Below are 72,089 nucleotides of genomic sequence, written 5' to 3'. Positions count from 1 at the left end.
AAATGCATCCACTAAAATACAGCATATAAGTACAGCAAACACAAGCAAATAAATGCAATAAATGCATATGGTGCCAATGACATGGTCACCCCTGATGCCAGTCAGTCATCTCACACACAATGGTGAGACTGAGTGGGTAGGGCTGTGACAACCATGCACTTTGACGTCATTGCTCCTGATGAGTGACCGAGTGGACGGGATGCTGTTGGAGTACACACATACTCCTACCCCAAATCATAAGTGGGGGAGCGCAATGCTCTCATCTCCCGGTACACCATGACGGAGAGGGATCCCTGACGTGCTACCACGCTGCGTCACACTACCCATGAGCGGACCAACGGAGCACCGAACAGTGACGCTACCCATGAGCGGACCAACGAAGCACCGAACAGTGATGAAACTGGCGATATGCTCTACAATAATGGAGCAGCCTATCACACAGCATGCAATCATGCGAATGGTGCATGAAACTAAGCATGATAATATCCTGAACCAAATCCACATATATATATAAAAATGTGTACCCTAGTACAAGTAAGTCAAATCCACAGATCTAGGGTAGTATACAGGCCCTCTATGGTATAACAACCTAGGTCCTGAACATATCCACCTCCATAAAATATGTACCAACAATGTACATGGATCAAAGCAAAAGGTTTAGGTACACAGATCAGGTATGATATAAAAATATAGATACACATGTCAGATAATAAAAATCCAGAGTCTAGTCCTAAACTCAGTAAAGCATGGTATGTCACTTACTCTAGGAATTAAGGTAACCATGGCAATAATCTCGAGGCATAAACATGGATACATAACAAACGACAAAAACAGAACATGTTATGGGTAACGACCGTGACATACCAAAGGCAAACATGATCATTGCTTGTAGCTATAAAATACTATGCATATCCAAATGACAATATCATAAAAGATAAGTCAAGAGGTACCCACCTCCAATAGCAGGTCCAATCCAGTCAAATCCAACGTCAAGACGCTCGTCTCGAATCAGTCCTGTAAGACCAATGTATATCCAGATTTAGCTAATTACATATAAATCAATTAGCTAAATCAAATCCCCGAGAAGCTAACATAAATCCAGATCCAATTATAAACCCTAATTGGATCATTTAACTCCTCAATCAATTCTAACTAATTCATTCGAATTAGGACTTACAATAAGCATAATCAATCATAGCAACTTACCCAATTTAGTCCTAATTCAACACATATATCAAATTTCTACCCCTTACCTCAATTCGCAGTCGTGCTTTGTGCCGAAACTCAGGGTTTGCTGTTGGAATACTTCACGACAGAGCTTTTCCAGCTGCTGGAATCACAAAGTTGCTGCCCAAATTAGGGTTGTTGCTGCCAGCAAAGATTAATTGCTGCTGGATTGAAGTAGCTGTAGTATTAGGGTTGTTGTCGGCCAACAAAGAGGAATGCTGCTGGAAACAGATACACCACCAAGAATTTACTTAATCTGATCAAGATTGAAATCCAAGAAATTAACAAGGATAAACTGCTCACCTCACTGCTTGGAAAGAAAGAGGCGCCGGCGGCCGTGGACCCAGTCTAGGGCAGGAGCGCTGCTGCTTGGCGCTAGGAGAAAGGGAAGCTTCGGCCGGTGCCCAGGGACCAGACCTAGAGTAGAGGGAGATGGCGGTGGTGGCGTGCGGCGGCGACGCTTTGCAAAGGAAGAGGGGAAAATCGGGGGTCGGCGTCGTCTGTAGAGGCGATCGACGTCGTCGCTCGGCAAGGAGGAAAAGAAGGAGGAGAGTCGGCTCTGGGAGGAAGAACGAGAAGAGCAGAGGGGAGAGGAAGGAACTGCCTCGGAGCAGTTTTGGCACAGCACAGGTTCGCGGGGAAGAAGGCTCGGGCACGCAGGTTTCGGCGAGGAAAAGAAGAAATAAAATAAAGAAAAGAAAATATAAAAAGGGATTAAGAAATTAAACATTTCCTCGCTTAAATAGGTAGCCTAAACAGGCTTTCACGGGGCCCCGTTTTTATCCCCATAAACTCGTCCATACGAGTTTCGAAAAATTCCAGAAAAATTTCTAAAAATTCCAGAAAATTCCCTTGTCATTATTCACCATTTTTTGATATTTTACAAAGAGTTCTCCTTGATGGAGAGGCTCGGCCACCACCAATGCTCGAAGGGATGCTAGAGACTAGGCTTCCTTTCTCTCCTTCTTCTCCTTGCTTGATCCGGCCACCAAGAGAACTCCACCAATGAAGAAGTTTCGGCCACAATAAGGAGAGGAGAGAAAAATAAGGGGCCGGCCACACCACCAAGGAAGAGAGGGAGGAAGAAAAAGAATAGAGTTGTTAGCCATAAAGACACCTCTACCCCTCTTTTATATTCCTTGGTCTTGGCAAATAAGGAAATTTTAATAAAAAACTTCCTTAATTCCTTTGCCATGAAAAAGAAAAATTTAATTAATTAAAATCAAATTCCTTTTTTCAATTACAATGGCCGGCCACCTCTTAAGCTATAAACAAGGAGAGTTTTAATTATAATAAGAATTAAAACTTCCTAATTTGTCTCCGAAAATTTATAAAAAATTTCTCCAATAATTTTTCCCTTCATGGTGGATTATAAAAAGGAAATTTTATAAATTAAAATCTTTCTTTTAAACATGTGGATGATTTTCAAAAAGGAAAGTTATCTCTAAAAATTAAAATCTCCTTTCAATCTACAAATAAGGAAAGATATCAAATCTTTTCTTAATCTTTTGTAGAAACTAATAAAAGAGAATATTTAATTTTTAAACTCTCTTTTAAATCATGAACATGGTTTAAAAAGGAAAGTTTTCTCAAAATTAAAATCTACCTTTCAATCTACAAATAAGGAAAGATTTCAAATCTTTTCTTAATCTTTTGTAGAAAGCTATAAAAGGAAAGGTTTAAATTTTAAACTCTCTTTTAAAACCATGGAATCCACATAAGAAAAATTTTAAAAATAAAATTCCTTTTTATTTTAATAGGGCCGGCCACCTCATGAACCCATGAACCATGCCTTTGGCCAGCCCTAGCTTGAACTCCAAGCTAGCTTGGCCGACCCCTATAGAATGGGTAAGAAGGTGGGTATATGTGAGTATAGTACTCTATAATTAAGAGGCTACGATAGGGACCGAGAGGAGGAATTGGTTTTGGTCTCCCGATGAAATTAAGCATCCCATGTTCGCCCCGAACACACAACTTAATTTCATCAACAATAATTCATACCACTAAAGAATTATTATTGAACTACTGCACCAATCCTAAATTATATTTTGGGCTCCTTTTTATTATGAGTGTGTTAATCTCGCTGTGTTTAAGATATCAAATGTCCATTACTGACAACTCACTTAATTAATATCTAGTTCCAAGAGTAGTACCACTCAACCTTATCGTCATGTCAGACTAAGTCCACCTGCAGGATTTAACATGACAATCCTTATAAGCTCCTCTTGGGGACATTATCAACCTAGATCACTAGGACACAATTTTCTTCTATAATCAACAACACACACTATAAGTGATATCATTTCCCAACTTATCGGGCTTATTAATTTATCGAACTAAATCTCACCCATTGATAAATTAAAGAAATAAATATCAAATATATGTGCTTGTTATTATATTGGGATTAAGAGCACACACTTCCATAATAACTGAGGTATTTGTTCCTTTATAAAGTCAGTATAAAAAGAAACGACCTTTAATGGTCCTACTCAATACACTCTAAGTGTACTAGTGTAATTATATAGTTAAGATAAACTAATAACTAATTATACTACGACCTTCTAATGGTTTGTTCCTTTCCATCTTGGTCGTGAGCTACTGTTTATAATTTATAAAGAACCGATAACACGATCTTCTGTGTGTGACACCACACACTATGTTATCTACAATATAAATTAATTAGAACATCTACATTTGGTATATATAAATGTAGACACTTGACCAATATGATTCTTATAAATGTTTATACAAAAGCTAGGCTTTTAGTATACACTCCAACAATCTCCCACTTATACTAAAAGACTATGCTGCCATAAACGCTGCCATACATCTGATTCCCATCCATTCAACATGTCCATCAAAAGCTTTTGCCTTAAGGACCTTAGTGAAAAGATCTACAGGTTATCACTTGATGCAATATAGGCGGCAACAACTTCTCCTCCTTATACAATGTCTCGTATTGGGTGGTACTTGCGCTCTATTGTGTTTACTTGCCTTATGGACTCATGGCTTCTTCGAGTTTGTTACTGCACCACTATTATTATAATAAATTGTAATAATCTTTGGACAAACCAGAAATCATATCTAAGTCCATCTTGAGGTTACTGAGTCACTCAGCTTCTATGGCTGCCTCTAAGGCTGCCACATACTCAACTTCCATAGTGGAGTCTGAAAAGCACCTATGCTTAACACTCCTCCATAGTTATGGCTTTACCTCCTAAAGTAAACACAAAACCCCGAGGTCGACTTACTATTGTCCCTATCTGATTGAAGGTCAAAATCTGTGTAACCCACAGGGATCAAATCATCTGCTTAGTAATCTAGCATATAATCCCTAGTCCTTCTCAGGTACTTCAATATATGCTTTACGGCAGTCTAGTGTCCCGATCCTGGGTTACTTCGATATCTGCTAACTATGCACTGGGTAAAACAGATATCCAGTCTCGTACATAGTATACATTAGGCTTCCGATAGCTGAAGCATAAGGAACTGTCTTCATTTTCTCTATCTCCTTTGATGTCTTCAGAAACATCTCTTTAGATAAAGCTACTCCATGCTAAAAAGGTAAGAAACCTTTCTTGGAGTTTTGCATACTAAAACGAGCTAGGATAGTATGAAGCTTGGGATAAGCACAACATTCTTTTCTTGTGATCCCTTTGATCCTGAGAATATGTGCGCACTCTCCCAAGTCCTTTATATTGAAGTGTTTGGACAACCACACCTTTACTTCCGACAACACTTTGATATTGTTTCCAACTACCAAAAATGTCATCTACATATAGTACAAGAAATACCACCACGCTTCCATCACACTAGTATACACACGACTTATCTGGACACTGAATAAATCCATAGGTCTAGATTACTTCATTAGACCAGATGTCCAAGACCTTGAAGCTATGCTTCAGTCCATAGACTGATTGAGCTTGCACACAAGATGTTCTTTGCCTTTTGCAATAAACCTCACTGGTTGCTTTATATGGATTCTTTCTTCAAGACTTCCATTAAGGAAAGCTGTCTTGACATCCACTTGCCAAATAGATAAAAGAATCTGGATAGACTTAAGCATGACTACCGTTGAAAAAGTTTCCTTTTTCAAAAAGACTTGCTTTGAAAGTTTCCACCTTCCTGTCTATCCCTCTTTTCCAATTGTAGACTTATTTTCACCCAATGGCTTTTACACCATTTGGTGGTTCTACAAGCTCCCAGACTTTATTAGAATACATATATTCTAATTCTGTATTCATTGCTCTTTGCAAAGATGCTGCATCTTTATCTTGGAGTGCTTTGTCATATGTCCGGGGATCAGGTTCATGTCCACCAGGGATCAAGTCCAAAGACTCTCCCAAAACATGAATCTTTTAGGTTGCCTAACAACCCTCCCACTATGACGAGACACTTTCTACAATTGTGCATCATTTGTGATACGTGTTGCAGTTTCTTGTGATATTTCATCTTGTACAGTTGGTACTAGATTAGACGTGTCCTTTATTATTTTTTTAAGAACAAATTTACTTATGGGCTTGTGGTTCATTATATAGTCCTCTTCTAAAAATTGGTCATTGATGCTAACAATGACCTTCTGATTTTTAAGACTATAAACCTACTTTCATTTATCTAGGATAATCCACAAACAAGTGAACTCCTGTCCAACTTATCATTGTCTCTCTTCAACATATGTGCTGGACTACCCGAATCCGAATATGCTTCAAAATAGGCTTACACCTATTCAGCAATTCTATATGAGTAGAGAGTTTTGACTTGGAAGGTACTATGTTCACTTTCGTTTCCAGTGTATATCCTTAAAACGAATTTAGTAATTTTCTAAATAACTCATCATCGATCTAATTATTCCATAAGAGCCTTATTCCTTCTTTCTACTACACCATTCTGTTGGGGTGTATCAGGTGCAGTTAGTTGGGATTAAATCCTGATTTCTGATAAGTGACTCCTAAACTCTCCTAAGAGGTACTCATTACTACAATTTCACTGTAGTGTCTTGATACTTTTACTTTGACGTTAATCCTCATCAGCCTAGTACTCTTTGAACTAATCAAAGCACTTAGACTTGTGGCGCGTCAAGTAAATGTATCATTATCTCGAATAGTCGTTTATAAAAGAGACGAAATATTCGAAATAACCTCTTGCCTAGATAGTCAAAGGTCTACACAAATCAGAATGAACCAATTTCAATATATCTTTGGCTCTAAACCCCTTAGACTTAAAAGCTTCTTGGTTATTTTAACTTCCAAGTAAGACTCACAGGTTGGAAAGTTTTCCACTACCAATGAACCTAAGAATTCATTGGTTATTATCCTTTGAATCCAACTTAAGTTAATATAACCTATGTAACGCCCGAAAATTCTCAAAACTATTTTAAAAATATTCTATGAATTTTCTGGAATTTTAGAATATTTTTATGATATTTTTAGAGTAGCGGAAGTAGCAAAAATAATTAGAAAAGCAAAATAGCTTAAGCGGGAATCGAACCCGGGACCTCTCGGGTCCACTAAACCTTTAGACCGCTTAAGTAACCAGTTGAACCCAGCAGAGCCGTGCTGAAAGAAAGGAGAGTCAATTATATTTATATTTAAGTTGGGTCGAGTTACCCACTTAATATAAATAGAAAATTTAAGTGGGGTTTGGTTTATTTTTAATTGGTTCGGCAATTTCTCCTCCTCACCCTAACCTCACGCCGCACCTCTCCCTCTTCTTCTTCCTCTCGGCGCCAATCCTAGGGTTCCCTCCCTAGGGCCCCAAGGTCATCTTCGGATGACAACTCCAGCACGAGGACGCTCTTCTTCGCGAGAGGAACGCATAGACGTGAGAAGATTGTCGAAGGGGTCGTCTCCACCGGAATTCTAGCGAATAGAATTGTAAGGAAATTAGCATACGAGGTAAGAAACCCCTCACCTGCAGTATAAGTAGCTTCCGTTTGAATACATGCTTTTAGATTAGTTTTACTCGGATTTTTGTCGACACCTAGGGTGTATTTAACCCTCCTCGCAACTTTAGGGATTAGTCGAGCACCTCTAGATGGGCCGGATGCGTTTTCCCTCTTTAGTTTGAGGTTTTAGACGTTGTCGGATGCCTAGAAGTGGCCTCCCTACTAGAGAGGAGAGTTAGAGCACACCAAATGCTCGATAAAAAGATTGGGACAGCTTTTGATTCAGTGGGCATTTATTCAGCTCAGTTAAATGTCGTATAAACGTATTGATCCAGTTAATTAGCTTTATTACAGCTTTCGTGGGACTAGATGTCCAATGGGTGGGCTCCCACAGTCGCCTCTAGGTTCAGACAACCTAGCTCTAGGTTCAGATAACCTAGAAACGGCTAAATAAAATAGTACAGCTATTCAGCACTGTACAGGATCAGATATCCATTGGGTTGGACTCCCACAGTCGTCCCTAGGTTCAGATAACCTAGTAAACCCTACTAGATTTGGAACTTGCAATCCCGGGTCTAGCTAGGGATGCGCGCACAACACGTACAATTGCCAAGGCCCTCAGCATCATGAGTATTATTTTAATCTACTTATGTATACAGTTTTCAAAAATCGCAGTCACCTATGTGATCAGGATTTAATTCAGTATCAGCTTAGTTTAGTTCAGTTTCAGTTTCAGTTTAGTTCTTCCTGATTGATGCCATGAGTTTGTTGGTGCAACATCCCTCAGGTCAAGGTTGACCTGGTTGACCAAGCTTGAGTCTTGGTTTGGGTTTCGATGTTTGACAATGCAAGGTTGATTGAAGAAGAGTCAAGTAGGTCAAGGATGACCGGATACTTGACTGGGAAGTCCTAACTGGGATGTTAGGCAGAAGGAAAGACCTAGTGAGTGAAGCCAGGCAGAAGAGAAAGTCCTAGTGAGTGAAGCTAGGCAGTATGAAAGTCCTGGTGAGTGAAGTCAGGCAAGGAAAATCTAGATGGGTCAAGGTTGACCAGACATTTGGTGAAAAGTCCAAGTAGGTCAAAGGGATTGATCGGATACTTGGTACAAGGAAGAAAAGACCAAGTAGGTCAAAGGGATTGACCGGATACTTGGCAAGAAGAAAAAAGTCTAAGTGGGTTAAAGAGATTGACCTGACACTTGGTGACAGAGTCCAAGCTGGTCAAGGGTGACCGGATGCTAGGTTTTATGTACCAACAAGTCATGGTTGACTGGATGTTGGTTTGGGAGGCTTGGGACTTGGTTTTAGGTAAAAACCAATAGCTGAATCAATCAGTGGATTGATCAGTGGATTGATCAGTGGATTGATCAGTGGATCGATCAGTGGATTGATCAGTGGATCGATCAGTGGATCGATCCAGGCTTTTCCCAGCGAACAGAAAGCCTCTGGATCGATCAGTGGATCGATCCAGGCCTCCGGATCGATCAGTGGATCGATCCAGGCTTTTCCCAGCGAACAGAAAGCCTCCGGATCGATCAGTGGATCGATCCAAAGGTCTCAATCGATCAGTGGATCGATTGGGACGCTGCTGCTTCGCGCGATAAGCGCTGGATCGATCCGTGGATCGATCCAGACATTTTTTCAGAGCACAGAGGTGTTGGTAGCTACTCGGAAAGCCTAGAGGTTCCACTGTACAAAAATTTTGTACAAAGGTCTGAACCTTTTCCTAGCTACCATGTGTTCTTTTAAATTAAATTTTGGATCGCCTGCGGAACTTAACACGTTTGATCCAAAACTTAATCTATTTGTTCTTTTAGGTTTTGACTTGGATCTCCTGCGGAATTTAACACGTTCGACCCAAATCACCTTAAGTTATTAATTCCATTAAATATTAATTTCCATAATTGGTTCCCAGTACTGACGTGGCGAGGCACATGACCTTCTTGGATATGGGAGCAACCACCACCGACTAGACAAAACCTTTTATAGAAATCTAATATTTAATTTCCTAAAATAACTTTAGGTTAACCGAAAAGAACAATCAAATCACAAGGAAAAATAAAACAAAAGAACACAATTTCGAAAAACATATTCGAAATACTAGAATCGTAAGCCTCTTGTATTTGGTATTATTTCCATAAATAACTAGCATGATGCGGAAAGAAAAATTACTAGTTATACCTTCTAGAAAGACCTCTTGATCTTCTACCGTATTCCTCTTCTAACCTCAAACGTTGTGTGGGCAACGATCTTCCGAGATGAGAAACCACCAAGCACCTTCTTCTCCTCCTAGCTAGGTTCGGCCAACACAAAGAAGCTTCACCAAGGACGAAGAACAAAACACCAACCAAGCTCCAAGGGATACAAGCTTTCTCTCCTTCTTCTTCTTCTTCTCCAAGTAGTATCCGACCACCACAAGAGCTCCAGCCAATAGAGAAGGTTCGGCCACCACCAAGAGGAAGAGAGGTTGGCCGGCCACAACACCAAGGAAAAGAGAAAGAAAAATAGAATAGAGTCGTTGGCCTTGAAGCCTCCTCTACCCCTTCTTTTATAATCCTTGATCTTGGCAAATAAGGAAATTTTAATAAAAACTTCCTTAATTCTTTTGCCATTGAAAAGGAAAATTTATTTAATTAAAAATAAAATTCTTTCTCAATTTTATTTGGCCGGCCACAACAATAAACTTCCAAGCAAATAAAATTTTAAACACCAATTAAAACTTCCTTATTTGCTTCCGGAAATTTATAAAATTTCTCCAATAATTTTTATCCCTTCATGATTGGTTTATAAAAAGGAAATTTAATAAATTAAAATATTTCTTTTAAACATGTGGATAAAAAGAAAGTTATCTCTATAAATTAAAATCTCTTTTAATCTACAAATAAGGAAAGATATCAAATCTTTTCTTAATCTTTTGTAGAAACTTATAAAAGAGAATATTTAATTTTAAACTCTCTTTTAAATCATGAACATGATTAAAAAGAAAAGTTTTCTTAAAATTTAAAATCCTCCTTTAATCAACAAATAAGGAAAGATATCAAATTTTAAACTCTCTTTTAAACATGTAGATGATTTACAAATAAGGAAAGTTTTTACCAAAAATTAAAACCATCCTTTTAAACTACAAATAAGGAAAGAGATTAATCTCTTCTCTTAATCTTTTGTAGAAAGCTATAAAAGGAAATTTTTAATTTTTAAACTCTCTTTTAAAAACATGATATCCACATAAGAAATAATTTTAATAAAAATCCTTTTTAATATTCTAGTGGCCGGCCACCTAAGCTTGGGACCCAAGCTTTGGCCGCCACCTACATGACTCATCCACTTGATCTTGGCCGGCCCTAGCTTGGGTTCCAAGCTAGCTTGGCCGGCCCCATTGGATGGGTAAGAAGGTGGGTATAAATCTCTATATACTAGAGGCTACGATAGGGACCGAGAGGAGGAATTGGTTTTGGTCTCCGATGAAATTAGCATCCCGTGTTCGCCAACACACAACTTAATTTCATCAATAATAATTCATTCCACTAAAGAACTATTATTGAACTACGCACCAATCCCAAATTATATTTTGGGCTCCTTCTTATTATGAGCGTGTTAGTCTCCCTGTGTTTAAGATATCGAATGTCCACTAATTAAGTGAGTTACTGACAACTCATTTAATTAATATCTAAGTCCAAGAGTAGTACCACTCAACCTTATTATCATGTCGGACTAAGTCCACCTGCAGGGTTTGACATGACAATCCTTATGAGCTCCTCTTGAGGACATTATCAACCTAGTATCTCTAGGACACAGTTTCCTTCTATAATCAACAACACACACTATAAGTGATACCATTTCCCAACTTATCGGGTTTATTGATTTATCGAACTAAATCTCACCCATTGATAAATTAAAGAAATAAATATCAAATATATGTGCTTGTTATTATATTAGGATTAAGAGCACACACTTCCATAATAACTGAGGTCTTTATTCTTTTATAAAGTCAGTATAAAAGGAACGATCTCAAATGGTCCTACTCAATACACTCTAAGTGTACTAGTGTAATTATATAGTTAAGATAAACTAATACCTAATTACACTACGACCTTCCAATGGTTTGTTCCTTTCCATCTTGGTCGTGAGCTACTGTTTATAATTTATAAGGAACCGATAACATGATCTTCTGTATGTGACACCACACACCATGTTATCTACAATATAAATTAATTGAGCAACTACATTTATCATAAATGTAGACATTTGACCAATGTGATTCTTATTTCTAGATTAATGTTTATACCAAAAGCTAGGCTTTTAGTATACACTCTAACAATCTCCCACTTATACTAAAAGACTAAGTCGCCATATCTGCTGCCATACATCCGATTCCCAACCCTTCAACATGCCCATCAAAAGCTCTTGCCTTAAGGACCTTAGTGAAAGGATCTATAGGTCATCACCTGATGCAATCTAGGCAGAACAACTTCTCCTCGTTTATACGATTTCTCGTATTGGGTGGTACTTGCGCTCTATTGTGTTTACTTGCCTTAGACTTATGGTTTCTTCGAGTTTGATACTGCACCAACATTATTACATTAAATTGTAACAATCTTTGGACAAACCAGAAATCATATCTAAGTCTATCTTGAGGTTATTGAGTCATTCAGCTTTTATGGCTACCTCGAGGCTTGCCATATACTAAGCTTCTATGGTGGAGTCCAAAACACCTATGCTTATCACTCTTCCATAGTTATGACTATACCTCCTAAAGTAATCACAAAACCCCGAGGTTGACTTATTATTATCCCTATCCGATTGGAAGCCAAAATCCATGCAACCCACTAGGACCAAATTAACTGCCTTGTAAGCTAGCATATAATCTCTAGCGCCTCTAAGGTACTTTAATATATGCTTTACTGCAGTCAAATGTCCTTGTCAAGGGTTACTTTGATATCTGCTAACTATGCTCTTGGCAAATTTCAGATCTCGTGCATCATACATTAGGTTGTCTAACTGCCGAAGCATAAAGAACTGCCTACATGCCCTCAATCTCCTTTAATGTCATCGGAGACATCTCTTTAGATAAAGACACTCCATGCTTAAAAGGTAAGAAACCTTTTGAGGAGTTTTGCATGCTTAAAACGAGCAAGGATTTTTCCAATGTATCAAGCTTGGAATAAATATATTTTTTCTTGTGATCCCTTATTACTTTGATCTTAAAAATATATACATTCTCCCAAGTCCTTTATATCGAATTATTTGGACAATCATACCCCTACTTCTGACAACATTTTGATATTGTTCCAACTACCAAAAATGTTATCTATGTATAGTACAAGAAATACCACCACGTTTCCATCACATCTTTTGTATACACAAAACTTTATCCGTTTACTCAATAAATCCATAGGTGTGGATTACTTTGATAAACTGGATGTTCCAAGACCTTGAAGCTTTGTATCAGTCCATAGACTGATTGAGCTTGCACACAAGATGCTCTTAGCACTTTGCAATGAACCCTTCTGGTTGCTTTATATGAATGCTTTCTTCAAGACTTCCATTAAGGAATGCTGTCTTGACATCCACTTGCCAAATAGATAAAAGAATCCGGATAGACTTAAGCATGGCTACCAGTGAAAAAGGTTTCCTTTTTCATCAAGCCTTGCTTTGAAGGTTTCTACCTTCCTGTCTATCCCTCTTTTTCTATTATAGACCTTTACACCCAAGGCTTTTACACCACTTGGTGGTTCTACAAGCTTCAGATTTTATTAGAATACATATATTCTAATTCTATTATTCATTACTCTTTGCCAAGATGCTTCATATTTATCTTGGAGTGCTTCATCATATGTCCGGAGATCGGTTCATGTCCTTCAGGGATCGAGTTCAAAACTCTCCCAAAACATGAATCTTTTAAGGTTGCTTAACAACCCTCCCACTACGACAAGGCATTTTCTGCAATTGTGTATCATTTGTGATACGTGTTGCAGTTTTCTTGTGGTATCTCATCTTGTACAGTTGGTACTAGATTAGACATGTCTTTTATTATTTCCTTAAGAACAAATTTACTTATGAGCACGTGGTTCATTATATAGTCCTTTTAAAATCAGTCATTGATGTTATCAATGACCTTCTGATTTTTAAGACTATAAACCTACTTTTGTTTATCTAGGATAACTTACAAACAAGTGAACTCCTATCCAACTTATCATTATCTCTCTTTAACATATATGCTGGATTACCCGAATCCGAATATGCTTCAAAATAGGCTTACGCCTATTCAGCAATTCTATATGAGTAGAGAGTTATGACTTGGAAGGCACTATGTTCACTTTCATTTTCAGAGTTTATCCTTAAAACAAATTTGGTAATTTTCTGAATAACTCATCATCTATCTAATTATTCCATAAGAGTTCTTTTCCTTCTTTCTACTACACCATTCTGTTGGGGTGTACCAGATGCAGTTAGTTAGGATTGAAATCCAACTTCTGATAAGTGACTCCTAAAATCTCTCAAGAGGTACTTGCCACTACGATCTTCCATAGTGACTTTTTACTTTATTCCTCCGCATCAACCTTGTACTCTTTGAACTAATCAAAGTACTTAGTCTTGCGGTACATTAAGTAAATTTATTTGTATCTTGAATAGTTGTCTATAAATTAGACAAAATATTCAATACTACCTCTTGTCTGGATAGTCATAGGATCACACAAATCAGAATGAACCGATTTCAACATATCTTTGACTCCATACCCCTTGGACTTAAAAGCTTCTTGGTTATTTTTCTTCCAAGTAAGACTCGCAGGTTGGAAAGATTTCCACTACCAATGAACCCAAAAGTTTATCAGCTACCAATGAATCCTACTCAAGTATAACCTAGCTTTAGATGCCAAAGATATAATTGGTTCATTTCCGAAGGTTGCTTTCTCTTAAAATTAGAAGATGTGTTACTAATTTCCATTTGTTGCATCGTGGGAGTTATTGGATTATAAATTATCAACCATCATACCAGAATAGATAACTTTCCTATTTTTCTTGATAACAACTTTGTTATCAAAATAGACACAATATCTATAATAATTTAGAAACTGAAATCAGGTTCTTTCTAAACTTGGTACGTAAAGACAATTACTTAAAATCCATATTTTATTCTTATCAAAGGATAAACATCTCCCACTGTAACAGCTACCACTTTTACAGTAGTGCCCATGTGGATGGTGATTTACCTTTCATTTAGTTGTCAGGTTTCCTGGAACCCTGCAATGAATTGCATACATGATTAATGGCATCTTGTATCTACACTCTAGGTTCTGGTAGATAACACCACCAGACATGTTTCAACTAATGAATTAAATACACCTAAATTGTTCTTAGTTCTAAGAAGACAGTCTACCTTAATGTCCAAGTCCTATTTCCAATCATTACAATTGGGACTACTAAGCCTTTTTCTATAGTATGACTACTGGGGATTGACAAACATCCTAAGAATCACAAAAATATTTGGTCAAGATCAACTCCTTAAAATCTCCATGAATTTTGTGTATACAAAATCGAAGAGGAGATTTTATTCATTAATTTTATTATCTCGTCAACTTTACTTTATGACGAATAAAATTAATAGTTGATCTGTCTTTGATCAAATATTTGGTCAAAACTCTTTGAATTTAAAATAAAATTGATTCCTCAAACAATATTATTTAAATTTACCAACACCTCAAACACCGTGAATTTTGCATGCCACGTTAGTGTGGACGTATACAAATTCATCATTTGTAAGAGGAGGGTTATACCCATTGACTATCTTGTCAATTATAACTTTTGACAAATAAAATTACCTCAAACACCATAAATCTTGTATGCCACGTTAGTGTGGACGTATACAAATTCAAACATTTGTAAGAGGGGTTTATTAATTTTATTCTATTGCCAATCTAGTTTTATGACAAATCAATAGTTGGTTTCCCTTTGGTCACACAAGTGATAGTAGTGACTCCGTTGGGGAGGATACTATTAAATGTGTCTAAGTGTATACCATTACTTGACACTAAGTCCATTAATAAGATTATGCCCCTTCCGTTGGGGAAGATCACACGCTCTTAATTAACTTCCTATAGTCATCCAAAATGGAAGTCATTCTAGTGATCCACAAACAAGCTCATCCGCTATGGAGGAAGGCACTCGAGCCAACGCCAAGCTTGTTTGCATCACTTACAAACCAAGTAATGGAGACCATGGGATTTACTTAAAATCCCTCCCACTTAGTTATTTATAAATGAGGAATTTTAACTATGCTAACCTACTAAATATGTAAACCAACATGCACACACAGCACAATATAAAAGCAATAAATAGAAAATCTAATTTTCAACTATTATGACTTTTATCTCTAGTTGTCCTCCGTGTGTTGTCATCCCAAGCTGCTGCCATATTTGGCCACCGCCACCGGGACTAGCTGTCGCATCCATCTTGCTCCTAGTTCCGCTGCGCCTCTGGTCCTTAGAAGGTTCCACGCTTTGCAAGATTCGATCCGCGACATAAATAGAATTTTACATTTTTGATCCTATATTCCATAAAAGGAATGTACATGTATCTAGATCAAAAATAAAATCCTAATAAAACTAAATACACTCCTGTATTTTTAATACAATCATGCACACACATATAAATGCCCTTGACATGTCCAAGGGTCCAATCGCACATAATAACTAAAAGCCATAATAGTTGGATCCTGCATCCACAAAGTTAGCACATCCTACTATTAACCTGCCTAAATTATGTATGACATATGCATAATTAAACTAATACCAAATACACGAGGCAAAACTCTAGCTCGATACCAATTGTTGGTTGCTACTGGGAAAGCCTAGAGGTTCCAAAATTTTGTACAAAGGTCTCAACCTTTTCCTAGCTACCATGTGTTCTTTTAAATTAAATTTTGGATCGCTTACTTAACACGTTTGATCCAAACTTAATCTATTTGTTCTTTAGGTTTTGACTTGGATCTCCTGAATTTAACACGTTCGACCCAAATCACCTTAAGTTATTAATTTCATTAAATATTAATTTCCATAATTGGTTCCCAGTACTGACGTGGCGAGGCACATGACCTTCTTGGATATGGGAGCAACCACCACCGACTAGACAAAACCTTTTATAGAAATCTAATATTTAATTTCCTAAAATAACTTTAGGTTAACCGAAAAGAACAATCAAATCACAAGGAAAAATAAAACAAAAGAACACAATTTCGAAAAACATATTCGAAATACCAGAATCGTAAGCCTCTTGTATTTGGTATTATTTCCATAAATAACTAGCATGATGCGGAAAGAAAAATTACTAGTTATACCTTCTAGAAAGACCTCTTGATCTTCTACCGTATTCCTCTTCTAACCTCAAACGTTGTGTGGGCAACGATCTTCCGAGATGAGAAACCACCAAGCACCTTCTTCTCCTCCTAGCTAGGTTCGGCCAACACAAAGAAGCTTCACCAAGGACGAAGAACAAAACACCAACCAAGCTCCAAGGGATACAAGCTTTCTCTCCTTCTTCTTCTTCTTCTCCAAGTAGTATCCGGCCACCACAAGAGCTCCAGCCAATAGAGAAGGTTCGGCCACCACCAAGAGGAAGAGAGGTTGGCCGGCCACAACACCAAGGAAAAGAGAAAGAAAAATAGAATAGAGTCGTTGGCCTTGAAGCCTCCTCTACCCCTTCTTTTATAATCCTTGATCTTGGCAAATAAGGAAATTTTAATAAAAACTTCCTTAATTCTTTTGCCATTGAAAAGGAAAATTTATTTAATTAAAAATAAAATTCTTTCTCAATTTTATTTGGCCGGCCACAACAATAAACTTCCAAGCAAATAAAATTTTAAACACCAATTAAAACTTCCTTATTTGCTTCCGGAAATTTATAAAATTTCTCCAATAATTTTTATCCCTTCATGATTGGTTTATAAAAAGGAAATTTAATAAATTAAAATATTTCTTTTAAACATGTGGATAAAAAGAAAGTTATCTCTATAAATTAAAATCTCTTTTAATCTACAAATAAGGAAAGATATCAAATCTTTTCTTAATCTTTTGTAGAAACTTATAAAAGAGAATATTTAATTTTAAACTCTCTTTTAAATCATGAACATGATTAAAAAGAAAAGTTTTCTTAAAATTTAAAATCCTCCTTTAATCAACAAATAAGGAAAGATATCAAATTTTAAACTCTCTTTTAAACATGTAGATGATTTACAAATAAGGAAAGTTTTTACCAAAAATTAAAACCATCCTTTTAAACTACAAATAAGGAAAGAGATTAATCTCTTCTCTTAATCTTTTGTAGAAAGCTATAAAAGGAAATTTTTAATTTTTAAACTCTCTTTTAAAAACATGATATCCACATAAGAAATAATTTTAATAAAAATCCTTTTTAATATTCTAGTGGTCGGCCACCTAAGCTTGGGACCCAAGCTTTGGCCGGCCACCTACATGACTCATCCACTTGATCTTGGCCGGCCCTAGCTTGGGTTCCAAGCTAGCTTGGCCGGCCCCATTGGATGGGTAAGAAGGTGGGTATGCGGTGGGTATAAATCTCTATATACTAGAGGCTACGATAGGGACCGAGAGGAGGAATTGGTTTTGGTCTCCCGATGAAATTAAGCATCCCGTGTTCGCCCCGAACACACAACTTAATTTCATCAATAATAATTCATTCCACTAAAGAACTATTATTGAACTACCGCACCAATCCCAAATTATATTTTGGGCTCCTTCTTATTATGAGCGTGTTAGTCTGTGTTTAAGATATCGAATGTCCACTAATTAAGCGAGTTACTGACAACTCATTTAATTAATATCTAAGTCCAAGAGTAGTACCACTCAACCTTATTATCATGTCGGACTAAGTCCACCTGCAGGGTTTGACATGACAATCCTTATGAGCTCCTCTTGAGGACATTATCAACCTAGTATCTCTAGGACACAGTTTCCTTCTATAATCAACAACACACACTATAAGTGATACCATTTCCCAACTTATCGGGTTTATTGATTTATCGAACTAAATCTCACCCATTGATAAATTAAAGAAATAAATATCAAATATATGTGCTTGTTATTATATTAGGATTAAGAGCACACACTTCCATAATAACTGAGGTCTTTATTCTTTTATAAAGTCAGTATAAAAGGAACGATCTCAAATGGTCCTACTCAATACACTCTAAGTGTACTAGTGTAATTATATAGTTAAGATAAACTAATACCTAATTACACTACGACCTTCCAATGGTTTGTTCCTTTCCATCTTGGTCGTGAGCTACTGTTTATAATTTATAAGGAACCGATAACATGATCTTCTGTATGTGACACCACACACCATGTTATCTACAATATAAATTAATTGAGCAACTACATTTATCATAAATGTAGACATTTGACCAATGTGATTCTTATTTCTAGATTAATGTTTATACCAAAAGCTAGGCTTTTAGTATACACTCTAACAATCTCCCACTTATACTAAAAGACTAAGCTGCCATATCTGCTGCCATACATCTGATTCCCAACCCTTCAACATGCCCATCAAAAGCTCTTGCCTTAAGGACCTTAGTGAAAGGATCTATAGGTCATCACCTGATGCAATCTAGGCAGCAACAACTTCTCCTCGTTTATACGATTTCTCGTATTGGGTGGTACTTGCGCTCTATTGTGTTTACTTGCCTTATAGACTTATGGTTTCTTCGAGTTTGATACTGCACCAACATTATTACATTAAATTGTAACAATCTTTGGACAAACCAGAAATCATATCTAAGTCTATCTTGAGGTTATTGAGTCATTCAGCTTTTATGGCTACCTCAGAGGCTTGCCATATACTAAGCTTCTATGGTGGAGTCCAGAAAAACACCTATGCTTATCACTCTTCCATAGTTATGACTATACCTCCTAAAGTAATCACAAAACCCCGAGGTTGACTTATTATTATCCCTATCCGATTGGAAGCCAAAATCCATGCAACCCACTAGGACCAAATTAACTGCCTTGTAAGCTAGCATATAATCTCTAGCGCCTCTAAGGTACTTTAATATATGCTTTACTGCAGTCCAATGTCCTTGTCAAGGGTTACTTTGATATCTGCTAACTATGCTCTTGGCAAAACAGATTTCAGATCTCGTGCATCATACATTAGGTTGTCTAACTGCCGAAGCATAAAGAACTGCCTACATGCCCTCAATCTCCTTTAATGTCATCGGAGACATCTCTTTAGATAAAGACACTCCATGCTTAAAAGGTAAGAAACCTTTTGAGGAGTTTTGCATGCTTAAAACGAGCAAGGATTTTTCCAATGTATCAAGCTTGGAATAAATATATTTTTTCTTGTGATCCCTTATTACTTTGATCTTAAAAATATATACATTCTCCCAAGTCCTTTATATCGAATTATTTGGACAATCATACCCCTACTTCTGACAACATTTTGATATTGTTCCAACTACCAAAAATGTTATCTATGTATAATACAAGAAATACCACCACGTTTCCATCACATCTTTTGTATACAAAACTTTATCCGCTTACTCAATAAATCCATAGGTGTGGATTACTTTGATAAACGGATGTTCCAAGACCTTGAAGCTTTGTATCGGTCCATAGATTGAGCTTACACACAAGATGCTCTTAGCACTTTGCAATGAACCCTTCGTTGCTTTATATGAATGCTTTCTTCAAGACTTCCATTAAGGAATGTCTTGACATCCACTTGCCAAATAGATAAAGAATCGGATAGACTTAAGCATGGCTACCGGTGAAAAGGTTTCCTTTTCATCAAGCCTTGCTTTGAAGGTTTCTACCTTCCTGTCTATCCTCTTTTCTATTATAGACCTTTACACCCAAAGGCTTTTACACCACTTGGTGGTTCTACAAGCTTCAGATTTTATTAGAATACATATATTCTAATTCTATTATTCATTACTCTTTGCCAAGATGCTTCACATTTATCTTGGAGTGCTTCGTCATATGTCCGGAGATCAGGTTCATGTCCTTCAGGGATCGAGTTCAAAAACTCTCCCAAAACATGAATCTTTTAAGGTTGCTTAACAACCCTCCCACTACGACAAGGCATTTTCTGCAATTGTGTATCATTTGTGATACGTGTTGCAGTTTTCTTGTGGTATCTCATCTTGTACAATTGGTACTAGATTAGACATGTCTTTTATTATTTCCTTAAGAACAAATTTACTTATGAGCACGTGGTTCATTATATAGTCCTTTTAAAATCAGTCATTGATGCTAACAATGACCTTCTGATTTTTAAGACTATAAACCTACTTTTGTTTATCTAGGATAACTTACAAACAAGTGAACTCCTATCCAACTTATCATTATCTCTCTTTAACATATGTGCTGGATTACCCGAATCCGAATATGCTTCAAAATAGGCTTACGCCTATTCAGCAATTCTATATGAGTAGAGAGTTATGACTTGGAAGGCACTATGTTCACTTTCATTTTCAGAGTTTATCCTTAAAACAAATTTGGTAATTTTCTGAATAACTCATCATCTATCTAATTATTCCATAAGAGTTCTTTTCCTTCTTTCTACTACACCATTCTGTTGGGGTGTACCAGATGCAGTTAGTTAGGATTGAAATCCAACTTCTGATAACTCCTAAAATCTCTCAAGAGGTACTTGCCACTACGATCTTCCATAGTGACTTTTTACTTTATTCCTCCGCATCAACCTTGTACTCTTTGAACTAATCAAAGTACTTAGTCTTGCGGTACATTAAGTAAATTTATTTGTATCTTGAATAGTTGTCTATAAATTAGACAAAATATTCAATACTACCTCTTGTCTGGATAGTCATAGGATCACACAAATCAGAATGAACCGATTTCAACATATCTTTGACTCCATACCCCTTGGACTTAAAAGCTTCTTGGTTATTTTCCTTCCAAGTAAGACTCGCAGGTTGGAAAGATTTCCACTACCAATGAACCCAAAAGTTTATCAGCTACCAATGAATCCTACTCAAGTATAACCTAGCTTTAGATGCCAAAGATATAATTGGTTCATTTCCGAAGGTTGCTTTCTCTTAAAATTAGAAGATGTGTTACTAATTTCCATTTGTTGCATCGTGGGAGTTATTGGATTATAAATTATCAACCATCATACCAGAATAGATAACTTTCCTATTTTTCTTGATAACAACTTTGTTATCAAAATAGACACAATATCTATAATAATTTAGAAACTGAAATCAGGTTCTTTCTAAACTTGGTACGTAAAGACAATTACTTAAAATCCATATTTTATTCTTATCAAAGGATAAACATCTCCCACTGTAACAGCTACCACTTTTACAGTAGTGCCCATGTGGATGGTGATTTACCTTTCATTTAGTTGTCAGGTTTCCTGGAACCCTGCAATGAATTGCATACATGATTAATGGCATCTTGTATCTACACTCCAGGTTCTGGTAGATAACACCACCAGACATGTTTCAACTAATGAATTAAATACACCTAAATTGTTCTTAGTTCTAAGAAGACAGTCTACCTTAATGTCCAAGTCCTATTTCCAATCATTACAATTGGGACTACTAAGCCTTTTTCTATAGTATGACTACTGGGGATTGACAAACATCCTAAGAATCACAAAAATATTTGGTCAAGATCAACTCCTTAAAATCTCCATGAATTTTGTGTATACAAAATCGAAGAGGAGATTTTATTCATTAATTTTATTATCTCGTCAACTTTACTTTATGACGAATAAAATTAATAGTTGATCTGTCTTTGATCAAATATTTGGTCAAAACTCTTTGAATTTAAAATAAAATTGATTCCTCAAACAATATTATTTAAATTTACCAACACCTCAAACACCGTGAATTTTGCATGCCACGTTAGTGTGGACGTATACAAATTCATCATTTGTAAGAGGAGGGTTATACCCATTGACTATCTTGTCAATTATAACTTTTGACAAATAAAATTACCTCAAACACCATAAATCTTGTATGCCACGTTAGTGTGGACGTATACAAATTCAAACATTTGTAAGAGGGGTTTATTAATTTTATTCTATTGCCAATCTAGTTTTATGACAAATCAATAGTTGGTTTCCCTTTGGTCACACAAGTGATAGTAGTGACTCCGTTGGGGAGGATACTATTAAATGTGTCTAAGTGTATACCATTACTTGACACTAAGTCCATTAATAAGATTATGCCCTTCCGTTGGGAAGATCACACGCTCTTAATTAACTTCCTATAGTCATCCAAAATGGAAGTCTTCTAGTGATCCACAAACAAGCTCATCCGTTATGGAGGAAGGCACTCGAGCCAACGCAAGCTTGTTTGCATCACTTACAAACCAGTAATGGAGACCATGGATTTACTTAAAATCCCTCTCCCACTTAGTTATTTATAAATGAGGAATTTTAACTATGCTAACCTACTAAATATGTAAACCAACATGCACACAACAATATAAAAGCAATAAATAGAAAATCTAATTTTCAACTATTATGACTTTTATCTCTAGTTGTCCTCCGTGTGTTGTCATCCCAAGTTGCTGCCATATTTGGCCACCGCCATCGGACTAGGCATCCATCTTGCTCCTAGTTCCGCTGCGCCTCTGGTCCTTAGAAGGTTCCACGCTTTGCAAGATTCGATCCATGACATAAATAGAATTTTACATTTTGATCCTATATTCCATAAAAGGAATGTACATGTATCTAGATCAAAAATAAAATCCTAATAAAACTAAATACAGCTCCTGCTGTATTTTATAATACAATCATGCACACACATATAAATGCCCTTGACATGTCCAAGGGTCCAATCACACACATAATAACTAAAAGCCATAATAGTTGGATCCTGCATCCACAAAGTTAGCACATCCTACTATTAACCTGCCTAAATTATGTATGACATGTGCATAATTAAACTAATACCAAATACACAGAGGCAAAACTCTAGCTCTGATACCAATTGTTGGTTGCTACTCGGAAAGCCTAGAGGTTCCACTGTACAAAGATTTTGTACAAAGGTCTGAACCTTTTCCTAGCTACCATGTGTTCTTTTAAATTAAATTTTGGATCGCCTGCGAAACTTAACACGTTTGATCCAAAACTTAATCTATTTGTTCTTTTAGGTTTTGACTTGGATCTCCTGCGGAATTTAACACGTTCGACCCAAATCACCTTAAGTTATTAATTTCATTAAATATTAATTTCCATAATTGGTTCCCAGTACTGACGTGGCGAGGCACATGACCTTCTTGGATATGGGAGCAACCACCACCGACTAGACAAAACCTTTTATAGAAATCTAATATTTAATTTCCTAAAATAACTTTAGGTTAACCGAAAAGAACAATCAAATCACAAGGAAAAATAAAACAAAAGAACACAATTTCGAAAAACATATTCGAAATACCAGAATCGTAAGCCTCTTGTATTTGGTATTATTTCCATAAATAACTAGCATGATGCGGAAAGAAAAATTACTAGTTATACCTTCTAGAAAGACCTCTTGATCTTCTACCGTATTCCTCTTCTAACCTCAAACGTTGTGTGGGCAACGATCTTCCGAGATGAGAAACCACCAAGCACCTTCTTCTCCTCCTAGCTAGGTTCGGCCAACACAAAGAAGCTTCACCAAGGACGAAGAACAAAACACCAACCAAGCTCCAAGGGATACAAGCTTTCTCTCCTTCTTCTTCTTCTTCTCCAAGTAGTATCCGGCCACCACAAGAGCTCCAGCCAATAGAGAAGGTTCGGCCACCACCAAGAGGAAGAGAGGTTGGCCGGCCACAACACCAAGGAAAAGAGAAAGAAAAATAGAATAGAGTCGTTGGCCTTGAAGCCTCCTCTACCCCTTCTTTTATAATCCTTGATCTTGGCAAATAAGGAAATTTTAATAAAAACTTCCTTAATTCTTTTGCCATTGAAAAGGAAAATTTATTTAATTAAAAATAAAATTCTTTCTCAATTTTATTTGGCCGGCCACAACAATAAACTTCCAAGCAAATAAAATTTTAAACACCAATTAAAACTTCCTTATTTGCTTCCGGAAATTTATAAAATTTCTCCAATAATTTTATCCCTTCATGATTGGTTTATAAAAAGGAAATTTAATAAATTAAAATATTTCTTTTAAACATGTGGATAAAAAGAAAGTTATCTCTATAAATTAAAATCTCTTTTAATCTACAAATAAGGAAAGATATCAAATCTTTTCTTAATCTTTTGTAGAAACTTATAAAAGAGAATATTTAATTTTAAACTCTCTTTTAAATCATGAACATGATTAAAAAGAAAAGTTTTCTTAAAATTTAAAATCCTCCTTTAATCAACAAATAAGGAAAGATATCAAATTTTAAACTCTCTTTTAAACATGTAGATGATTTACAAATAAGGAAAGTTTTTACCAAAAATTAAAACCATCCTTTTAAACTACAAATAAGGAAAGAGATTAATCTCTTCTCTTAATCTTTTGTAGAAAGCTATAAAAGGAAATTTTTAATTTTTAAACTCTCTTTTAAAAACATGATATCCACATAAGAAATAATTTTAATAAAAATCCTTTTTAATATTCTAGTGGCCGGCCACCTAAGCTTGGGATCCAAGCTTTGGCCGGCCAGCAACTTGGCTCATCCACTTGGTCTTGGCCGGCCCTAGCTTGGGTTCCAAGCTAGCTTGGCCGGCCCCATTGGATGGGTAAGAAGGTGGGTATGCGGTGGGTATAAATCTCTATATACTAGAGGCTACGATAGGGACCGAGAGGAGGAATTGGTTTTGGTCTCCCGATGAAATTAAGCATCCCGTGTTCGCCCCGAACACACAACTTAATTTCATCAATAATAATTCATTCCACTAAAGAACTATTATTGAACTACCGCACCAATCCCAAATTATATTTTGGGCTCCTTCTTATTATGAGCGTGTTAGTCTCCCTGTGTTTAAGATATCGAATGTCCACTAATTAAGTGAGTTACTGACAACTCATTTAATTAATATCTAAGTCCAAGAGTAGTACCACTCAACCTTATTATCATGTCGGACTAAGTCCACCTGCAGGGTTTGACATGACAATCCTTATGAGCTCCTCTTGAGGACATTATCAACCTAGTATCTCTAGGACACAGTTTCCTTCTATAATCAACAACACACACTATAAGTGATACCATTTCCCAACTTATCGGGTTTATTGATTTATCGAACTAAATCTCACCCATTGATAAATTAAAGAAATAAATATCAAATATATGTGCTTGTTATTATATTAGGATTAAGAGCACACACTTCCATAATAACTGAGGTCTTTATTCTTTTATAAAGTCAGTATAAAAGGAACGATCTCAAATGGTCCTACTCAATACACTCTAAGTGTACTAGTGTAATTATATAGTTAAGATAAACTAATACCTAATTACACTACGACCTTCCAATGGTTTGTTCCTTTCCATCTTGGTCGTGAGCTACTGTTTATAATTTATAAGGAACCGATAACATGATCTTCTGTATGTGACACCACACACCATGTTATCTACAATATAAATTAATTGAGCAACTACATTTATCATAAATGTAGACATTTGACCAATGTGATTCTTATTTCTAGATTAATGTTTATACCAAAAGCTAGGCTTTTAGTATACACTCTAATAAGAGGCGCTCTGGATCGATCCGTGGATCGATCCAAAGCCTCCCCAATCGATTGGGAGCAATCCAATCGATTGGGATTCGACCGTTGGCGTCGTTTATAGCTGTTGGCGTGCGATTCCTTCAGCAGAAGTTCACCGATTCAACTCAGATCTTCACCAGCTCCTCCACAACTTTTCTCAAGCTTGAGATCGCCAGTTCTTGAAGGTTCTTAGAGGCTCTTCCAAGTCAAGAGGCGGATCAAAGCAAGAAGAAGAAACTAGGGTTAGGGTTTTTGCACTCATTGTAAGCTTGTAAGCTTGTATTTCATTACCTTTCCCTTTCTTCTTGTATTGAGTCTTGTAGGGCTTCTCCGCCCTTGGTAGTTACCATAAAGGAGAGTTTTATTAGTGGAGGGTGTGTGTGTAGGTGTGGATCCTTGGATTAGTCACCTCTTGTGAGGTGGATACCAAGTAAACCAACCGTGTTAGCATTGTATGTTGTTTCTTTGTATTTCCGCTGCCATCTCTTGAAGAAACAAGCAACGAAGCGCAACCAAACGAGACGAGCAAACACGACGAGCTATTCAACCCCCCTCTAGCTACTTTTCGGTCCCAACAAGTGGTATCAGAGCGAGGTCGCTCTTCACCGGAATCATCGCCGGAAGGGGCAAACAAAACAAGCAAAGCTAGAGGGTGAAGAAGTTGAAGCAAATTCATCAAAAGTCAAAGATTTCAAGAAGCTCAACTTCAAGATGCAATTCCAAGATGGACTTGGATTTGACACAAGGGTGGCTCCACCGTACACATCCACAAGCATCGATTCTTGGAAATCAAGAATTGAAAATTTTCTTATGATAGAGATAGAGCAATGGTTTGCTCTAATGGAAGGCTTCAAAGCTCCAACAAACTCCAAGGGCAAGCTTCTCAAGAAAAGCAAATGGAGCTTGGAGCAAATTCAAAGGAGCAAGGCAAATGATAAAGTGACCAAGCTTTTGGTCAACTTATTGCCTAGCCACATTTTGGCTCAAATCGGAGAATTCAACGATGCCAAGGAGCTTTGGAGCAAATTGGCAACAATCCATGAAGAACCCTCCACTGTACCGAATCAAGAGGAATCCAAAGAGGGCGACTCATTGGAGCAAGATCAAGAGGAGGACTCCGAAGTTGAGAGATGCTCAACTTCCGAAGAAGAGGAAGTCCAAGAAGCTTCATCCTCAAAGGAGTGCAATCAAAAGAGCAAGGAAGGAGCATATTCCTTGTTTCATGTACAAGAGGATGAAGAAGAAGGTGAAGCCTCCACCTCTAGGATTGAGGGGGAGCAATCTTCATTGACACCGGAGCAAGAGCAAGAAGAATCCTCCACATCCGGGTCAAGAGAAGATGAGGATGAAGAAGCTTCCACCTCCGCAAGTCAAGCAAAATCGAATGGAGGAATATCTTCGGATCAAGAGGAAGCTTCTACCTCCGGATCAAAAGGAGAAGATGCCACCCCTACAAGCAAAGGTATAAACACTTCAATTAATAATAAAAATTATATCATATGCTTTGAATGTAGGGAACATGGGCATTACAAAAGTAAATGCCCTAAATTGGCCAAGAAGAAGGGCCAAGTGGCACAAAAGGGCAAGGTGAAGCCCAAGGAGACCATCCCCAATACAAAGAAGAGCAAGGAGCATATTATATGCTTCTCTTGCAATCAAAAGGGGCATTACCAAAGTCAATGCCCCAAGGGGAAGAACATGGTCAAGGCTCAAGGAGGAAGCTCAATTCAAGGGGGAGCCTCCAAGGTAAAAAGAAAGGTAACTTTCATTGAGCCTATTCGCTTGCATAATGGTAAAAAACATGCTAATTCAAGTTTATATCATTTTAATGCTATTTACCATGAAAATAGGAGGCATGATAAAATTAAAGAAAATCATGTAGCTTATCATGCTAAGACTACCACACCTAGGATTAGGAAGATAGATAAAAATCTAGGCAATCACACTAAGGACCATAGTTATAAGCCTAGAAACAAAAATGCTCATGGGTGTAATGAAAAATCAAAATCTAAGGATTTAATGATAGAAAATCAAGTCTTGAGGTCAAGACTTGACAAACTAGAAAAGACCCTAAAAAGGATGGAGAATATCCTTAAAGGGCAAAATGAGCAAAATCTAAGTTTAGGACAACAAGGGTCATCCAAGGGCCATAGAGGTTTGGGATACAAACCTAAAATCAAAAAGGATGTACCTACTTACCATAGGGTTTCATATAGCTATGGAACCAACCCTAAGTCTAGAAGTCAAGTCAAGGATACAAGGGAAGTCATCCCTAGAAGTATCTTTGCAACAACAAATGTGACTAAGACTTCTAAGAAGTCTAAGAAAGTCACTAACAAGGTCACAAGGGAGGCTATCCCTAGAGTTGACCTAGAAAAAGTGACCAAGGCTTCTAAGAAGCCAAACAAGGTCATTAGGAAGGTATGTAAGGAAGTTATCCCTAGTGAATACCTAGAGCATCCAAGGAGCACCAATAGGTTTTGGGTTCCTAGGAGCATCTTCTCTACCCCATAGATGGGTTAGAGAGTGTCAACTCTAAGAAGAAGGGTAGTTAACCCAACTTTGAAGAAATTGACACTCAAGGAGCATTTTCAAGGTTATTTTTAACCTTTGAAAATGAAGTGGATTTATGTTTACTCTTGGGAAGAGTAAAATGTGTCACAATTTGATAAATTGGATGATATTTTAAGTGACACAAATTGAGAAAATCATAAGAACTACCAAGTTGGGATTTTGGTATGTTCTTAGGAAATTTAAGGTCAATCTAAGCCTTAATTTAAAATGCTACTCTTGTGGAAGAACGAAATATGTCAACATTTGAGAAATAAGCTTAATTTCAATTGGCATAAGTTAATCAAGAGAACTAGAAATGCAAATTTAGGCTTTGGCATTTTCTTGGAGCATTTAGAGGACAATCTAGGGTTAAGTTTTAACTTAGCTAAGGTTTAAGGACACTTAGATAGGTAATCTAGGTATTTTATTTATGCTAAACCTTGCCATGATTGTTTGCTCACTATATGCCATGACATCATATTTAGTTTTGTATTTTGCACTCATGCCTTATTATGAAAACACAAAAATATCATGTCATGACATACATACATCATGTAATTATAGGAATCTTTCTTTCGAAAACTATTTCATTTTGATGTATGCCATAACATTATCATGCATTATTTTTAATTCCTTAAAATTAAGGACAAATGACATTTACGAAGTGTATCAACAAGTGACATCCTAGGTGGATGTCCAATATCTACAAAATGCCTAGATAAATATGCATGATCCCTAGATTAGGGTAAAACCAAACTTTACATCTCACAAAGACCTATAAGATGACTTGTATGTGTTTTGTACACAATAGATACAAGTGAGATGTTAGGATGATGAACAAAACTCAACATGTTGATTTAGTGCATTTCTTTGAGTTTTAAGTTCATCAAAACACATAGTTATGTGTTTTCCCATCATTGGGAAAGCTAATGTATAAGTCATGTGCATTAAGCCCAAGGAACATGATGGGATATTGGTTTTGAAAAGGTTTTAAAATGATTTTGGAAAACCTTGGTGAAGGCTATCTTTTGATAGTAATCACCATTGAATAGTTAGACACAAACTTGAAGAAAACACTAAAGTTTATGCAAGTTTTCAAGTTTGTGTCAATATTTGAAAATATGATGTATTTTCATAGAAAATTATTTTTCCATGATAATATACGCCCTAAATAATGTCTACACAAATTTTCACAATTTTTGGAATTTTGTAGAATTTTCTAGGGGTGTCTGAAATTGGCTGAAATTGAATTTCAGCAATTTCAGGTCTTCAATCGATCAGTGGATCGATTGGAGTGCCTCAATCGATCAGCCGATCGATTGAGAAGGTATTTCTCGCGAGCAGAAGCTCGTTGGATCGATCAATGGATCGATCCAAGAAGACTGAATCGATCCATAGATCGATTCAGCAGGGTTCAATCGATTGGAACCCAACTCCAATCGATCGAAGATGCTGATTTTGGCTGGGAAAGCTTATTTTCAGCATTTTGAACCTATTTTAGTCTAGGTAACCATTCCTGACCCCTCAAAATACATTTGTATACATAAAAAGGGTGTTTTCATGTTGAAAACAAGGATGGATTGGTTAAGGAAGGCTAAGTTGAAGTTTAGGTTGAGGTTTGGTTCAAATTTTGAATATTTAAACCTCAAAACTTCTAAAATTGGGTTTCCTAAAGTTTTAGGGATTCCAAATCATTGTTGGTGCAATGACAGAAGTTACCACCATGTCTTTAGGGGGAGGGACTCTTTCAAGACATAAAAATTATTTTTCATGAACCTTGGAAGGTGGTTAACCTTCCGTTAAGAACATGCTCAAGGTTGAGCGTTTGAACTTTAATGGGGAGCGGATATCCTCATTGTTCAAGTGGTTTCAAGTGGATAATGCTCAAGGATGGGCATTTGCCTACATTGGGGGAGAATGTAAGGTTAAGGATAATGAAGGGTATGGGACCTTCATTATCGTGTTGATCACAACGAGTGAAGTTGTGAACACAAATGAGCAACTCTTCAGGGGGAGAGTTTTCAACAAGTGAATTTGTTGATGTGTGCCCAAAAATGGGGCATGGTTTGATGTGTGCCAATAGGGGGAGAATGAAAGGGAGTAAGTTAGGCTTTTATTACCTAGAGGGAGTTTGCCCTCTTAGGGGGAGAATGAAGGGCTTAACTTATGTATTCATTACCTAGTGGCATGAAGAAGGTTTAGGCTATGGGATTAGCCTAACTTACATGTGGTATTGTAAGTGATAGTGCTGGTATTGTCAAACATCAAAAAGGGGGAGATTGTTGGTGCAACATCCCTCAGGTCAAGGTTGACCTGGTTGACCAAGCTTGAGTCTTGGTTTGGGTTTCGATGTTTGACAATGCAAGGTTGATTGAAGAAGAGTCAAGTAGGTCAAGGATGACCGGATACTTGACTGGAAAGTCCTAACTGGGATGTTAGGCAGAAGGAAAGACCTAGTGAGTGAAGTCAGGCAGAAGAGAAAGTCCTAGTGAGTGAAGCTAGGCAGTATGAAAGTCCTGGTGAGTGAAGCCAGGCAAGGGAAATACAGATGGGTCAAGGTTGACCAGACATTTGGTGAAAAGTCCAAGTAGGTCAAAGGGATTGATCGGATACTTGGTACAAGGAAGAAAAGACCAAGTAGGTCAAAGGGATTGACCGGATACTTGGCAAGAAGAAAAAAGTCCAAGTGGGTTAAAGAGATTGACAGGACACTTGGTGACAGAGTCCTAGCTGGTCAAGGGTGACCGGATGCTAGGTTTTATGTACCAACAAGTCATGGTTGATCGGATGTTGGTTTGGAAGGCTTGGGACTTGGTTTTGGGTAAAAACCAAGAGCTGAATCAATCAGTGGATTGATCAGTGGATCGATCAGTGGATCGATCAGTGGATTGATCAGTGGATCGATCAATGGATCGATCCAGGCTTTTCCCAGCAAACAGAAAGCCTCTGGATCGATCAGTGGATCGATCCAGGCTTTTCCCAGCGAACAGAAAGCCTCCAGATCGATCAGTGGATCGATCTAGAGGTCTCAATCGATCAGTGGATCGATTGGGATGCTGCTGCTTCGCGCGATAAGCGCTGGATCGATCCGTGGATCGATCCAGACATTTTTTCAGAGCACAGAGGCGCTCTGGATCGATCCGTGGATCGATCCAAAGCCTCCCCAATCGATTGGGAGTAATCCAATCGATTGGGATTCGACCGTTGGCGTCGTTTATAACTATTGGCGTGCGATTCCTTCAGCAGAACTTCACCGATTCAACTCAGATCTTCACCAGCTCCTCCACAGCTTTTCTCAAGCTCGAGATCGCCAGTTCTTGAAGGTTCTTGGAGGCTCTTCCAAGTCAAGAGGCGGATCAAAGCAAGAAGAAGAAACTAGGGTTAGGGTTTTTGCACTCATTGTAAGCTTGTATTTCATTACCTTTTCCTTTCTTCTTGTATTGAGTCTTGTAGGGCTTCTCCGCCCTTGGTAGTCACCATAAAGGAGAGTTTTATTAGTGGAGGGTGTGTGTGTAGGTGTGGATCCTTGGATTAGTCACCTCTTGTGAGGTGGATACCAAGTAAACCAACCGTGTTAGCGTTGTATGTTGTTTCTTTGTATTTCCGCTGCCATCTCTTGAAGAAACAAGCAACGAAGCGCAACCAAACGAGACGAGCAAACGCGACGAGCTATTCACCCCCCCCCCCTCTAGCTACTTTTCGGTCCCAACAGAGTTAGCTCCATGCTTAGATTTCGATATGCATGCTATGTTTCAGTATTTGTGCTTAGTAACTTTGCTATGTCATGCCTATCTATGTTCAATACGTATTTCAAATAGCATGTTTTCAAAACATAAATTGCATCGTGTGCATGTTTTGTGAGGTAGCTGGTTTCTTACTAAGCTTTAAGCTTACAGGTACTTTTTCCTTATACTGCAGATAAAGGTAAAGGGAAAATGGACTAGCGGAGGCTGGAGGACAATGCGATGAAGATGTGTGTGGAAGGAACTTGGAATAAAAGATCTTAGGGATCTAACAAGCTTTATTTATGCATTAGAACTTTCCGCAAAATTAGTTAACTGTTAGAACCTTATTATCCCACACTTAATACATTTGCATGTAATGAATTAGTGAACCATGCATGATATCATGTTTAAAATGTTAGCTAATACATGTTAAAATGTTTCTAGCTTTTATAGACTTGATGTGTATGAGTTGGGCACGAAATAGTCTGAAATCGGGGTTCCGATTGAAATCGAAACCGGATCAATCTGGATCGATCGTGGGTTGTGCCCGGATCGGTCGGTGACCAATCGATCATGACGAGAGTTAGCGTCATTATGGATCGGTCGATCGGCCGATCCGGATGAGAGAGAGCTCAGCGATCGGCCACCGATCGGTGAGCCAATCGGTCAAGCCCGATCGGTGTGCTCTGATCCGGTGAGACCGATCCACCGCATCTGAAGCAATATAGCTTATGGATCGGCCGACCACCGATCGAGTTTTTCTCGTGCGTATCAAGATTTGGATCGATCACGGATCGATCCGACATAATCGATCCATGGATCGATTGAAATGCCTGATTACAGCTAGCAGGACATCCGAGAGGCATAGATTATTTTCCTTAGCATGTGTACAACTCCTAGGTACACCTAGAATATTAAGTTCAGATTTTATAGTAATCAGTTTAGCAAAATTTTAATCAATCCAGATTTTCGCAATAGTAATTTAGCATAGCATAATGTAGCGATCAGCCTCACAGGCTAGTCAGTAGAAGGCGGGTCGTTACAGAGTGGTATCAGAGCAGTGTTCCATACTTCCTACACACACATCAGCATTAAACCTGCAGCTTCCAAGTAAGAATACCTCTACTTTAATTATGTCTTGTTTCATGTTTATGGATAATTATAGCATGCTTATATATGATAACTTTAACATGTTTATAGTAGCTAGCTAAACATGATAGTAGAAATTCTACAAACATGAATGCTTTAGTTATATATGTCTTCTGTGTATACGAGAAATGGCACGAGGACGCCCAGCTAAGAGGGCACCAGCTACTGAGCCCTAGCAAGATGCAGGTAGTTCAGTGCCTCCCCCAGATCTTACAGCATTAGTGGCTCAGTTACAACAGCAGCTAGCTGATCAGCAGTAAGAAATAGCCACTCTTAGGACTAATCAGCAGAATACTCCCACAGTCACCCCTGAACCTGACCTAGCAACCCCAGCATTTATAGAGGTTCCACCAGTCCAGCAGCAGAGGCAAAGAGGGAAGCTTACCTGATCCAGTGGCAGAGAGTTAAGCCCGAGAATTTCTCAGGCACTAGCGAACCATGGGATGCTCAAGCATGGTTCAAAACACTGGAGAGGACGATGGAGCTTTTGGACTGGCCGGAACAGGAAAAAGTGAAGTGTGCCTCCTTCTGCCTGACAGGGGATGGGAGAGAAGCGCCCAGTGAATCAGATGTCATGGGTTGACTTCGAGAAAGAATTCTTCGAGGAGTTCTTTCACATGCGGGTCACAAACCGCCACTACGACGAGTTCACTGAGTTTCGTCAGGGCAACCTATCCGTTGAGGAAGCTGTGAAGAAATTCAACAGGTTGGCTCGGTTGTGCCCCGAACTGGTCAGCACAGAAAAAGAAAGAGTCCGGTTGATGCTCAAGATGCTAAGGCCAGAAATAGCAATGAACGTGGCTGGAGGCATCCATAAGCCACAAACCACAGAGGAACTAGTAAGTAGTGCTCTGATCACCGAGCACTACCAGAACAGTATCAAGCAACAGAAGCAAGTTTTCCCAGAATCCAAAGGTCAAGGAGGCTCAGGTACTCAGAAGCAGCAGGGCCATAGCTCCCATGGCTCTAACTGGAAAGGGAACTCCAGCAACAAGCGCAAACCAGGGAGTTACCCAAAAGGAGGACCAGCCAGCAAGCAGCCCAGTTATCCAAAGTGTGCTACTTGTGGGAAATTCCATCCTGGAGTTTGTCGTAAGGGCACACGAGGATGCTTTGAATGCGGACAGGAAGGGCATATGGCCAAGCAGTGTCCGAACAAGGCCAGCTTTCCTCCACCACAACCGATTGACGGAGGCCACCTAGTTACATCAGATGCAGGCCATTTTAGATGGTTCGCACATCATCCGGGAAGATTAGAAGCCCCTCCAGCTACAAACGGATCTACTCACTCACCGAGAGGACGTAGCAATGTCTCGACAGTTGTTACAGGTCAAATTAGTATTTTACAGAAAAGTACAACTGTCTTATTCGATACTCGGGCAACCCATTCATATATATCCGGGCATTTGTCGAGAAGTTAGCGGTACCTCCAAACTCGATCGATTCGGCGACACTAATTATACGCACTGGCTCAGAGCAGTGCCAGTCATTATAGCAAACAGAGAACTCTTCTGTGATCTGATAGTGCTAAATATGACTGACTACGATGTCATCTTCGGGATGGACTTCTTGGTCAAATACGGTGCCTCCATCGAGTGCCGTAAGCAGAAATTCGTATTCCACCCTGAAGCAGAGGCACAGTTCGAGTTCATCGGAGAACCCAAGAGTAAGGCCAAGAAGTTTCTCTCAGCTCTGAAGGTACGGAAATTGATGGGTTCAGGATGTACGGGATTTCTAGCACATGTAGTCAGCACCAATCAGAACAGGGACCAACAGCTGGAAGGGGTCCGAGTTGTATGTGACTATCCAGCAGTCTTCCCTGAAGAGTTACCAGGCCTAGCACCAGACAGGGAGATTGAATTTGAGATAGAGCTCATTCACGGTACAAATCCTATCTCCAAAGCACCTTATCGCATGGCTCCAGCAGAACTGAAGGAACTTCATGAGCAACTACAGGAGCTGCTTGACAAGGGCTTCATACGTCCTAGTCACTCACCATGGGGAGCACCTGTATTGTTCGTGAAGAAGAAGGATGGGAGCATGCGCCTGTGTATAGATTACCGGGCACTGAACCAGGTCACAATCAAGAACAGGTATCCTCTTCCCAGAATAGATGACCTGTTTGATCAGTGTTCTCTAAAATAGACCTCAGATCAGGTTATCATCAGGTGAAAGTTAAAGAAGGGGATATACCCAAGACAGCATTTCGGACTAGATATGGACATTACGAGTTTGTAGTCATGCCATTTGGTGTGACAAATGCTCCAGCTACTTTCATGGACCTCATGAACAGAGTATTCAGAGAATACTTAGATAAGTTTGTTATCGTATTCATCGATGACATCCTTATCTACTCAGGAACTCGGGAAGAATATGCAGAACACCTGAAAATAGTGTTGCAAACCCTTCAGCAGAATCAGCTATACGCTAAGTTCACGAAATGTGAATTCTGGCTTGATCAGGTAGCCTTCTTGGGTCACATCATCTCAAAGGATGGTATCATGGTAGATCCCAGTAAAATAGAAGCAGTGAATAACTGGAAAAGACCCAAGAACGCCAGCGAGGTCAGAAGCTTTCTAGGTTACTACAGGAAATTCGTAGAGGACTTCTCTAGGATAGCCTCCCCACTGACATCTCTTACCAGAAAGAACAGGAAGTTTCAGTGGACAGAGGACTGTGAGAACAGCTTCAGCGAGCTCAAAAGGAGATTGACTAGTGCTCCTATTCTAGCTTTACCAGAAAATACAGACAGCTTCGACATTTACAGTGATGCCTCCAAATTGGGACTAGGAGCAGTACTGATGCAAAATGGCAAGGTGATAGCCTATGCCTCCAGACAACTCAAGGACTATGAGAAGAATTACCCTACTCATGACCTTGAGCTTGCAGCAGTGGTGTTCACTCTAAAAATTTGGAGACATTACTTGTATAGAGCTCAGTGCAGAGTGTATACAGATCATCAGAGTCTGAAGTAATTCTTCACTTAGAAGGATCTGAATATGCGACAGCGCAGATGGTTAGAGCTGGTCAAGGACTACGACATAGACATCCTCTACCACCCAGGAAAAGCCAATAAGGTGGCAGACGCACTCAGCAGAAAATCCAGCGCCACCTTACTGTCCCTAGCAGCTAGGTCACCACCCCTACAGAAAGAGATCACAGATTCTCGGTCTCGAACTCATAGTTGGACAGCTCTCTACTATGACCTTAGAGTCTACCTTGCTTGGTGACATCCAGACAGCTCAGGAGCAGGATCCTGAAATTCAGAGAATCAAGCAAGGGTTAGCAGAAGCAGAAGGTGAAGAATTCAGAGTGTCCGTTAGCGGGGTGTTGTGCTTTGGCGACAGGCTATGTGTTCCAGATCAGGAGGAACTACAGAGGAAGATCTTAGATGAGGCTCACAGGACTCCCTATGCGATGCATCCTGGTGCCACCAAAATATATCAGGACTTGAAGAAACGTTTTTGGTGGCCTGGGATGAAGAGAGACATCGCTCGATATGTCAGCACCTGCCTAACTTGTCAGAGGGTTAAGGCAGAACATCAGAGACCAGGAGGAGTTTTACAGCCCATACAGATACCAGAATGGAAGTGGGAGGATATTTCCATGGATTTCATAGTGGGGTTACCCAGAACCACGAATGGCTTTGATACCATCTGGGTAATCGTTGACCGGTTAACTAAATCAGTCCACTTCTTAGCTATTAGGATATCCTACTCCATGGAACAGCTAGCTCAGTTGTATCTCAAGGAGATCGTTAGATTGCATGGAGTCCCACGAACCATTATTTCAGACAGGGACAGTAGATTCACATCACACTTCTGGGAGTGTGTACAGTCAGCTTTGGGCACGATGGACAGACGGAGCGAGTAAATCAGGTACTCGAAGATATGCTCTGAGCATGTGCCCTAGATTTCAAAGGAAGTTGGTGCAAATATCTGAGTCTAGCAGAATTTACATACAACAACAGCTATCAGGCCACTATCGGTATGGCACCTTACGAGGCTCTCTATGGGCGGAGGTGTAGATCTCCAATCTGCTGGTATGAGAGTGGTGAACAGAAAGAACTAGAACTTCAGACAGATCTAGTGGCAGATACCACAGCAGCTATACAGCAGATCCGCTAGAGGATAGAGACAGCTCAGAGCCGCCAGAAAAGCTATGCTGATACACGGCGCAGACCTTTAGAGTTTTCAGTTGGGGATTCAGTGTTCCTCAGAGTAGCTCCCATGAAGGGAGTAATGCGTTTCGGGAAGAAGGGCAAGCTAAGTCCCAGATATGTGGGACAATACCTTATCAGCAGAAGAGTGGGCAAGGTAGCATATGAGCTAGAGCTACCCCAGGAAATGTCAGCCGTCCACAATGTGTTTCATGTCTCTATGCTGAAGAAGCATACCCCAGATGCCACCCAGGTGATTGAGCCCCAGTCGGTACAGATCCGCGAAGACCTCAGCTATGACAGTCGGCCTATTCAGATAATAGACCGAGCAGTTAAGAAATTACGGAACAAGGAAGTACCATTAGTCAAAGTTATTTGGCACAGTCACACAGCAGAAGAGGCAACATGGGAGACAGAAGCTAGTATGTTATTCTAAGTTCGAGGACGAACTTTTTATAAGGTATGGGGGACTGTAACGCTCGAAAATTCTCAAAACTATTTTAGAAATATTCTATGAATTTTCTGAAATTTTAGAATATTTTTATGATATTTTTAGAGTAGCGGAAGTAGCAAAAATAATTAGAAAAGCAAAATAGCTTAAGCGGGAATCGAACCCGGGACCTCTCGGGTCCACTAAACCTTTAGACCGCTTAAGTAACCAGTTGAACCCAGCAGGGCCGTGCTGAAAGAAAGGGGAGTCAATTATATTTATATTTAAGTTGGGCCGAGTTACCCACTTAATATAAATAGAAAATTTAAGTGGGGTTTGGTTTATTTTTAATTGGTTCGGCAATTTCTCCTCCTCACCCTAACCTCACGCCGCACCTCTCCCTCTTCTTCTTCCTCTCGGCGCCAATCCTAGGGTTCCCTCCCTAGGGCCCCAAGGTCATCTTCCGGTGACAACTCCGGCACGAGGACGCTCTTCTTCGCGAGAGGAACGCATAGACGTGAGAAGATTGTCGAAGGGGTCATCTCCACCGGAATTCTAGCGAATAGAATTGTAAGGAAATTAGCATACGAGGTAAGAAACCCCTCACCTGCAGTATAAGTAGCTTCCGTTTGAATGCAAGCTTTTAGATTAGTTTTACTCGGATTTTTGTCGACACCTAGGGTGTATTTAACCGTCCTCGCAGCTTTAGGGATTAGTCGAGCACCTCTAGATGGGTCGGACGCGTTTTCCCTCTTTAGTTTGAGGTTTTAGATGTTGTCGGGTGCCTAGAAGTGGTCTCCCTACTAGAGAGGAGAGTTAGAGCACACCAAATGCTCGATAAAAAGACTGGGACAGCTTTTGATTCAGTGGGCATTTATTCAGCTCAGTTAAATGCCGTATAAACGTATTGATCCAGTTAATTAGCTTTATTACAGCTTTCATGGGACTAGATGTCCAATGGGTGGGCTCCCACAGTCGCCTCTAGGTTCAGACAACCTAGCTCTAGGTTCAGATAACCTAGAAACGGCTAAATAAAACAGTACAGCTATTCAGTATTTTATTTTCAGCAGTGGCACTGTACAGGATCAGATATCCATTGGGTTGGACTCCCACAGTCGTCCCTAGGTTCAGATAACCTAGTAAACCCTACTAGATTTAGAACTTGCAATCCCGGGTCTAGCTAGGGGTGCGCGCACAGCACGTACAGTTGCCAGGGCCTCAGCAGCATGATTATTATTTTAATCTACTTATGTATACAGTTTTCAAAACTCTCAGTCACCTAAGTGATCAGGATTTAATTCAGTATCAGCTTAGTTTAGTTCAGTTTCAGTTTCAGTTTAGTTCTTCCTGATTGATGCCATGAGTTAGCTCCATGCTTAGATTTCGATATGCATGCTATGTTTCAGTATTTGTGCTTAGTAACTTTGCTATGTCATGCCTATCTATGTTCAATACGTATTTCAAATAGCATGTTTTCAAAACATAAATTGCATCGTGTGCATGTTTTGTGAGGTAGCTGGTTTCTTACTAAGTTTTAAGCTTACAGGTACTTTTTCCTTATACTGCAGATAAAGGTAAAGGGAAAATGGACTAGCGGAGGCTGGAGGACAATGCGATGAAGATGTGTGTGGAAGGAACTTGGAATAAAAGATCTTAGGGATCTAACAAGCTTTATTTATGCATTAGAACTTTCCGCAAAATTAGTTAACTGTTAGAACCTTATTATCCCACACTTAGTATATTTGCATGCCATGAATTAGTGAACCATACATGATATCATGTTTAAAATGTTAGCTAATACATGTTAAAATATTTCTAGCTTTTATAGACTTGATGTGTATGAGTTGGGCACGAAATAGTGCTGAAATCAGGGGTTCTGATTCGAAATCAGAAACCATATCAATCTACAGATCGATCAGAATTAGGTTGTGCCACTGGATCGATCAGCTGACCAATCCAGTCGCGAACAGAGAGTTAGCGTCTATTATGGATCGGTCTGCCGGCCGATCCAGATGCGAACAGAGAGTACAGAAGCTCACTGATCGGTCAGCCGACCGATCAGTGAGCCACTGGATCGGTCAGCCGACCGATCAATATGTCCCAGTGCCAGTATCAAGCTGGATCGATCACTGGATCGATCCGACAGCCCAATCGATCCATGGATCGATTGAAATACCTGATTACAGCTAGCAGGACATCCGAGAGGCATAGATTATCTTCCCTAGCATGTGTACAACTCCTAGGTACACCTAGAATATTAAGTTCAGATTTTACAGTAATCAGTTTAGCAAAATTTTAATCAATCCAGATTTCCGCAATAGTAATTTAGCACAGCATAATGTAGCGATCGGCCTCACAGCCTAGTCAGTAGAAGGCGGGTCGTTACACTGTGTCTTAGTAATCTAGGTTGAGAATGTCCCCAAGAGGAGCTCATAAGAATTGTCATGTTAAACCCTGTAGGTGGACTTAGTCCGACATGATAATGAGGTTGAGTGGTACTACTCTTGGACTAAGACATTAATTAAAATGAGTTGTCAGTAACTCAATTAATTAGTGGACATTCGATATCTTAAACACAGGGAGACTAACACACTCATGATAAGAAGGAGCCCATAATGTAATTTGGGATTGATGTGGTAGTGCAATAATGACTCTCTAGTGGAATGCGTTATTATTGATAAACTTGAGTTGTGTGTTCGGGGGGAACACGAGATACTCAAGCTCGTCGGAAGGCCAAAACCAATTTCTCCTCTAGGTTCCTGTCGTAGCCTCAATGAAGCCTCAAATCCATCCATATAAAGTCCATCTTGGTGTCCAAGAGGGGGCCAACCCAAGGCTTGGTGACCAAGCCAAGGGCCGACCACTACCTTTTCAAAAGGGGCCAGTAACTAGCAAAATTAAGGGGGTCGGCCACATAATTCAAAGTAGAGGGGTGTTTTAAATTTTTAAAATCTTCTCTTTGTAGATATCTACAAGTTTTAAAAGAGAGATTTTAAAATAAAACTGTCTTTATTTGAATTAGGCCACATGGTTTAAAAGAAAGTTTAAAAGTTTTAAAACTTTCCTTTTTTAATCATCCTCATGGTTGTTGGAAAAAAGGAAGGGAGTTTTAAATTTGAAACTTTCTATTTTTGTAACCATGTTAAAAAATAAAATTTTAGAAGAGAATTTTTAAATTTTAAAACTTGGTTTTAATTTTTAAAACTTTCTTTTTTTAACATCCACATTAGGAAATTAAAAGAGAGCTTGTAAAATTTTATAAGTGCTTTCCTTCTTTACTTATAAAATTTTTTACAAGATTATTTCCTTCCTTTAAAGGGTCGACCACCCTTGCTTGATGCCCAAGCAAGGGGTCGGCCAATCATTCAATCAATGATTGAATCAATCAAGGGAAACAAAAGGAAAAATAAAAGGGGAAAAGGAAAAACAAGAGAAAGATTTTTAATTTTTGTAAAAATCTTTCCTTATTTGCCTTGGGTAAGTAATATAAAAGAAGGGGAGAGGAGGCCTCATGAGACATCAATTCTTATTCTCTTGCTTGTGCTCCCTCTTGTGGCCGGCCCTCTCTTCCTCTTTTTCCCCTTGCTCTCTTATTTCTTTGTGGTAGTGGTGGCCGGATTTTAGAGAAGGAGGAAGAAGATTTTGGGTGGTGTTCATCTTAGAGGATCGTCGCCCACCCGACGTCCAAGAGGAGGCGAGGAATATAGCAGAAGATCTCGAGGTTATTAGCATACAAAGAAGAGGTATAACTAGTAATTATTTTCCACATCATGCTAGTTCTTCTTTGTATGAATTCCAAACACAAGAGGTATATGATTCTAGAGTTTTAAAACTAAAGATAGTTTTAAACTCATCTAAGGTTAAGGGAAACCTAGATAGGAATCCCAAAACTACTAGACATATGCCTAGGAGTACCTCAAAGAACAATGACAAATTAAAGCTTGAGGTATTAGAGAAAGAAAATCTAGTCTTGAGGTCAAGACTTGACTCTCTAGAAAAGGCTCTTAAGGATTTGACTCTAGGGTCTAGGGGTCAAAAACCCAAGTCCAAGGACAAGAAAGGTTTGGGTCACAAACCTAAGTCCCAAGTAGTCAAGCCCAATTATCATAATGTTCCATTCGATTATGGAACAAAATCTAGGGCTAGGAAGACCATCACCAAGGTCACAAGGGGAGTCACCCCTAGAGTTGATCTTGATGAGTCCCAAATGGCCAAGGCTTTAAAGCCTAAGAGGGTCAGTAGGAGGGTTGCTAGAGAAGTCATCCCTAGTGAATATTTAGTGAACCCAATGAGCTCAAATAGGTATTGGGTTCCTAGGAGCGTGATTTCATCACGCTAGATGAGTTAGGGTGTGTCAACCTTACTTGAATAGGTAGTTAACCTAATCATGGCAAAAGGTGGCACTTTAGGAATTTTCAAGGTGCAATCAAGCCTTGAAAATGAAATTGAAAATTATTCCTAAGGTGATTAGGATATGCCAATCACATTTGAGGAGTTCTCTTAGGTTAATTTAATTGGCACATAGTGATCTAAACATCCTTGGTATGTGATTTAGGTCTATTACACTTAGGAATATAGAATTTATGGCAAAATGATCAAAATTATCAAAAATGGCAACTAAGGCTAGAATTAGGTATTTTCTATACCTTTATATATTATTTGCCATGTATTGTTTGCCATATGCCATGTCATGACATCATGTTTATTTTATGATAATTTAAAATGTCATGATAATGCTTAGGTTAGTTAAATGTCATGCTTTATTTAAGTTTCATACTTTATGCCATGACATCATGACATTGGCACATGTTATTATGTATGATATCATTTTATGCCATGTCATCATTTCTTGCATTTATAATCAATGAAATTGATTTAAGGTTAAAAACATAATTTGATATGGAGATCAAATTGTTGTTTAGAAAATGCATGAGAACTTAGCCTAAGATGACCTAAACCCATATCTCACATCAAAATTGACTTGGATGTGTTTGATACACCTTAGATGTGTGTGAGATATTAGGATCATGAGTTAGGATCAAGGTGCATAGTTCTTGTACCTAGATGAGCCTAATTCGAAATTGGGGATCATAGGGAAAGCCTATGTACAAGTCATGTACATTTAGCCCAAAGATTGTGGTCCTAAATTAAATGGTTTAAAATCATTTCAAAATTAATTTGAAAAACCTTGATGAAGCTTTTCTAGTGATAGCATTCATCATTGAGCAAAGTGATACAAAGATGAGTTAACTTTGAGCTATTTCAAAGACTTTTGAACTTTGTATCAAGATTGAAAAATGGAAGTTATTTTCGTAGAAAACTATTTTTCCATGATAGTATATGTTATGAGGATGTATCCTCAAAGTTTTATAATTTCTAAAATTTTCTAGAATTTTGTAAGGGTTTCTGAATTTCGAAAGGAAATTCAGAAACTGATATCAGAGGTTGTGGACCGATCAGAAGGGAGTCTGATCGGTCCAGGCAGTTGTGGATCGGTCACTGTGACCGATCCAGGGAAGACCTGCCAGTTTCGACTGTGCTGTCTGAAATTTCAGCAATGAAGTTGGTGTTTTGGATTTCTAAAGGGTTGAAACTCTCCAAGATATTGTTGGTGCAATGGTCAAGGGGGAGTTGACCTTTAGGGGGAATTTTATCTATTAGTCAAGGGGAGTTGACTTTTAGGGGGAGTTTTACCTATTAGTCAAGGGGGAGTTGACTTTTAGGGGGAGTTTTTACTCCTAAAGACTTGAGTGATATGGGATTATCACTAAGTTAATTGTTGACCTTAGTATCAAGGGGGAAATTAAGAGTTTCAATGAAAGGTATGGGACTTTCATTAGGAAGAAACTCTTGACCTTGATTCACTCTTTTTGATGTGTGTCAAAAAGCAGGAGAGTGTAGGTTTGGGGAGAATGTTCAAGGAAGAACATTAGAAAACCTAAGTTAGGTTATGGTTTTGTCAAACATGAAAAAGGGGGAGATTGTTGGTGCAACCTTAGGTCAAGGTTGACCTGGTTGACCCGACTCGAGTTGACCTGACTCGAGTTGTATTTTGATGTTTGACGAAAACATGATGGGAGATTGTTGGTGCAACCTTAGGTCAAGGTTGACCTGGTTGACCTGACTCGAGTTGACCTGACTCAAGTTGTATCTTGATGTTTGACAAGAACAGAAACTTGGGAGGTTGTGGGTGCAACCCTTGGTCAAGGTTGACCTGGTTGACCCGAGGTGAGTTGACCTGACTTGGAAAAGTCCAAGCAGGGAGCTTGGCACGGGAAAAGTCCAAGCAGGGAGCTTGGCATGGGAAAAGTCCAAGCAGGGAGTTTGGCATGGTGAAAAGTCCAAGCAGGGAGCTTGGCACGGGAAAAGTCCAAGTATGGAGACTTGGCACGGAGAAGTCCAAGTATGGAAACTTGGCATGGGAAGTCGGAGAGGGCTCGGTAGCTCGTTCTCCGGACTGAGGTCAGAGAGGGCTCGGGAGCTCGTTCTCTGGACCGGATGGAAGTCGGAGAGGGCTCGGTAGCTCGTTCTCCGAACTGAGGTCAGAGAGCTCTGATATTCTCTGTACTGGAAAGGTGGAAGAAGCAGAGCGGGGCGTGTGGCTGAGCCGGGCCGGTCAGCGGGGAAAGGTGAGTGAAACAGGTCAGGGTAAGGAATTGAGTCCCGGGAAGTCCTGGTGAGTGAAGCCGGGCAAGGAAAAATCCAGATGGATCAAGGATGATCGAGCATCTGGTGTTGAGGTCAAGTAGGTCAAGGGAGTGACCGGATACTTGGCACGAAGAGAAAAGTCCAAGTGGGTCGAAGGGATTGACCGGACACTTGGTGGGGAGTCTTAGCAGGTCAAGGGAGTGACCGGATGCTAAGCATGATGTACCAACAGGTCAAGGTTGACCGGATGTTGGTGTGGGAGACTTGGGACTTGGTATTGGGAAAAACCAAGCTCTGGATCGATCTGGGGACCGATCCAGTGACACGGTTGATCGGTCTGGTGACCGATCAGTAACCGAACCACAGACCGATCAGAGAGTTGGGCAACTCTCTGTGAAGTGTGCTGATCGGTCTGGGGACCGATCAGCATAGGTCCTGATCGGTCCCCAAGACCAACCAGAGAAGGTCTGGACCGATCAGGGTGGAGCCTGATCGGTCCAGCATTAGCCGTTGTGACACAACGACTAGATTCCTCTCTGTGTCTTCTTTGTCTTCTTCGCAGGTGGATGCAGGTATAAAAGAGGCTGAGGGCTTCTACAGCTGACTCTCTCTTTACTCTTCTTGTTCCTGCTTCTTCTTCTTGCTGCTGCAAGTTCTTCTCACGAGCTTTGCTGAGCTCTTAGTTCCTGAAGCTTTTTGTGAGCTTCCACTCGGCTGGGACCAACTGATCAGTTGCTGTTGCTGTTGTGGTTGGATCCGAGAAGCTGCTGCTTCATCCAGTCGAAGAGAAGGCAAGTAAGCGAAGGTGTTTCATACATTTGTATTGTATTTTGCTTCTTGCTGCTTTCTACTCCTGTATTGCTTTTGCAAAACATTGTGGCGAGGTTTCTCCACCCATAAGGAGTTTATATTAGCTGGTTTTCCGGGGACTCATCCACCGACGGATTGATAGGCTTCGTCCACCTTACGGACACGCCGAGGAGTAGGAGTATCATCTCCGAACCTCGTTACATCTTCGTGTTGAGGTTTGCTTCTCCTTTTTCGTTTCTATTTGTTATTTCCGCTGCACTAACCCTAATCGTAGAAAGAAACGAGCAATTTGGGGTCGGCTATTCACACCCCCCCTCTCTAGCCGCGATCATCGATCCTAACACGTATAGTACTCTATAATTAAGAGGCTACGATAGGGACCGAGAGGAGGAATTGGTTTTGGTCTCCCGATGAAATTAAGCATCCCATGTTCGCCCCGAACACACAACTTAATTTCATCAATAATAATTCATACCACTAAAGAATTATTATTGAACTACTGCACCAATCCCAAATTACATTTTGGGCTCCTTCTTATTATGAGTGTGTTAATCTCCCTGTGTTTAAGATATCAAATGTCCATTAATTAAATGAGTTACTGACAACTCACTTAATTAATATCTAATTCCAAGAGTAGTACCACTCAACCTTATCGTCATGTCGGACTAAGTCCACCTGCAGGATTTAACATGACAATCCTTATGAGCTCCTCTTGGGGACATTATCAACCTAGATCACTAGAACACAGTTTCCTTCTATAATCAACAACACACACTATAAGTGATATCATTTCCCAACTTATCGGGCTTATTGATTTATCGAACTAAATCTCACCCATTGATAAATTAAAGAAATAAAATCAAATATATGTGCTTGTTATTATATTGGGATTTAGAACACACACTTCCATAATAACTGAGGTCTTTGTTCCTTTATAAAGTCAGTATAAAAAGAAACAACCTCTAATAGTCCTACTCAATACAATCTAAGTATACTAGTGTAATTATATAGTTAAGATAAACTAATACCTAATTACACTACGACCTTCCAATGGTTTGTTCCTTTCCATCTTGGTCGTGAGCTACTATTTATAATTTATAAAGAACCGATAACACGATCTTCTGTGTGTAACACCACACACTATATTATCTACAATATAAGTTAATTGAACATCTACATTTGGTATATATAAATGTAGACACTTGACCAATGTAATTCTTATAAATGTTTATACAAAAGCTAGGCTTTTAGTATACACTCCAATAGCACGTAGTCCAGTTAGGTCGACGGGCTGACCAGATAGCTGGCGAGAAGTCCAGACGGGTCGAAGGGCTGACCGGACGTCTGGCAGGTGAGTAAAGGTAAGTCACTGGAAGGGAGTGACTGTGAGGACGCGTTCCCGGGAAGGGAACATTAGGCGTCGATCCGGCTTAGATCTATTTCGGATATCTAAGTCGAGATCATGACTAGATTCCGGTTTCGGAAAGATAGAATCTAAGTCATACTCTTTATGTTGAACTCATAAACTGTGCTAACACTTTGTTTTGCAGGTTACACATTATATATTTGTCTCGGACTAACCTTGTCTTGCAGGAGAAGGATTTTCTGGAGAAAGGAGGTATGGGCGCCCGGAGGTAAATATTATCCAGTTCACGACGTAGGCACGTGGAGCTCACTGGTTGGGTCTGCCACGTAACACCAGGGCGCTCGGAAGGGATCCGGGGCGCCCCGAGCCTCCTATAAAAGGAGAGTCAAAGGTGGAGCTCAAAACAACAACTCAGAACTGCTCTCTTGTGCTCTTGCAATGCCGCGAGGCCACTCCAACAAAGTGCTCTCTTCAATTTAATTCTTTTCATTTTGTCGATATTTTCATTTCTATCAATTCTTGTACTAAATTTGTAATTCCATTTTTCGAATTGATAGTGATTACCCAACGAAAGTACTCAACGAGTACTGGCCTTGGAGTAGGAGTCGACACATGCTTTGAACCAAGTAAAAAGGTTCTGTGTTAGCATTGTTTTATTTTTCCTCTGCGCTTACTCTTATCGAAATTTTTATAATCGATATTCACCCCCCCTCTATCGAACGATCACGATCCAACAAGTGGTATCAGAGCAGGTACCACTCTGATTTGGTGCAACCACCAATTAGACAAGGGGGTGATCTATTTTTTAGATTTTTTTCTTGCTTTCGGATTTCAGTTTTTCGTATAATTCCAAACTGGTATTTTTACCTTTTTGGAAATCTCCTTCTGTCGTAATTAAATCTAAATTGGTGCAACACCAATTTAGTTATTTTTATTTAATTCTTCTCGCACTACTAATCCAAGACCAAGTCTTGGAACCTCTCTATTTGTTTTTTTTGTGTGCAGATTAAAATGTCACAGATCGAGGGCTTCAGCACAGTGCGACCTCCTCTTTTCAATGGGGATGACTTCTCGTATTGAAAGAAGGGGATGGAGGTTTATCTCAAGACAGATTTCGACCAGTGGCTGAGCGTCACAAAAGCTTACAAACCTCCAGTTGACAGCTCCGGGAATCTTCTGGATCCTGAACAATGGACATCAGATATAAAGAAGAAGACATCAACAGAGAACAAGACAATCAACACATTACAATGCGGATTAACAAGAGAAGAACTGAACCGGGTCAGACCGCATTAGAACGCTAAAGAGTTATGTGATAAACTGATCGAGCTGCACGAAGGAACTAGCGACGCTAAGGTAACAAAAAGGGATTTATTATTAAATAAAATATTTAATATAAAAATACAGGAAGGAGAAACAGCGAATCAGCTGCATGCGAGGATCAAGGATATCCTCAACGGGCTCCACGCAATAGGCCACCAGATGGACAACAGAGACCTAATCAGGTATGCGTTAAACACATTTCCACGTAATAGTTTATGGGCATCCATAGTGGATTCTTACAAAATTTCTAAGAATTTAACTAAGCTTAAATTAGATGAATTATTTTGTGAATTGGAGTTACATGAGCAGACTAACGCTGGAGCCGAGAAAGGTATTGCTTTGTATGCAGGTTCCTCCAAGAAGAACAAGCCTGAACCTGAAGAAGACTCTGATCAGAGCTCTGAAGATGAAGAACACCTGGTGAACCTGGTAAGGAAGATGTTCACCAGAAGGAAGAGAAGCTTCAGCAAGAAGGATCTACAAAAGATCAGTTCGCCAGCCGATTCGAGGAACGTGACATACTTCGGATGCAACAAAAAGGGGCACTACAAGAACGAGTGCCCAAGACTGAAGATCGACAAACCGAAGCCGACCAAAAAGAATGCCCTCAAAGCGACGTGGGACGACTCCTCCTTGGACGAATCGGAAGCAGAAGATCAGAAGCACCAAAGCCACCTCGCGCTGATGGCCCGTGAAGCAGAGTCGGAAGACGAATCGGAAGACGGGTCTGAACCCGAATCGAGCCACGAGTCCGTACTCATTTTCGAAGGTTCCGAAGAGGTATTCCTAACCTTAAACTGAAAGTTCTTTAAAATTGTTTCTTGCTTAATGTAACGACCCAACCCTTTGGCCTCTTGGGCGGCCCTTGCGGCGGCCCACTGGCGACCCTTATGTCGTCGGCCCATTTGGCGACCTCTCATGTCGTCGACCGACGACCCTTGGTCATGCCGTTACTCACTAGGACTTTCCACCCCTGGCAGTGGATTTTTGCCTTCCCCAGGATTCGAATTCTAGACCTCCAGGCTAAGTAGTAGAGTTTATGAATCCTGGTAGCCAAGTGAGCGCCACTCACTTGGCTACCAGGATTCATAAACTCTACTACTTAGCTTAGAGGTCTAGAGTTCGAATCCTGGGGAAAGGACATGAGAGGTCGCCAAATGGGCCGACGACATAAGGGCCGCCAGTGGGCTGCCGCAAGAGCCGCCCAAGAGGCCAAATGGCCGGGTCGTTACACTTAAATAATAAGTTAGTTAAATTAGAAAATGAAAACAAATTGCTCCTCGAGGAAAATCAAATCCTCAAGGAACAAGTTGTAAATAATAAACCAACTCAAGATCTAACACTTGAGGAGGAGAATTCATCATTAAAATTAGAAATTAATAATTTAAAAAATATATTAGAAAAATTTACTATCAGATCAAAAAATTTAGACTTAATCCTAAATAATCAAAAGCATGTTATAATAAAACCGGACTCGGATATAAGTTAAACTCAAATAAAACTTTTAAATCATTAATAACCCAATACAAACCAATGAATAAAGCCTGGGTTTCGAAAGCATGTTTGACCACGCAAATAGGACCTAACCAATATTATATCCCTAAAGATAAAATATATTATGTAAAGTCAAATAAATCAAATCAAAAACCAGAATACAAACCTAAACAAAAAAATTTAAAATCTAAAAATATTAAAACCCACCAAAATTTAAACTATCACCAAGTATAATTATAAAAGAAATAGACATAAACCTAGAACTAAAAATTAAATTAATGGCCATTAATTCAGGGGGAGGCTCCAGAATAGCTGACATCTCTGAAACTAACCTATCCGGCAGGGTAACCCTAACCAACCTACCCGATAGGGTAATTAGGACTAGTTAAAAAGGGTTCAAGTTTAACTTGAAAAATGGTACTGGTGAAGTTTTGGATGATAGTACGTTAGAGAAGCTTAGTCTATGCATGTCTAGGAAGATATGACTTCGACCTGGTGCATTTGGCTAAGTGGAACTGACCGAAGCTACCCTTTATGGATCCTAGCCAGTTAGACCAAGGTTTTGTACTAAGTCCAGTGGATAAGATTATTTGGAAAACCTCGAAGGTATGGTTACTCTAATGATGTCCAAGTGACTCACCATAGCCCAGAAGTTTATCCAGAGAACGCCTATTTGTTGAACCCAAAGCTAAACCTGAATCTAACACAAGTTAAAAACAATCTCTAAAATTGAACTTAATTCATCTCACAAAATTATAGGATTTCCTGATTGAAAACATAGATCGAGTGAGATGACTAAGGACCTAAATGAAATTAATTAAATTAATTGAATTAAAATAAATTAAAATAAATTAAATTAAATTTAAATTAAATCAATTAATTAAAATAAATTAAATTAACATGTTAATTAAACTTAACTTAAAAATTATTTTAAAAATTAAACTAAATGTGTTTTAATTTTAAAAATTAAACTTAAATTTTTTAAAAAAAAATTATTTTAAAAATTAAACTTAATTTTTTTTAACTTAAAAATTTATTTTAAAAATTAAACTTAAAATTTTTTTTAACTTAAAAATTATTTAAAAAATTAAACTTAATTTTTTTTAACTTAAAATTTATTTTTAAACTTAATTTTTTTTAACTTAAAAATGTATTTTTAAAAAATTAAACTTATTTTTTTAACTTAAAAATTATTTTAAAAATTAAACTTAATTTTTTTTAACTTAAAAATTATTTTTAAAAATTAAACTTAAATTTTTTTTAACTTAAAAATTATTTTAAAAATTAAACTTAATTTTTTTTTAACTTAAAAATTATTTTAAAAAATTAAACTTAAAATTTTCTTCTTAAAAACTATTTTAAAAATTAAACGTAAATTTTTTTTAACTTAAAAATTTATTTTAAAAATTAATACTTAAATTTTGTTTAAACTTAAAAATTGATTTTCAAACTAAACTTAAATTAAAAAAAAAATTACTTAAAAAATAAATCTTATTCAACTTACCTTCTAAAGAATGACTATAAGTCCAAAATTTAGACTAACTCCAATTCCTACCCTTTGTAGGACACTAAGTGGATTTTGGACAGTGGGTGCTCCAAACATATGATTGGAGATCACATAAAATTCACTCAACTCACCTACAAAAGCCTAGAAACAGTTGCCTTTGGAAACAACGACAAACTCAAGGTAATTGGTATAGGTAATATCGAACTAAAAATTAACTTTATTATTACAAATGTTTTACTTGTTGAAAATTTCAAGTATAATCTTTTGAGTATCAGTCAATTGTGTGATACTAGGTATAAGGTTAGGTTTTTATCTACAGAATGCTTAATCAAACACTTAGACAACCCTAACATATGCCTAAAAGGGTTTAGAAAAGACAACATCTATGCAATTAACTTAACCACTTCTTCAATTAAGTTTTACTTAACACAAAAAGAAGAAACCTGGTTATGGTATAAAAGAATGTCACACACAAATTTTAGAAATATAAGTAGGCTAAATAGATTAGTTAGAGGTCTACCAAAATTACCTAACTTAGATTTAACCATATGTAATGCCTGTCAACAAGGTAAACAGACAAAATCTACCCACAAACCAACTAATCAGTCACAAACCAACTCAATCTTAGAACTGTTACACTTAGACCTATTTGACTCCGATGGAGTCAAATCAATAAATGGAAGCCTATACTGTCTAGTAATAATAGATGACTATTCTAGGTTTACTTGGGTAAAATTCTTAAAAAATAAAGATGAAACCATTGAAATATTTACAAATTTCTGTAAACAAATTGAAAATGAAAAAGATATCAAGATTAAAAGAATTAGAAGCGACAATGGGGGAGAATTTAAAAACCACAATTTTAGTAAACTTTGTCTCGAAAATGGATATCATCATGAATTTTCGTGTTCAAAAACCCCCCAACAAAATGGAATTGTAGAAAGAAATAATAAAACCCTACTTGAAGCTTCCAGAACTATGCTAAATGAATATAATCTACCTAAATATTTTTGGGCAGAAGCTGTCAACACAACCTGCTATGTGCAAAATAGAACAACACTAAATAAAACACACAATAAAACCCCTTTTGAAATTTAATATAACAAACAACCTAATATAAAATATTTTAGAGTATTTGGGTGCCTAATGTTCATCCTAAACACAAGAGAACATTTAGGAAAATTCACTTCAAAAGTAGAAAATGAAATTTTTGTAGGTTACTCCCTAAATAGTAGGGGCTATAGAGTTTACAATAAGGTTACCCTAAGGATTGAAGAGACTACCAATGTGAAATTCGAAGAATCCAATGAAAACCTAGAACAAACTCAACTACAACCAATTGAATTTATTCAAGAAAACAATTCTGAAGGAACCAACCAACCCCTAAACCATGAAGACGAAGATCAACCTCAAGAGAATCAACATCCTAGAACTATAAGAGTCAACCCTAATCATCCAATTGATCAAATAATTGGTGACCCAGATCTAAGGGTTCAAAATAGGCCATCCTTTAGAAATCTAAGCCAAATATCATTAATCTCAAAAATTGAACCCAAAACCATAGCTGAATCCCTACTTGACCCAGACTGGGTCATAGCTATGCAAGAAGATCTAGCTCAATTTGAGCGTAATGAAGTTTGGGACTTAGTACCACCACCCAAAAACAAGAAAGTAATAGAAACAAAATGTGTATTTAGAAATAAAATAAGTGAAATTAGGGAAATTACTAGAAATAAAGCCAGACTAGTTGCTAAAGGGTTTAGTCAAGTAGAAGGACTTAACTATGATGAGACTTATGCCTCGGTAGCCAGATTAGAGTCCTTTAGAATGTTAATTAGCTATGCAACCCACAAAGAGTTCAGATTATTTCAGATGGACGTTAAATCTGCGTTCCTAAATGGACTAATAAAAGAAGAAGTCTACGTAGGACAACCACCTGGGTTTGAAAATCTAGAACACCCTGACTATGCCTACAAATTAAAAAAAGGCATTATATAGACTTAAACAGGCACCTAGGGCATGGTATGAAAGACTAACTTCTTACCTAATCTCTAAAGGGTTCAACCAAGGGCAAATTGACCCTACTGTAACGACCACCCTTCTTACTACTACTACTCTCTAATGATGACCGTTAATTAACTACTAACTCTACTTAACCGGTATGATTAAAAATCACATGGAAACCCTACCGAAAAATTTCGGCAGAATCTCCCCTGTACCGGTGACCTTAAATTGACATACATAACATAATATACACAGCCACAGGCGGCTGGAACACATATCAAACACACAAAAGGAATAATATCACCACGCAGTTTAATGAAATCAAATCATGCAAGTAATGAATAGCGGAAACAAAATAAAAACATACAATTAACTAACAGCGGAAGACTAAATGACTCATCTAATACATTCTTAATAAATGGCAATCTTAATAAATTCTTAAACTAAGTCCCAAGGCTTCCGTAGTCCTGGCATCACACACCATCCGCGCCACCTTGTCGCCTTCCTTTCTATATCTTTTCCTTTCTTGTATCTGCAGTAAGAGGAAGTGTAGTCTATAAGCAAAATTTGCTTAGTAAGCGCTATCTAACTCACAAAATCACGAATGTGCATGTATACGAAAAGAACTAAAAACTATATGCTCTAAAAAGAAATAAAGCATAAACATAACTGCTCATGTCAAACTAATAGCAAAGAAAAGCTAAGAAATCTACTCATGTAATTCTAATCGCTAATCATGCTACTCATCTAATAGGTAAACATGAAAACTACTCATCCACTAGATAAACATGGTAGAATAAAGAACTAAACTTACTGAATTCTAAACACTTTCTGAATCTTATTTCACTTGTTTAAAGACTTATTCTTTAATACTTTATACTTATGTAAAACTTTCAAAAACTTATACTTATAATACTTCAAAATAGTAATCAACTTTCTTCTTGGGCCCGGCAACTGTACTTGCTATGCGCGCATCCCTAACTAGACCCGAGATAGCTGGTCCCGAATCTAGTAGGGTTTATTAGGTTATCTAAACCTAGGGACCGACTATGGGAGCCCAGCCCAAGGACTACTGAGAGTCCTGTATACTAGGTTATCTAAACCTAGGGACCGACTATGGGAGCTCAGCCCAAGGACTACTGAGAGTCCTGCATACTAGGTTATCTAAACCTAGGGACCGACTATGGGAGTCCAGCCCAAGGACTACTGAGAGTCCAGTACAGTGCCACTGATAAAAGTAAAATACTTATTATCTTTTAATACTTCTAATATATAATGCCTCGGCATTTTCTTTAGCACCTTGTGTGTCAAAATCCCTAAAGTCTTGGCTTCGGGATCTACTTAAGGCCTTGGCCTTTTCTTTCTTTTCTTTAGCTTGCTTATACTTTTCTTAAACTCAAAGTACATAATACTTAACAAGATATGCACTATGATACTTAACAAAACTGCACTACTAATATATGAAAGAATTCAAGCTTGGTACGGTGACAAAAGTGTTGGTGCGGGAAGCATCCGACGATCGAACTCGTGTTTTGATAACGGCAAAGAATTCAAAGTTAAGATGTTTTTTAGTCTAACAAGTCTACTTGAGGATTTCAGGAAAGTCCTAGCTGCGGTTAGGCAAAGGAAAAACCCTAGGGGGCGGTAACCCTAGGTCATAGGGGATGGTAACCCTATGCGGAAAGTCTTGGCAGGTCGAGGGCTTCAGGCAAAAGTCCTAGGGGGTGGTAACCCTAGGTGAAAAGTCCTGGTGTCACGAACCAGGTGAAAGACTGGACTAGCCGGGGAAGCGGATGTCCAGCAGAAAGTCCGGAAGCATCGGGTGCTGAGCAAAAGTCCAGTCGATCTGGAGGATCGGCTGGCAACAGGTAAATCTCCTGAGTGGAGTAGGTGAGGACGCGTTCCCCGCAGAGGGAACAGTAGGCGTCGGGTCGACCTAGGGTTTCCGGCTGGAAATTCAAAGTCAGACTCGGACAGTCCGAAGACTGTCGTTTATTCCTTACTATGTTTTATCATATTCTAACACTGTCTTGTAGGGTATTTTGCTCGGACTAACCTTTGTTTGCAGGTGAGGAACCTGCTAGAAAAAGAGTGTCCGGGCGCCCGGAATGGATCAAGCCGGAGGTCCGGCGCCGGGCAGTCCGGCGCCCGGGACCAAAGTTTATCCCTAGCGCCGCCACGTGGAGCATCCTGGTTGGTTGGCCACGTCACACTCCAGGCGCCCGGAAGGGCGCCCCGAACCTCATATATAAAGAGGGTTGAGCTGCAGCTTCAAAAAGAACAACTTTCTAAAGCGATCTTCTGCAACGTGCTGCGAATACGACCATCCTGAAGTGCTGCAAGTACACCCCGACGACCCGGAGCTCAGTCTTTTCGATTCTACATTGTTGTTGGTATATTTTATTAGTTATTGTACTTGCAATTTGTAACTATTTAACGGATTTATAGTTGTTGCCCACCGAAAGCGATCAAGGATCGCGGGCCTTCGAGTAGGAGTCGCCTTAGGCTCCGAACGAAGTAACTCCTTCGTGTCTGTGTCTCTTAACTTAATTTCCGCTGCATTAACTCTTACGTTTTACGATTCCGATAATCGAACGATTTTAGCCACGAGCGCTCCCCCCTCTAGCGCGGTCTCGATCCAACAATTGGTATCAGAGCGGGGTCGTTTTGAATTGGTGCAACCACCTTTCAAAACAAATTTTTTTTTCGTGGTATTTTTTTTTTTTAAAAAAAAAGGTCAATTAACATTTAGCTTTATAGCTATATTTTAATTCTTTTATCGAATCGTTTTTTGCTCAAAGTTGGTCAATACCACTTGAGCTCGTTTTCTTTTTCTGCTTCCAGCACTACTAATCCAAGACTCAGTCTTGGAATAGATCTTCGTGTTTTTGTACTTTTTCAGATCAAAATGTCTCAACAAGAGGGGTTCAGTACTGTTCGTCCCCCACTATTCTCCGGAGATGATTTCGGTTACTGGAAGGGAAGAATGGAGACGTATCTGAAGATTCAGCTCGAAACATGGATGATCATTAAGACGGGACTTCAGCTACCATCCGATGACGACGGCAAACCGACTCCCTGCGAGAAGTGGGACGCCTCTCTAATCAAAAAGGTGGAAGCCGACGCCAAAGCTACCTGCACCCTCCAGTGCGGCCTTATCTAGGAAGAGCTCAACAGGGTCGGCCCATTCACCTCCGCAAAGGAGCTCTGGGAAAAGCTAATCGAACTCCACGAAGGCACTGACGACACCAAGGTAAGTAAAAGAGATCTTCTACTTAATAAGTTATATAATCTAAAGATACAGGAAGGCGAGACGGCGAGTTCTGTACATGCGAGAATCCAAGACATCCTCAACTCTCTTCACGGAATTGGGTAGAAGATAGAGAATCGGGACGTCATAAGGTATGCTTTAAACTCATTTCCAAGGAATACATTGTGGGCATCAATGATAGATGCCTACAAAGTCTCTAAGGATTTGTCCTCCTTAAAATTAGACGAATTATTTAGTGAGTTTGAACTCCATGAACAAACTAATGCACAGCCATCCGAGAAAGGGATTTAGTCGAACACGGGAATCAAGAGGACGGCGAAAAGTTGAATCGGAATCAGAAGACGAACCCGATTCAGAAGATTCAAAAGATGAACTGGCCAGCGAATTTGTGAATCTTGTAAAGAAACTCTACAAGAAGAAGAAGGGCTTCAACAAGAAAGATCGAAAGAAGGCGGTTCAATCCAGGAGGCTCAACAGAAGACAAAGTTCGAAGTCACTTGCTACAGGTGCAACCAAAAGGGGTACAACTGCCCCAATCAAAAGGAAGCCAAGAAGCAAGAAGAAGGAAAGTCCTAAAGGCAACTCGGGACGAATCTTCTTGGGAGGACGAAGACGATTGACCAAACGAGTTTACTCGCATTGATGGCCCGGGACCGATCATCGAACGAGTCAGAGGCAAACTCCGAACAAAGCCACGGATCCGCATCCGTTTCCGAAGGGGCCGCTGTAAGTATTCCTAGGCTTAATAATTTAGTCAATTATTTACTTCGCAAATTAGCCAAGTCAAATTTGAAAATTAAGTCACTTTTAAAAGAGGTAACCATTCTTAAAGAAGTAACTAAATCAAAACCTTTAACTGAAGATTCAACTCAAGTACAACAACTTGAGAAAGAAAATTTAAATATGAAAAATCAGTTAAAAGATTTAAAAATTACTTTAGAAAAATTCTCTCTGGGCTCCAAGAATTTGGATCTAATTCTTGGGACACAAAGAGCCGTCTACAATAGAACTGGGCTAGGATATAAAAAGAAATATAAATCCTATTTATCCTTAATAAACAAACAAAGTAGTAAATCAGTCCAAGCATGGGTTCCCAAGTCCAAATTGATCAATCAAATTGGACTTGGCCAATACTGGGTTCCGAAGGATCAAATATACTATCTCGACAGACCATATCGAGGCCGTGATCCAGGGAAAGCTAAAATGAAAACGATCTTAATTTAAAAATTCGAAATTAAATTAAAAATCTAAAAAAAAATTAAAAACCAAATTCAAAATTCAAAATTCGAAATTAAATTAAAAATCAAATTCAAAATTCAAAATTCGAAATTAAATTTTAAAAAAAAGACTAAAGTTAAAAATCAAATTCATAATTTAAAAATTCGAAATTAAATTAAAAATCTAAAATTAAAAATCAAATTCATAATTTAAAAATTCGAAATTAAATTAAAAATCTAAAATAAAAACCAAATTCAAAATTCAAAATTCAAAATTCAAAATTTGAAATTAAATTAAAAACCAAATTCAAAATTCAAAATTCGAAATTAAATTAAAAAATCAAATTCAAAATTCAAAATTCGAAATTAAATTAAAAAACTAAAATTAAAAATCAAATTCAAAATTCAACAAATCGAAATTGTGAAAAGTAGATGGAGGATCCAAACTAGCTGGCACCTCCAACTGAACTACCCGACAGGGTAACTGAACCTAATTTACCCGGAATGGGTAAAACAAGAGTAGACTACCCGGTAGGGTAATTAAGGATAGATTAAAAAGGGTTAGATTTAACTTGAAAGACAGTACTGGTGAAATTTTTGGATGATAGTACGTTAGGGAAACTTGGGCATCGCATGTCTAGGAAGATATGGCTTCGACCTGGTGCATTTGGCCAAGTGGAACTGACCGAAGCTACCCTTAAATGGATCCTAACTAGTTAGACCAAGGGTTAGTATTAAGTTCAGTGGGTAGGACTATTTGGGAAACCTCGAAGGCATGGTTACTTTAATGAGTTCCTTGTGACTCACCATAGCCCAGAAGTTTATCCAAAGAATGCCTACTTGTTAAACCCAAAGCTAAACCTGAATCTAACACAAAGTTAAACTAAACCTGTAAATTGAACCTCAATTCATCTCACATCAATTATAGGATTCCCTGATTGACAATGTAGATCGGGTGAGATGACTAAGGAATAAAATTGTCTTTACAAACAAATTTCAAAATTATTTAAAAATCTTTTTCAAAATCATTTCAAAATTATTTAAAAATCATTTCAAAATTACTTAAAAATCTTTTTCAAAATCATTTCAAAATTATTTAAAAATCATTTCAAAATTATTTAAAAATCTTTTCAAAATTAATTTCAAAATTTTTTAAAAAAACTTTTTCAAAATCATTTCAAAATTATTCAAAAATCATTTCAAAATTACTTAAAAATCTTTTCAAAATTAATTTCAAAATTATTTAAAAATCTTTTCAAAATTAATTTCAAAATTATTTAAAAATCAATTTCAAAATTATTTAAAAATCTTTTCAAAATTAATTTCAAAATTACTTAAAAATCTTTTCAAAATTAATTTCAAAATTATTTAAAAAACTTTTCAAAATTAATTTCAAAATTATTTAAAAATCTTTTCAAAATTAATTTCAAAATTACTTAAAAATTTTTTCAAAATGAATTTCAAAATTACTTAAAAATCTTTTCAAAATTAATTTCAAAATTACTTAAAAATCTTTTCAAAATTAATTTCAAAATTATTAATCTTTTCAAAATTAATTTCAAAATTATTTATCTTTTCAAAATTAATTTCAAAATTATTTAAAAATCTTTTCAAAATTAATTTCAAAATTATTTAAAAATCTTTTCAAAATTCTTTTCAAAATTATTTAAAAATTTTAAAAATCTTTTCAAAATCAATTTAAAATTTTTTTAAATCTTTTCAAAATGAATTTCAAAATTATTTTAAACCCAAATTCCAAATTATTTCAAACTCAATTTCAAAATTTGAATTAATTCTCAATTAAAGATGGTTAAGAATCAAGTTGATTTAAGCATCTTTAATCATACTTGCATTAAGATTAAATTAAAAATTAAAGCATTAATAATAATAATATACATATACCACGGTCAAAAATCGGGGGCAGGCGCCCCCGGTATTCAGACCCCGGACGCCCGCAACAATCCCGGGCGCCCCGCCTCACACGACCCCGGGCGCCCGGACTCTCTTATATATAGGGGGCAGCAGGCGCCCCCTACCCTCACCCAAGTTTTCCTTGAGCCTCATCTTGGCTTCTCTGCGAAGACTTTCAAAATTAATTTTTTTTTTCGAGGTTGATACGAAGTCGTGACTCAACCGAGGTCGTCAGTTCTAAAGTTTCTAACAATGGCTCCTCGGTAAAATTTCTATCCCCTCCTAAAATTTATTTTTATAATTTTTTTTCTTTCTACCTTAGTATAATATTAGTTTCAAATTTAGGAAGCGTACTAATTCTGGTGCTGGGCCCTCTACCCCTAGCATTGACCCTAGGTTTCCCACCGACGAACTTAGGATTAAGTTTATGTCAACAAATTACATGGCCATTAGAACCAAATGTATAGACAGATCGTTCTTTTTACGCTCTTGTATTCCAGTCTCCGAGACTATAAACCACTATAGGCTGCGAAACCTAGTTGATAAACATAAGTTTATGTGCCGAATTTTACAACAACCTAGTGAAAGTAGACGACTACTCCTATACCACTAGGGCAGCTGGCACGGATATCACATTATCTCCCACCACCATTCGTGAGTTTCTAGGGTTACGAGAGTCACCATGCACCTTTTTATGCTACCCTCCTAGGGAGCTACCTTTTGGAGATCCCTACTCACATATTACCCTTGATACGATCTATTCGTCCTTCTTTGAGGACCAGCGTGATCCCACTGAGACCCAGTTTAGGTCACTTAACCTTAGAATTCAGGACTACGCCCTTTATAGGGTTCTAGTACTTTGTATTCTACCGCTTACCACTCACGACATTGCGGTGATGCGTCCATTTCACTCCTTCCTGCTCTATGCCCTGTGTCAGAGGTTAGATATAGACATCAGTCTTCACATCTTTTCAACTATCATTTATGCAGCTGGATTCGTGACCAGCAGACGAGTACATATGCCTTATTGTCATATTCTGACAGCTTACATGTCCTCATTACACATTGACGTCACCAGAGGTGACATTCGCTACATGACCGAGTTTGACATCATAGGAGCTAGGAACTTTTCCCTAGCGAATATTCATATAGACGATGAGGGTACCATGTCCTGGCGTAGGGGGGCACAGCACCAGCAGGCGGAGGAGGCAGAGCATGATGAGTTCATGTTGGCACTATTTCCTGAGGAGGCTGCTCCTGCCCCACCACCTCCTCGAGCACCACACCCAGCTCCCCGCACTCTCGCTGATCGAGTCTCCGGACTAGAGAGGACTATGTCGAGTCTCCGGCACGAGAACTCCGAGTTTCATCTGTCCATGCGACGAGAGGTTCGACAGGAGGTCTCCGACTTACGACGAGACGTACGACAGGAGCTCTCCGACTTGCGCCGAGATCTACGAGAGGACGACCGAGCTCGTCACACTGAGATCCTGACACTACTCCGGTCGCTGGGTTCCGGACCACCTCCCTCATCATCTCAGTAGCTCCTACTGTTGCTCTATTATGACTCTAGTACAGCTTGTAGCAGCTCTATTATGACTCCTGTATCTATATCGACTTTTTAGTCTAATGGACAATTTCACTTCAGGCTTGATTAACTATACCTTAATCTAATAAATTAGTCTTTTAGTCACATTTTTTTATAAATTCTAGGAAAAACAGTTTTCAAAACTCTAATTTTAAGAGACTTTCAAAAGCTGGAATTAGCCTAGCCTTTCCCCCTAAATATCATGTTCCCCTAGAATTAAGCCAGAACATCTCACAAACACCTAGGTTTACCTTGATTGTGATTGAAAAACATAGAACGGTGTGAGATGCATAGGGTATAGCCTGGACTCAAGAATGCTTATATCTGTGCATCAATATGAGTCTGGGCGTTAAATATGCAATAGACATTAATCAAGTTAAAGTTCTCCAGCTCTAGTCAAATCTATCTGGACCAAAAAAAAAACTTAACTTGACTAACCTAGTAAAAGCTATTGTCCTATAGACAATCAGCAAGTAACTAAAGGTTAGACAGTTGGCAAAAGACACTCAATTTCTATGTTCAAGAATGTTTTGTTCTCTATGGCTCTGATACCTAACATATAAACATGACATATGCTTGGACTTAAGGACCAACTGAACTTAAATGAATAATCCTGTCCACCTTAACTTCCAAACTCTGTTGAACATTGCTAACTTTAATCATGTACAACCCCTTACACATTGCCCATTTTTTGAGTTATGGCAAAGGGGGAGAGTAGCAAAAATATAGTAAATATAAAATTCAAGTTAAAAATATAAAATTCAAGTTAAAAATATAAAATTCAAGTTAAAAATTAAGGGGGAGCCAAAACTTAAGGGGGAGTATATAGGGCAAAATTTACTTTAGTTACCTTGTTTATCTATACTTAGCAAATTTTGCCTATGTTTAAAATGACTATCTATTCGCTTGTTTACTTAACTTTGAATTTGTGTTGCCATAATCAAAAAGGGGGAGATTGTTGGTGCGGGAAGCATCCGACGATCGAACTCGTGTTTGAATGACAAAGAATTCAAAGTTAAGATATTTTTAGTCTAACAAGTCTACTTGAGGATTTCAGGAAGTCCTAGCTGCGGTTAGGCAAAGGAAAACCCTAGGGGCGGTAACCCTAGGTCATAGGGGGTGGTAACCCTATCGGAAAATCTTGGCGGTCGAGGGCTTGGGCAAAAGTCCTGGGGTGGTAACCCTAGGTGAAAAGTCCCGTGTCGTGAACCGGTGAAAAGCTGGACTAACAGGAAGGCGGATGTCCAGTGAGAAAGTCCGGAAGCATCGGTCTTGAGCAAAGTCCATCGATCCGGAGGATCGACTGACAGGTAAATCTCTGAGTGGAGTAGGTGAGGCGCGTTCCCCGCAGAGGGAACAGTGGCGTCGGGTCGACCTAGGGTTTCTGGAAATCAAATAATTACAATTTACAAAGGAAGGTTTATTCCTTACTATGTTTTATCATATTCTAACACTGGTGGGGTATTTTGCTCGGACTAACCTTTGTTTGCGGTGAGGAACCCGCTAGAAAAAGTGTCCGGCGCTGGAATGGATCCGGCGCGGAGGTCGGGGTCAGGCGCCGGGCAGTCGGCGCCCGGGACCAAAGTTTATCCCTGCGCGGCCACGTGGAGCATCTGGTTGGTTGGCACGTCACCTCCAGCGCTGGAAGGGATCCAGCGCCGGGCATATAAAGGAGGGTTGAGTGCGACTTCAAAGAACAACTTTCTAAAGCGATCTTCTGCAACGTGCTGCGAATACGACCATCCTGAAGTGCTGCAAGTACACCCCGATGACCCGGAGCTCAGTCTTTTCGATTCTACATTGTTGTTGGTATATTTTATTAGTTATTGTACTTGCAATCTGTAACTATTTAACGGATTTATAGTTGTTGCCCACCGAAAGCGATCAAGGATCGCGGGCCTTCGAGTAGGAGTCGCCTTAGGCTCCGAACGAAGTAACTCCTTCGTGTCTGTGTCTCTTAACTTAATTTCCGCTGCATTAACTCTTACGTTTTACGATTCCGATAATCAAATGATTTTAGCCACGAGCGCTATTCACCCCCCCCCCCCCTCTAGCGCGGTCTCGATCCAACAAAAAGAAATCAAACCGCATGTTAGAATAAAGAGACTTAAATCTGTACACTTGAATGAAGGTAGCAAGGAAATATATCTAGGCCTCATGCTCAGATTCAATAAAAAGAAATTCTGAAATTGAAACTTCACTACTCGACCAATGAATCAAAACTGCTATGCTAAACAATTCAAAGACTGCAATGCAAGCTCTAAAGCTAATATGGGATCAATGGGTTGTTCTTGTTCATCGTATAGCACAAGAGGAATGGGCTGTTCTAAGCTTCAAATGAGGATGTTCCTATCTCATGCATAGCACAACAAATTGAAAGGCTGTTCATGTCAAATACACAGCCCAAACAAAGGCCAAAAACCTACAGGAACTTAAAAGAAACCCCACGGCATGCTCAACTCTTTAAGGAGAACAGAGGAAAGCAAGACCACTCTTTAAAAATTCTTCCAGCCAACTCAATCAAAATTAACACTAACCTTTCCTTTCATTCCAAGTTTATTCAACCAACCAAATGATACCTAACAACACTAAGCTACGTACAAAAAACTCCAGATTGATGGAATGGAGATTCTAAAATTTGCACTTTGCATTGAATTGATTGAGAAACGAAGTCCTTGGGATAGTATCTGATGATAGATAGGATTACATATAATTAACTCCGTAAGAACTGATCTAAGTGGAATTAATGAATGAATGATAATAGACCACAAAAGGGGACTGAAATCAGCCGGTGGAACCAAGACATCCAAAATCTGTCCAACCATTCTCAGTAACCACAAGGAAACAAGAATACTCCGCAAGAACTCTTCTCTCTCTCATGAATTGCCCTAGAAACCGAAGGTGCCATGAAGAATAAGAGTAGCTATGGCAAACAAAACACAACCACAAATGGGAAATAAAACACGACAGCAATTGAAACAAACAAAAGCTCCTTAAAACACGCTTCAAAAATCAACACAAGAACTAACGTAAATCCGAAACTACTCTTCTGCAGGTGAGGAAGCACTTACCTTGGGTTTCTTGGACTTACAGCCGAAGAAGAAGGCTTCCACTGCTCTAGGGTTTCGGGTGGTGTTGCTTCCTCGGCGATCTCTTGTGTCTACACCTTCCTCTCACTGAAGGGGTCTTGAGAACGTGAAGATCTCACGGGAAAGGTCCTCACCGGCCACCGGGGACGCTGGGCTTCTCGCTGCGTCTTCACCGAGAAGAGCTGCGCCGTCGAACTCGAGAGAAGGGGAGAGGGATCGAGAGATTTAATTTCCTCTCTTAACTTAACCTCTTTTATAACCTAGTACTTCTGTTACAGCTTAAGACTATTTCTCTTCCTTCTTATCACGAAATTCCCGTTGGATCACTTGGTCAGCAGCGTTTGATCAAATCAAACCGCCGCTGGTTCGATTCCCCCGCAGCGCCCTTTTTCATTTTAATTAATTTCGATTTCCTAACTACGGCTTAAGTATAATTCAACCCTTATTTAATTAAGTAACAACTGCTAGCCCAGTTGGTTAGTCGGGTTTTGCTTGGGTCAGGGGTTGCCGGTTCGAGCCTCGGCTTGGACATTTTTTTGTCACAACTTCTTTCTTTTGGTAAAAATACCAAACGAACTCCAAAAATTACGTAAAAATACTCTAAAAATTCCTAAAAATCTCTAGAATATTTTAAAGGTATTTCTAAATATTTTTGAATTATTTTTGGGACTCAAAATGAGGAAATTTGTGTCGTTACAATTCCCCATACCTTATAAAATGATCGTCCTCGAACTTAGAATAATTTCGGATATTTCTATCTCATACTATCCTCACACTCCTAGGTAATTTCCTCATACTTCTGATTCCAAATGACTTTCACTAACGGTACTCTTTGTTCCTTAATCTCTTAACTTCTCGGTCCTCTATCATTCATATCGATTCATACCCATTAGTGGTCCTTGGAAGACCTGTTATAAGGTCTCTAGAGACCATAGGTGCATTAGTCACCAAATGACATGACTACAACTTCGTAGTGTCCATATCAGATACTGGAAACTGTTCTGGACTCTTCATTCTCCTTTCACTTTCAACTGATGGTTATGCCAATAATAATACCTGATATCTTCTCCATCCTTTCTAAACATACTTATGTATATATGAATATAAGAGAAACAAAACTAAAATTGTCTCTATTCTTTCTAAGCATATGTATCAAAACATAGAAAATTAAAACATGAATTTTCTTCTTTTCTAAGCACATATAAACAGATACTCTATACTGTAATTAATAAAGAAAGTATAAAAGAAAATTAAATACTTTCTTACTTGAAGACGGCAAGGATGGTGCTGATGTGTGATGCTGGAGAATGGTGTAACGACCACCCTTCTTACTACTACTACTCTCTAAGGATGACCGTTACTTAAGTACTAACTCTACTTAACCGGTATGATTAAAAATCACATGGAAACCCTACCGAAAAATTTCGACAGAATCTCCCCTGTACCGGTGACCTTAAACTGACATACATAACATAATATACATAGCCACAGGCGGCTGGAACACATATCAAACACACAAAAGGAATAACATCACCACGCAGTTTAATGAAATCAAATCATGCAAGTAATGAATAGCGGAAACAAAATAAAAACATACAATTAACTAACAGCGGAAGACTAAATGACTCATCTAATACATTCTTAATAAATGGCAATCTTAATAAATTCTTAAACTAAGTCCCAAGGCTTCCGTAGTCCTGGCATCACACACCATCCGCGCCACCTTGTCGCCTTCCTTTCTATATCTTTTCCTTTCCTGTATCTGCAGTAAGAGGAAGTGTAGTCTATAAGCAAAATTTGCTTAGTAAACGCTATCTAACTCACAAAATCATGAATGTGCATGTATACGAAAAGAACTAAAAACTATATGCTCTAAAAAGAAATAAAGCATAAACATAACTGCTCATGTCAAACTAATAGCAAAGAAAAGCTAAGAAATCTACTCATGTAATTCTAATCGCTAATCATGCTACTCATCTAATAGGTAAACATGACAACTACTCATCCACTAGATAAACATGGTAGAATAAAGAACTAAACTTACTGAATTTTAAACACTTTCTGAATCTTATTTCACTTGTTTAAAGACTTATTATTTAATACTTTATACTTATGTAAAACTTTCAAAAACTTATACTTATAATACTTCAAAATAGTAATCAACTTTCTTCTTGGGCCCGGCAACTGTACTTGCTATGTGCGCATCCCTAACTAGACCCGAGATAGCTGGTCCCGAATCTAGTAGGGTTTACTAGGTTATCTAAACCTAGGGACCGACTATGGGAGCCCAGCCCAAGGACTACTGAGAGTCCTGTATACTAGGTTATCTAAACCTAGGGACCGACTATGGGAGCCCTGCCCAAGGACGACTGAGAGTCCTACATACTAGGTTATCTAAACCTAGGGACCGACTATGGGAGTCCAACCCAAGGACTACTGAGAGTACAGTACAGTGCCACTGATAAAAGTAAAATACTAATTATCTTTTAATACTTCTAATATATAATGTCTCGGCATTTTCTTTAACACCTTGTGTGCCAAAATCTCTAAAGTCTTGGCTTCGAGATCTACTTAAGGCATTGGCCTTTTCTTTCTCTTCTTTAGCTTGCTTATACTTTTCTTAAACTCAAAGTACATAATACTTAACAAGATATGCACTATGATACTTAACAAAACTGCACTACTAATATATGAAAGAATTCAAGCTTGGTACGGTGACAAAAGAAATCAAACCGCATGTTAGAATAAAGAGACTTAAATCTGTACACTTGAATGAAGGTAGCAAGGAAATATATCTAGGCCTCATGCTCAGATTCAATAAAAAGAAATTCTGAAATTGAAACTTCACTACTCGACCAATGAATCAAAACTGCTATGCTAAACAATTCAAAGACTGCAATGCAAGCTCTAAAGCTAATATGGGATCAATGGGTTGTTCCTGTTCATCATATAGCACAAGAGGAATGGGTTGTTCTAAGCTTCAAATGAGGCTGTTCCTATCTCATGCATAGCACAACAAATTGAAAGGCTGTTCATGTCAAATACACAGCCCAAACAAAGGCCAAAAACCTACAGGAACTTTAAAGAAACCCCACGGCATGCTCAACTCTTTAAGGAGAACAGAGGAAAGCAAGACCACTCTTTAAAAATTCTTCCAGCCAACTCAATCAAAATTAACACTAACCTTTCCTTTCATTCCAAGTTTATTCAACCAACCAAATGATACCTAACAACACTAAGCTACGTACAAAAAACTCCAGATTGATGGAATGGAGATTCTAAAATTTGCACTTTGCATTGAATTGATTGAGAAACGAAGTCCTTGGGATAGTATCTGATGATAGATAGGATTACATATAATTAACTCCGTAAGAACTGATCTAAGTGGAATTAATGAATGAATGATAATAGACCACAAAAGGGGACTGAAATCAGCCGGTGGAACCAAGACATCCAAAATCTGTCCAACCATTCTCAGTAACCACAAGGAAATAAGAATACTCCGCAAGAACTCTTCTCTCTCTCATGAATTGCCCTAGAAACCGAAGGTGCCATGAAGAATAAGAGTAGCTATGGAAAACAAAACACAACCACAAATGGGAAATAAAACACGGCAGCAATTGAAACAAACAAAAGTTCCTTAAAACACGCTTCAAAAATCAACACAAGAACTAACGTAAATCAGAAACTACTCTTCGCAGGTGAGGAAGCACTTACCTTGGGTTTCTTGGACTTACAGCCGAAGAAGAAGGCTTCCACTGCTCTAGGGTTTCGGGTGGTGTTGCTTCCTCGGCGATTTCTTGTGTCTACACCTTCCTCTCACTGAAGGGGTCTTGAGAACGTGAAGATCTCACGGGAAAGGTCCTCACCAGCCACCGGGGACGCTGGGCTTCTCGCTGCGTCTTCGCCGAGAAGAGCCGCGTCGTCGAACTCGAGAGAAGGGGAGAGGGATCGAGAGAATTAATTTCCTCTCTTAACTTAACCTCTTTTATAACCTAGTACTTCTGTTACAGCTTAAGACTATTTCGCTTCCTTCTTATCACGAAATTCCCGTTTGATCACCTGGTCAGCAGCGTTTGATCAAATCAAACCGCCGCTGGTTCGATTCCCCCGCAGCGCCCTTTTTCATTTTAATTAATTTCGATTTCCTAACTACGGCTTAAGTATAATTCGACCCTTATTTGATTAAGTAACAACTGCTAGCCCAGTTGGTTAGTCGGGTTTTGCTTGGGCCAGGGGTTGCCGGTTCGAGCCTCGGCTTGGACATTTTTTTGTCATAACTTCTTTCTTTTTGTAAAAATACCAAACGAACTCCAAAAATTATGTAAAAATACTCTAAAAATTCCTAAAAATCTCTAGAATATTTTAAAGGTATTTCTAAATATTTTTGAATTATTTTTGGGACCCAAAATGAGGAAATTTGGGTCGTTACACCTACCTTATTTGTCAAGTTAATAAAAGAAGATATTTTTATAGCCCAAATCTACGTAGATGATATAATCTTTGGTTCAACAAATTCAGAATTCTTAGATGAATTTACAAGCCTAATGGAACATGAGTTTGAAATGAGTCTAGTAGGTAAATTAACCTATTTTTTAGGATTATAAATCAAACAAACAAATGAAGAAAATTACATTTTTCAACAAAAATACACTAAGGAATTACTTAAGAAATTTGGAATGGAAAATACTAAAGAGATAAAAACACCTATGGCAGTGAACACAATCTTAGATGATGTAACAACCCAAATTTTCTCATTTCGAGTCCTAATAGTAATTAAAAATATTTAGAAATGCCTTAGAAATATTCTAGAGATTTTTAGAAATTTTTAGAGTATTTTTATGTAATTTTTGTAGTTCGTTTGGTATTTTTACCAAAAGGAGAAAGTTTCAAAAAATAAATAGGTTCAGCTGAGGTTCGAACCCGCGACCTCCGACCCGAACCAAGACTTAAGCGAAACATGATGACCAGGAACCCAATGTTAGGAACCTTCGTACGCGGCTAGAGAGGGGGGTGTGAATAGCCGACCCCAAATTACTCGTTTCTTCCTACGATTAGGTTAGTGCAGCGGAAATACAAATAGAAACGAAAACAGGAGAAGAAATCAAACCTCAACGCAAGGATGTAACGAGGTTCGGAGATTAGGGCTCCTACTCCTCGGCGTGTCCGTAAGGTGGACGAGTCCAGTCAATCCGTCGGTGGATGAGTCCCCGGAGAACCGGCTAATACAATATACTCCTTGTGGGTGGAGAAACCTCGCCACAAACGTTTGCAACAGCAAACAAAAAGTACAAGTACAAAGAATAAGCAAGAAATACAATAAGAATACTCAAGCACTCTACCAATCTTGCTTTCTCGTCGACTGGATGAACGAACAAAACTCTCGGTCGAGGAAGCTCTTCTTTGGAGCGAGCTCAACAAAGCTCAAATTAACAGGAAGGAGGAAGAAGAAGAGAGAGGCTGCGGCCCTCCTTTTATAACTGCGAAAGCGAAGAAAACACGGAAGAAATCTGGCGGTTGCGTAGCGGCAGTACTGAATCGGTCTATGGACGATCGGGCTCCATGGATCGGTCCAAGACCGATCCATTCCTAACTGTTCGTCTCGATCGGTCCATGGACCGTCGGAAACTCTGATCGGTCCGGACCGATCGGAAGCTCTGATCGGTCCGCAGGCCGTCGAGGAACTCTGATCGGTCGTAGACCGATCAGGCTTCTTCTCGAACTTCTGCGCCTCGATCGTTGTCGATCGCGGCGGGACGATCGAGAACTAATCGATCGGTCACGGGCCGATCGATCAGCTTACGGTATCGTCGATCACCGGACCGTCGAAGCAACAGTTCCTTTGGATCGGTGCGGTGACGATCCGAGCTATTTTGCCCAAACCAAGTCCCAAGACTTCAAACCAATATCGGTCAACCTTGACCTATTGGTACTTCATCCCTAGCATCTGGTCACTCCCTTGACTGCTAGAACTCCCCGGTGTCCGGTCAATCCTTTGACCTACTTGGACTTTCAACACCAGAAGTCCGATCATCATCCAGGATTTTCCCTTGCCAGCTTCACTCACGGGACTTTCACACTCACGGGATTTCCACCTAACATCGATTAGGACTTTCTCCTGCTGGCTTCACTCACGGGACTTTCCACTTGGCTTCACTCACGGGACTTTCCACCTAACATCCAGTTAGGACTTTCTCATTCACCTAGCTTCACTCACTAGGATTTTCACCGCCTCACTTCATTCACCAGATGCCCGGCTTCACTCACCGGACTTTCACCTTCACCTAGCTTCACTCACTAGGATTTTCCCGTGCCAAACTCCTGTTTGGACTTTCCCGTCAAGTCTCCATACTTGGACTTTTCACGTGCCAAGCTCCCTTGGACTTTTCGTGCCAAGTCTCCATACTTGGACTTTTCCAGTGCCAAGCTCCTGCTTGGACTTTTCCGTCAAGTCTTTATACTTGGACTTTTCGAATCAGTCAACCAGGTCAACCTTGACCTACGGTTGCACCAATAATCTCCAAACATCTATTCTTGTCCCACATCAAGAATAGAACTCTCTCCAGTGTCAAACATCAACATGCAACACAACTAGGTCAACCTTGACCTAAGGTTGCCAGACAATCTTCCCAAGTCAAACATCAAAATACAACTCGAGTCACGTCAACTCGAGTCGGGTCAACCTTGACCTTGACCTAAGGTTGCACCAACAATCTCCCCTTGATGTTTGACAAAACCATAATCAAGTTAGGTTAACCCGATAACGTAACTTAGGTTTTCAATCATCTTCCAATGTCCAATGTTCTTTCCTTGAACATTCTCTGGACATTCTCCTTTTAGGTTATCCCGATTACCTAACTTGGGTTCTCAATAATTCTCCCCTTTTGACACACATCAAAAGAATTCCAATGTTCTTCCTTGAACATTCCTTGACATTCTTTCCTTAGCTTGTTAACCCGATAACCTAACTTGGGTTCTCAATAATTCTCCAATGAACACTCTCCCTTTTGACACACATCAAAAGAAAAGGAGGGTATCAAGGTCAAGAGTTTCTTCTAATGAAAGTCCCATACCTTTCATTGAAACTCTTAATTTCCCCTGATACTAAACTCAACAATCAACTTAGTGATAATCCCATATCACTAATCCTTAAAAATCTTTTGGAGTAAAACTCCCCTAAAGTCAACTCCCCTTGACCATTGCACCAATAATGTCTTGGAGTTTCAAACCTTTAGAAATCCACAAAACCCAACTTCCAGCTGAAATTTCAGACCAACAGATAATTTAGCACGCCCGATCGGTCACCGGACCGATCGGATCCCATTGATCGGTCCCGGACCGATCCACATTCAGGATCGGATGGATCGTCACCGATCGGTCACGGACCGATCGAACTTCTGGATCGGTCCGTGACCGATCCATACTCGAAATCGAGATTTCGATTTCCCTTCCGAAATTCAGAAACTCTAATAAATTTCAGAAAATTCCAAAAATCGTAAAATTTTGAGGATACACTCCTCATACCATATACTATCACGGAAAAATAATTTTCTATGAAAATAGTTTCCATTTTCAATCTTGATACAAAGTTCAAAAACTTTGAAATAGTTCAAGTTTAACTCAACTTTGTATCACAATGTTCAATGATGAATGCTATCACTAGGAAAGCTTCATCAAGGTTTTCAAATCAATTTTAAAATGCTTTTAAAATCATTTGAATTTAGGACCATAATCTTAGGGCTAGATGTACATGACTTGTACACAAGCTTTCCCTATGATCCTCCTTTTCTTGAATTAGGCTCATCTAGGTACAAAAACTATGCACCTTGATCCTAACTCATGATCCTAATATCTCACACACATCTAAGGTGTATCAAACCACATTCAAGTCAATTTGATGTGAGATATGGGTTAAGGTCAACTTAGGCTAAGTTCTCATGCATTTTCTAAACATCAATTTGATCTCAATATCAAATTATATGTTTGTCCTTAAATCAATTTTATTGATTATAATGCAAGAGATGATGACATGGCATATAATGATATCATAAGTAAA

The sequence above is a fragment of the Zingiber officinale genome, chromosome 2B (genome assembly GCF_018446385.1).
Source record: "Zingiber officinale cultivar Zhangliang chromosome 2B, Zo_v1.1, whole genome shotgun sequence".
Classification (NCBI taxonomy): domain Eukaryota; kingdom Viridiplantae; phylum Streptophyta; class Magnoliopsida; order Zingiberales; family Zingiberaceae; genus Zingiber; species Zingiber officinale.
Note: the sequence above shows the minus strand (reverse complement) of the source record.